Source organism: Sminthopsis crassicaudata, chromosome 5 (genome assembly GCF_048593235.1).
Source record: "Sminthopsis crassicaudata isolate SCR6 chromosome 5, ASM4859323v1, whole genome shotgun sequence".
Lineage (NCBI taxonomy): Eukaryota > Metazoa > Chordata > Mammalia > Dasyuromorphia > Dasyuridae > Sminthopsis > Sminthopsis crassicaudata.
In genome coordinates this window covers 206183195-206255283 of record NC_133621.1, presented here as the reverse complement: position 1 = coordinate 206255283, position 72089 = coordinate 206183195, and the positions used below count along the sequence as shown (strand labels likewise).

At 36.7% G+C, this 72089-nt stretch overlaps 1 protein-coding gene across 2 annotated transcripts; it reads left to right on the top strand.

The window, feature by feature from the left end:
* The first annotated feature begins 19365 nt into the window (after window positions 1–19365).
* DYRK2 (dual specificity tyrosine phosphorylation regulated kinase 2) lies at window positions 19366–56954 on the top strand. Of its 2 annotated transcripts, XM_074269695.1 has the most exons (5): window positions 19366–19456; window positions 25762–25928; window positions 34382–34571; window positions 44443–44600; window positions 51211–56954. In XM_074269695.1, the coding sequence occupies exons 2-5, from the start codon at window positions 25896–25898 to the stop codon at window positions 52810–52812; spliced, it is 1983 nt and encodes a 660-aa protein (XP_074125796.1). In that variant the 5' UTR covers window positions 19366–19456; window positions 25762–25895; the 3' UTR covers window positions 52813–56954. The 2 variants fall into 2 exon arrangements, with proteins under 2 accessions (XP_074125796.1, XP_074125797.1); XM_074269696.1 differs by lacking the exons at window positions 19366–19456; window positions 25762–25928; window positions 34382–34571 and adding an exon at window positions 42753–43318.
* The last annotated feature ends 15135 nt before the right edge of the window (window positions 56955–72089 follow it).

The window sequence follows — 72089 nt, the reverse complement described above, 5'->3', positions numbered from 1 at the left end:
ATTTTTGAAGTATACCTTTAAGTAATTAGTAAATAGGAATAGTTTTTTTCCCCCTTCCTCTATCTTTATGCATTAAATTCATTTTGTTGCTTTATTGCTATTACCAGATTTTCTAGAATTAGCAATAAAATACCAAAAATAATTTCTAGAAATTGCTGGAATTTCAGAATTGTGTCAAATAACAGAGATAAAAGGAGGCATCCTTGCTTTATTTTTGCATTTATTGGAGAAACCTAGTATTTTCCCTTTGGAAACATTGCTATTTTTTGGTTTTGTATGGTTTTTGTATATGCCTGTGTTTTGTAGGGTTGAATTAGTGTTGTACTTTGTCAAAGGCTTATTATATACTACATAGATTGATATATTGCTTTGTATATTTTTGTTTTAAGTTTAATTAATTTTGTTTATTGTTTTCCTAATATTGAGCTATCTTTGCATGCCTGGTATAAATTGAACTTGATCATTGTGATTTTTAAAATAAATTGTTATATTCTTTTCCCAATGATTTTATTTCTTAAAAAATTTAAATAATTATTCATTAATGATTAAATCACTATTCATTAATGATATTAGTATACTGTTCTCTTTCTTTGCTTGTTCCTTCAGCTATTATAACTATTTTTGACTTGTAATGTGAATTTAGTAAAGTGCTTTCTTTTTTAATTTTTGAGATTGTGTAGTACTGGTATTATTCACTAAAAGTTTGATATAAATCCAATTGGATCAAAACTGTTTTCATTGGTAATTATTTTACAGCTAGTTCGATTTCCCATTCTGAGAATGGATTAAGATTATTTGATATTCTGTTAATTTGGCATTATAGTTTTGGAGATATTTCTTTTGAATTCTCAGTTTTGTTGGCATTTAATTGTACATAGGAGAATTCTTTTATATTTTTCTCTGTTGTGATTTTTACATTGTTAATTTTATATTTTGATAATATTATTTTCCTCCTTTTAAACAAGTTGGTTAAAGGCTTATCAACTTTGTTAGTATTTTTAAAGAACTACCTTTTAGCTTGACTCCTAGATTCTATGGTCTCTTTAGTTTTCAATTTATGCATTTCTCTAATTTTACCAATTTTTTCTTGTGCTTTCTTTAAGATTTGTTTATTTCTTGGTTTTTAATTTTCTAATAGTGTATTCAGTTCATCAGTTCTCTCTCTTTTCAATTTTTTTCCCTTGATCTTTTTAGGCATATAATTTTTCTTTTGATTAGTGCTTTAAGCTATTTTGTCTCATTATCATCATGGTTTCATAGCTATCATTTCAACCTTTATTCTTTGATCCATTTTTGTTTTTTAGGATTTAACTTTAAAATTTCCATTTAGTTCTGTTTTTTGGTGGCATTCTTGTATTGATTACAATTTTATTTCATTACAATGAAAGATGCATTTAGTATTTCTGTTTTTAGAAAAAGCATTTATTTGCAATTTCTTTGTGCAACACATGGTAGAGTAAAAAAGAAAAATTGGATACTATTTAGATAGAGTCCAGTCCAGTCAAATTAACAAGTATTAAGCAACTGCTCTGGCTTTCTCTTAGGAATAGAAAAAAAAAGGCAAAAGACAGTTTCTCCTCAAGGAGCTAATGGTCCAATTGGGGTGGGAGTGGGGAGAGCAAGGGGGAGAGAACAAATATGATATAGATAGAAAAAAATTGAATTAATCTCAGAGAACTCATAACCAATTACATATTCAGATATGAAAGGGAACTTGAATATTTTCATTTTTCAGATGACCAAACTGAGGCCCAGATAGAAACAATGATTTGCAGTAGGTCATAGATGCAATAAGTAGAAAAACAGATACTAAGTCCTATTGTTTCTATCTCCCCACTATTTTTCATCAGTCCCCTTCTCTTTGTTTGCTCAGCCAACTACATTAATATATGTTTTCATTATCACCAACCTGAACCACTAAAATAACTAACCAAAAGACTTTCCCACCTTCAGAGCCAATCATTCCTGAGTGCTGTCTGACCTGTTCATTTTATATGTAGATCTGTCAGTGTTAACTCCTTTACTTAAAACCCCTCAATGGCTTACAGTTACTTATAGAATAATGTTCAGAATCTTTTCCTAATATTCATAGTTCTCTACCCTTTCTTTACCTTTTCACTTATCATTCTCCTCCATATACTCCATGTACAGTCAGTCTGAGCTATTTGCCATGCCCTGTACATACTCACATGAAGGTCAGAAGAAATGATACAAGGACATTCTCAAGGTCTTTCTGAAGAATTTTGGAATTGAGAGACATGGGAGACACCAGCACTAAATAGTATGGCATACATACATCAAAGAAGGCATGGTATTCTATGAGAAAAGCAGAAGTGCTCAAATGAAATATGAGATGTGCAAATAGGACATCTCCACACCAAATGTTCATATGGGCTATTTGTTCCCGACTTGTGGTAGAGACTTCGAGTCTCATATTGCTGTGATCAGCCATGATTGGACACATTATACTTTGATCCTAACATAGTCATTTTAGTCCTCTTCAAGAATGAAGGACAATAGCCAACATACCCCATCTTTTTTTTTATTCCTGTGACTTTGAACACAGACCTTTCTTCCCTCAGATTGCAAGGTCTCTTATTTTCCTCAGTCTATGGAATTTATCCTTGTCCTTTAAAGCACAATTCAAGCATCCTCTTTTCCAGGAAAACTTCCCTGATCTGTTGGTTCTTCAGATCCCATGCTTGACCAGTATCTCTTGTTGAACGTTTCACATTTTGTTTTATACCATGGCTATTTGTATATGTTTCACATGCTCCTACTGGACCACCACAAACTTCAGGAAAACTTTTCTTTTCTAAACTTTTTAAATGTCTCTAGTTGATTATCCCTAATCATTAGTGGAAGAAAAAAAAGAAAGAGAGAGAGAGAAAAAAGGAAGGAAGGGAGGAAGGGAGAAGGGAAGAAGGGAAGGAGGGAGGAGAGGAGGAGGAAGGGAGGAAAAGGGAGAGAGAGGGAGTGAAGAAAAGAAAAAAAACTAAAAAGAAATAGGGAGTGAACATTGACTTTTTTTTTTAACTTTGAAGCACAGCCCACAATTCTTAGTTTGTTCTTTCTGTGCCTCTGTCCAAAGACACTGCATTTTTTATACTTTCTTTTAGTTTCTATTATGGCAATCTTCTGCCCCCAGGAAGTCACATTTTGGCCACATTCTGCAAGCTTTGTGATAGTTTGGGTTATTTCACTAGTCCCTTCGGAACTCCACCAAATGAACTAAAAATTCTAGTTTTTCTTCTAATATCTGGTTCTATGGCTGTCCAGGTGTTTTTGATGATTCCAGCTATCACGTCTCTTCACATCCATCTAATTGGGGAATTGCTCTGACAGCAATCTGACTGAAAAGTAGTCAATCCGGTTACATTCAACAAACAATTATTAATAGCCTATGTTATGCCAGCATTGCTGTGGGCATTGAGTTATGAAAACTAAAGGGAAAATCAGTCTATTCACTCAGACAGATGATCTATTTATCTATTCTATATTTATCTGTGAACATGAATCATCATGTAGAAAGCATGAAGGCAGAAACTGTTTTCTCTTTTGCATGTGCATATACATATATATATAAATACATACACACAGGCACACACAAAATACACATACACATATAACACATGTACACATTTATACATACAAACTACGACACAATGCAGCATGCACAATATAATATATATAACAATACAATATATATAATGCACAACACATACAACAGGACGGCGTAAATACAACACATACACAACACGTATTTGCTGTGTGTACCTGTGTGACACAATATACACATGACATATGTGCAATGCTCTATATACATGTCCATAGCAAAGAAATATGCACTTGCATATCAATATAACATATACATATGTGTAATATGTGTATGGCATATATGACACATGCACACAAAATGAATAGCAATAGGGAGGAAGATAGATAAGGAAGTCAATGAAGACTTTTGGAAGGAATGAATTCTTGAATTGAGCCTAGAAGGAAGTTAGATTCTAAGAGATAAAACAAGGATGGAGCATGTCGTGGAGAGGGAACAGGCTGTGCAAAGGCAGATAATGTTGGAATGTAATTTATGGGGAACAGCAAGCCGAGCAGTCTGATTGGAGTGCATGAAGGGAGGTAATGTTCAATGGACCTGGAAAGACAGGCCAAACGGAGATCGTTAAAAGCTTTAAATGCCCAACAGAAGAGTGTTGTTGGGTTCTTTTAAAACGTGAAAGCAACAAGGAGCCATTGAAAATCTATTCTCATATCTACTATTACTGCTAATAGTTAACATCATACTTATTGATCGATAGCAATCTAAAATATGCACTCCTGCTCATGAAGCTTTTTATCATTAGTAAACTTCTAATGTCATATTTTTAACTTGCAAATTAAACTATTTTTCTTTAATACGAATACTTATTGATGTTTATTTGATGCTTTAAGATTTAAAATACATTTCAACACATTAGCCTCTTGCAATAATTATGTGAGGAAGATAGTAGAAATGTTATTTCTACTATGTTATAGATGAGGAAATATAGTGTCATGTTCCAGTCCACTGGACTTGGAATCAAGAAAATCTAGGTTCAAATATTAGCTTAAATACTTATAGCTGTATGATTCTGAAGGGAGGGGAATGGAGAAAAGAAATAAACATTTGTTAAGAACCTACCAGGAACTATGCTAGTTACTTTACAAATATTATTTCCTTTGATCCTCACAATAACCCTGAGATGGGTGCTATTACTAACTCTATTTTACAGTTGAGAAAACTGAAGCAAATGGAAGTGGAAAGATTTGCCTGGGATCACAGAGCTAATAAATACCTGAAATTGGATTAGAACTCAGGTTTCCCTGAATCCAGGTCCAGAAGACATACAGCTAAGTCACCATTTTTTTTTAAGTATGGGCATGGAGATGAGGAAAAAGTTAACTCTTGTTTCCTAAAATTAATCCTTTTTGTGAATTTTTGTGACTTATTTATTCTTAGGTTACAATTAAATATTCTGGCTAAAAAGTGCTAGATAAGATTCATCAATATAGATTGAAGATGATCTTGAATACTGTGGTGATCCAGAAGTCAATTAAATATCTATAGACAGCTGACAAAAACAAAAAAACAAAAACTTTTGTCCTTAGTGATTAATTGGAAGCATAGATGTAAGCTTGAACCCTCAGAGAGATGGTTATTTGAAAGGAAGGGGCTAAAGCAAAATTCTGCAGTGTCTGTTCCTCTTGGGTTCCCCCCCCCCACTGGATACTTCCTGCAAGCTGCTCATCCTCTCTCTACCTCCACCCCACATTTGATTATCTTTATGTCACTGCAACCATTTGATTACATACTTAGACCTTGAGCATCTTATTGTGTCAGAACAGAACAGATTTGAGTCCCAAACAGATGGAAAATTTGTGTGTTCTAATATGAAAAGAGCTAGTTCTGCTTGTTTGTGGCTAAGAAAGATACTGATATAGGATCAAATCTATCCTGTTTCCTGCCCTCAAGGAACTTGGAAAAACCATACAAATAACTATGTACAGATAAGATACACATAGTGGAAACGGAAAGTAAGCTCAAAGGGAAAGTTCTATCAGTATTATACGTATGTGTGGGGAAGGTAAGAGGAAAGATTTCTTGCAGAAGATGATATTTGAGTTGAGTCTTGAAGGGAAGACAGAAGTGGAGGTGGAAGTGAGAAATAAAACATTCCAGACATGAACAATAGCTGAACTAATAGTATAGAGAGTTATATAGAAGAATAGTAAGGACCTCCTAGATCACATAGTATGTGGAGGGGGAGTAAAGTGTAAGAAGACTAGAAAAGCAGGAAGTGATTAACTTTGAAAAAAATTTAAAATGCCAAGCAGAATGTTTTATTTAATTCTAGTAACAATAGAAAGACACTGAAGTTTATTAAATGGAGATAAAATAGCCAAAACTGTACTTTAGGAAGATCAATTTAAATAAAGGATGGACTGGCATGGAGAAACTTGAGGTAGGGAGACCAACTCAAAGTGAATTAAAATAGTTCAGAAATGTTGTTGCCAAAGAAGTAATCCTAAGGATAGAGCCTTGGGAATAGAAATGGGCTGGGAAAAACAAGATTAATAGGACAAGATTAATAGAAATAACCTAGATGAAGATTCAGCAAAAGAGACCGAGAAGAAAATTCTCAAATTGATTGGAGGAGATTAGAAAAGAATCAAAAGCCAAGAGAAGAGAAACCAAGAGAAGAGAAAATGTGCAGGGAGAAGTGAGATTGATTAGGAGGACAAAGACTGAGAAACCACTCAGAACCACTTGAATGAGCCTGATTTAGATTAACCTTTTAAAATATAGAATTTTATTAATATCCCTTGTTTTTACCTAGTCAATTCCCCTTGTTCCTCTTCCCTTTGCTAGAAAGTTATTCCAAGTAACATATATATATATATATATGTATATATATATATATATACACATTTATATGTATATATATATATAGTATACATATATATATTATATGTATGTATATACACACACATATATTTAGTGAGAAAAGGAAAAGAGGAAAAAAAATAATCTCACAATACATGCAATGTTCACACTCCTGTACTGATCACCTTTCAAAATATGTGGGAGGATATATTTTCATTTCTTTTCTTTGGGATCAATCGTATTTTTTGTTAATTTTGTTTTTATTGTATTGCCTTGTGACTGTTTTTTTTTTTCCATTTCCATTGTTATAGTCATTGTGTATATTTTTTCTTGGTTCCTCTTACTGCACTTTGCATCAATTCAGATATGTCTTTCCTTTCTTTTTTGTATTTCTCATTTCTGGCAGCACAGTAATATTCCATTTCTTTCATGTACCACTATTTACTTAATCCGTCACTGATTGATGGACATCTACTTTTGTTTCTAGTTTTCTACAAACTTATGGTGATGTTAAGTGAAGACTTTTTTTTTAATCAATGGCCTCCTTGGAACATGCCTACAAGTAGAATTTTTGGGTCAAAAAAGAATAGACATTTTAACCATTTTATTTTCATAATCCCAAATTGTTTCCCCAATTTATTGTATCAGTTCACCACCTTCATCTACAATGTATTAGTGCTCCTATTTTTCAACAATCTCTCCTGCATTATTTATTCTGATTTTTTTGTTATAATGGACATGGAGTTTTTTCATATTTCTTGGGATTGTTTTATTCACACTTCTTTTATGGTGATATGGAGCATTCTTTCATATGATTGTTACTTGTTTGCAAGTCTTTTGAAAGCTGTTTCTATCCTTTGACTACCTATATTTTAATATAGGTAAAAAAAAAATTTGGTCATATATTTCAAAGATAGCATGTGAGATATGGAGCAAGAACTCAGCAAGAACTGAGTTCATATCTAATCTCAGACACTAACTAGCCTTGTGACTATCTGTATTGATCAGTTGGGCAAATGATTTAACCTCTATCAGACTCAAGTTTCTCATCTATAAAATGAAGATAATAACATGAAGATCTTCTGAGAATCAAATGAGATGGCATATGTAAAGTGCTTTGTAAATCTTAAAGTCCCTTAAAAGTTAGATATAATTTGGTTAACAAAGCTTTAACTGAACAATGTGATATAAAGATTTTCCCCCCTCCCATGTGACTGACTTGCTTTTTATTCTATGTGTATTTCTTTTGCTTATGCAGTTTTTCAATTTCATGTTATCAAAATTAATTAGTTTTTGTGATATTTTTCTTCATTAATCTATTAAAGTTTTAAAAATCAATTTATAACAATACTACATAACATATTATAAATAAATGGCAAGGAAGGAACTCTACTAAACTCCTTTTATGAGACAAATTTAGTCCTAATACCTAACCAAGGAAGAGAAAGGCAAAGAATGAGAACTATAGACATATCAATGAATATTCATTCAAAAATTTAAATAAGATTCTGTCAAATAGACTATAGCAGTTTATCTGATTTTTAAAAGCCACTCACTTTGGCAGTTAAATGATCACTGGTAACTTTGGAGATAACAATTTCAGTGGAATGATGATGATGATGTAAGAAGAAGCCATATTGTAGAAAGTTTAGTAATGAGTAAGAGAATAAAGATTGGAGGCAGGGTCCAGATGGTTTTCTCAAGGTTTTTTCTGAAAAGAAGTAGAGAGATCTAGAATGATATCTAGGATAGTTGAATAAGATTGAGGAAGAGTTTTTCAGCATGGGGAAAACATGGGTTTGTTTGTACATTTCTACATTGTGGCGTCCGAATGTGGGACAGACACGATCCTGATTTCAGTGGAAAATCCTCTGATCCTGATTTCAGTGGAAAAGTCTCCTCAATCCAGAAATTACAGTGAGTACAAAAACAGACTAGGAAACTTTGTTAAAGGGCTAAACTAGTGCTTCAACTAAAATGGGACAGATGTTTAGAAAACAGCCTTCTTTTCCAATTCAAGGAAAATGTGTAGAGAGCATTGTCAGGATTATGAAAAGCCAAGGCTTGATTATAATTTGGAAGCAGATCACTGAACTTTTAGAAACTGTATAGTACACATCTCCTTGGTTTTCTATGGAAAAAGAATTGGATCTAGAAGGGTGGAAATTAGTAGGAGAGCAACTTTTTCAATTCTACAATGAAAATGGACCTGACTCAATTTCCAAAGAAACATTTAATACATATAATTTAATACAGCTAGCTTTGGGGAGCAAGGTCCCAATAAACGCTATGTGGATTTTGGGGACATTTGCAGATAGCTGTCATAAGAACCATTGAAGAAAATGCAGCTACAGAAATAATGATCAGACAACCGGCTAAGGAAAATGCCAATGAGGTTTGCAAAAGAATTATATAGGGACTACACAAGCATGCTCCTTTAGAGGAGATCATAAGACACTGTGCCACAGTGGGCACAAATGCTTATTATACCCAGACTATGATGAACATGGGAAGACAAGATCCCTCTTGGCAAGGGACTTCTAGAGAAACTCATCAATGCTTTCAATGTGGAAAAATAGGACATCTGAGAGCCCATTGTAGATATAGAGATAGAGTGAGAGGACAGGCTGAGAGAAGACCTAAAACTTTATGTCCAAAATGCCACAAGGGCTTCCACTGGGCCTCATAATGCAGATTGACCCAGGAAAATGAGAGGCAGGGCCCAGCCCCAAGATATCATACAAAAGGCAGGTGGGGCATGATGGCAGCTGAGTTTATACCCAGAGAATCTTTAGAAGGTCAGGACTCTGATGTGATCTATCAGCCAAAAAGCAATCACATGGCAGAAAGGGATTACATGATCAACCAGCAGAAAAGCAATCAGATAGCAGAAAAGGATTACAGTTGGGGAGAATACAGGCTTTTTATTTATTTTTTTAAGGGAGCTTAGAGTTTACTTATCCAATCTTTTTATTATACAAATAATTTTTTTATTTTTTTATTTTCTTTTATTTTATAATTATAACTTTTTTTTTTTGACAGTACATATGCATGGGTAATTTTTTACAGCATTATCCCTTGCACTTACTTCTGTTCAGATTTTTTCCTTTCCTCCCCCAACCCTCTCCCCCAGATGGCAGGCAGTCTTATACATGTTAAATATATTACAATATATTCTAGATACAATATATGTGTGTAGAATTGAATTTCTTGTTGTACAGGAAGAATTGGATTCAGAAGGTAAAAATAACAGTTTACACTCATTTCCCAGTGTTCCTTTTCTGGATGTAGCTGATTCTGTCCATCATTAATCAATTGGAATTGGATTAGCTCTTCTCTATGTTGAAGATATCCACTTCCATCAGCATACATCCTCATACAGTATCATTGTTGAAGTGTATAATGATCTTCTGGTTCTGCTCGTTTCACTTAGCATCAGTTGATGTAAGTCTCTCCAAGCCTCTCTGTATTTCTCCTCTTGGTCATTTCTTACAGAACAACAACACTCCATAATATTCATATACCATAATTTACCCAACCATTCTCCAATTGATGGACATCCATTCATTTTCCAGTTTTTAGCCACTACAAAAAGGGCTGCCACAAACATTTTGGCACATATGGGTCCCTTTCCCTTCTTTAGTATTTCCTTGGGATATAAGCCCAGTAGTAGTATGGCTGGGTCAAAGGGTATGCACATTTTGATAACTTTTTGGGCATAATTCCAGATTGCTCTCCAGAATGGTTGGATTCTTTCACAACTCCACCAACAATGCATCAGTGTCCCAGTTTTCCCACAGCCCCTCCAACATTCATCGTTATTTGTTCCTGTCATTTTAGCCAATCTGACAGGTGTGTAATGATATCTCAGAGTTGTCTTAATTTGCATTTCTCTGATCAATGGTGATTTGGAACACTCTTTTATATGAGCGGGAATAGTTTTAATTTCATCATCTGAAAATTGTCTGTTCATATCCTTTGACCATTTATCAATTGGAGAATGGCTTGATTTCTTATAAATTAAAGTCAATTCTCTGTATATTTTGGAGATGAGGCCTTTATCAGAACCTTTAACTGTAAAATTTTTTTCCCAATTTGTTACTTCCCTTCTAATCTTGTTTGCATTAGTTTTGTTTGTGCAGAAACTTTTTAATTTGGTGTAATCAAAATGTTCTATTTTGTGATCAATAATGGTCTCTAGTTCTCCCTTGGACACAAACTCCTTCCTCCTCCACAAGTCTGAGAGGTAAACCATCCCATGTTCCTCCAATTTATTTATGATTTCGTTCTTTATGCCTAAATCTTGGACCCATTTTGATCGTATCTTAGTATGTGGTGTTAAATGTGGGTCCATGCCTAGTTTCTGCCATACTAATTTCCAGTTTTCCCAGCAGTTTTTGTCAAATAATGAATTCTTATCCCAAAATTTGGGATCTTTGGGTTTGTCAAACACTAGATTGCTATTTTTATTCACTATCTTGCCCTGTGAACCTAACCTATGCCACTGATCAACTAGTCTATTTCTTAGCCAAAACCAAATGGTTTTGGTGACTGTTGCTTTATAATACAGTTCTAGATCAGGTACAGCTAGACCACCTTCACTTAATTTTTTTTCATTACTTCCCTTGAAATTCTCGACCTTTTGTTGTTCCATATGAATTCTGTTGTTATTTTTTCTAGGTTATTAAAATAGTTTCTTGGGAGTCTGATTGGTATAGCACTAAATAAATAGATTAGTTTAGGGAGTATTGCCGTCTTAATTATATTTGCTCGGCCTATCCAAGAGCACTGAATGTCTTTCCAATTATTTAAATCTGACTTTATTTTTGTGGCAAGTGTTTTGTAATTTTGCTCATATAATTCCTGACTCTCCTTTGGTAGATATATTCCCAAATATTTTATACTATCAACCGTTATTTTGAATGGAATTTCTCTTTGTATCTCTTGCTGTTGGATTGTGTTGGTAATGTATAAAAATGCTGAGGATAATACAGGCTTTTTAAACCAGCAGGGCATGTCCAGTGCAAACAGCTTCAATGTAATTGCCAGATGATGAGTGAGTAGAGATTTAGAAAGGTTAACTGCCTGAGAGAGAGGGTTTGCTTGTATTTCTACAGATGGAGAAGGAAACAGATGGGTGCTAATGAGCCATATCTGCCTTGTCCATCAGAGAGAGACAGAAAAAAGAGAAAAATCTGGAAACAAAGGAGAAGATCTAAGAACAAAATCTACAGGAATCATTGGATTCCCTAACATAAGATGAGACTGTTGCAGGACTTGAAAACCAGCAGGAATCATTGGATTCCTTGAGATGAAAAATTGTTTATAAGACTATTTCAGAACTTCAAAACTTCCAGGAATTATTGGATTCCTGGCACATGAACTAATAATGGATAATAGTTTGGTTTTGGACTATTTCTAGGGCTTATGGACATATATAATTTCTCATGTTGATTCATGTTATTTCTTACACCACTACTAGCCTGTGTTATATGTGCTTATATAATTTATGTAATTATGTGTAATACCTCCCATATTGATGGACTTATGTATACCTGTTTTAAGAGTAAGGCCCTTCAGAAGCCCACTAATCTGATTTGATTTCCCATTTCCTTTGGTATTTTCATCTCCCTTCCTGAGATGTTAGGGAGGGCATGATCACCTCCTTTTTATGATGTTTTCACTCCTTTTTTGAGCAGTTAGGGAAGGCATGATCACCTCTTTTTTTGGGTTTCTCACCTCCTTGGGAAGTCAGGGAGGTCATGACCACTTATGTTCTAAATCAAAAGAAAGCAGGAGATGTTAGGATTCTTACAAAGTGCTAAGTCACTAGAATTTATAGAGACAATAATTATCTAATTTAGCATGGCACTTAATAGTTCTCTAGTTCAGTAATGTACTTAGTACTTATTAGAGTTCCACCTTTAAGAGAGCATATATAAACTAGGAGCCTCAACCAGGATTAACTCCAGGAGATTCAGAAACCAGGATTCAGTCAAGGAGATTCACAAGTCGGGCAGAACGAAGGAAGACAGAGAAGTGGTGGCAGGCTGTCCTGTGGATAATACTGAAACCAAGATCCAGAAGGCCTCCACAAAACTAGCTGAGCCCCAAGTGGAGGAGATAAGATTTGGTAAGAGGCAGTAAAGGATTTGGACTTTACTCCTTGCTGCATTTGGGGTGATTATTACACTGAACTGAAACAAAAGCTGCCTCCAGAAGACCCGCAAGAAACCTGCTCCCAGAAAATTATATTTTTAGAGAAAAACATTACAAGCAGTAGAGAAGGAATAGGTAGTTAGGGAAAGGTCAGATATAGGGAAGAAAAGGAGAAAGAGAAAGAGATCAAGAGAGAGACAGAGACAGAAATAGAGACAGACGACAGATACAGAGAGACAGAGATACAGAGAAAGAGAGAGTAGCAATCTGATAGAGAACATGAATAAGAGGGAACAGGACCAAGAATACATGTTGAGGAATTTGCTTTGGCAAGAAGGGTCATCTTTTCACATTAGAAGGAAGAAAACACCAGGTAAAGGTAATCTGAATAATATAAAATGAGCAAAGAGGAAGAGAGGATTAGAAGATTAAAATTTTCTGTTTGGCAGCAGAGGGAAGATTTAAGAATATCAGAAGAAAATTACATCTAATCTAGGTTTGATAAAAGCGGGGGGGGGGGAGATTCTTAACACTAAGGGCTAGTCCAAAATGAAATGGACATTTATGATCTTACCAATATTCCTGTCATTTTCATTAGACTGGATTCCATGAAGACATTATAGAACTCTGTGCCATGCAGAATCCTTTTCTACTAGTCCATTTGAAATTTATATTTGCCAGTAGTGATTATCAGCACTGATTTGGATGACCAGTTGTGAATTAGTTCTGTGTTGTTAATATATTTATTTTGCATTGTTAATTAGCCCATATTTATAGTTTGCTTTAATTATGTATTGTTGATGCAATGGAAAGAACACTAGTTTTGAAGTCACAGTATGAAGATTCCAAGCTCACCTGTAATGATTACTACTTGGGTGGCCTTAAATAAGTCATTTAGACTCTGAGACTTCAATTAATCCTGTATATGTCTTTTTTGTGCACAGTTGTTTTGCATATTGTCTCCCCGATAAGACACTTCAAGGTATGGACCATTTTTACTTTCTCTCTCCAGGGTTTAGCACAGAGCCTAATACATAGCAGACATTTAGTAAATGTTTGATGAATGTGACTTGGGATGTTGATGTAACTGGGGGGGACTAGCAGGCTTCCTGCACTTAAGGTTTTCAAGCCAAGGCCACTATTGGATGTCTTCTAGAAGGAATTCTTGCTCAAGTGCAGGTTGGAATAGTGGGTCACTGAGGTCCTTTTTCAGTTTGAGATTCTGTGATCAGTTTTCCAATGTATCTTTATTTTAAGATACCCATTTTGCTTTTTTTTTTTTTTTTTTTTTTTTTTTTTTTGAGAGAGATATTGAATGATTTGTTAAGGTTAAGCTGAAAAGCTAACTGTATTGGCAGTTAGATAGTCTGGGAAGTTTGAAGTCATTTTGATTTTTAGTATTAATTGTGATGCATTTGTCTTGCCCTTAAAACTAGAAAAGGAATTCCTATCTATTGAATTAAAGTCTCAAGAAAGTAATGAGGAATGTCAAGAACGTATCCTTGGCACAGATTTTTCTGACGACAGAAGAGCTTGTTGTGGTTCACATGTAGAGAGCAGAAGCAATCTAATAGACATCTTGGAAGCTTGTTTGAGGTGTGTGATTAGGATTCATAAACAGCTCAAACTGGGGTCTTCAGGAGCTGCCTTGGTTTTCTTTGTTGTAATGGAAAGTCATTTTCTGCATTGCTCTTCTGTCTATGGGACTCGAGGAAGAGCAGGCCCATTATATATAGTCATTTAATTCCAGCGGTATCTTTAGAGCCCCTTCTAATGTGCTGAATAGCACATCCCTGGGGCACAATATCTAGCTAGCTATGCCCTGTATCATCTCATACAGTTCAGCAATTACAGTCACTTCAGGGATTTCACTTCAGAGGGTCTTGGGTGGGGGAGAGATGGGAGGAGCTGGGATGAAAGGGCTTTTTCCTAAAAGGTTACATTGCTTGAGGTTAGACTTTTCTTACAAAGAAATATGCATTCTTGATTGGATCTGGCTGTTCTCTGTTCCCAGTTCCCAGCAGTGCCTTATTCAGTCCTAGACAATTAACTTTCTGCTTTCTTTTTCTTAAAGATTTGGAAGGACATTTTATTACTTTCTTCCAAGACTTTAGAATGGCACAGAAAAGTGTGTGTGTGTGTGTGTGTGTGTGTGTGTGTGTGTGTGTGCATGCACACGCGCTTAAGTAAATGATCATTTAGTATTGTTCTTTTACTATATTACTGGATTATTTTTAGATACTTTGGTTGGTTAAGGTGATCCGGAATCACCCTGTCATTTCCTCTTAACTCAACTGCCACACCATCCCTTCCTTATAAGTAATAAAGATATTTAAACAAAGTCTATCACAGCCTTATTGCATTTTCTAGTCCTTACTTCTGAATTGAGAAGAGGGAGGTGTTTTCTTTATCAGTATTCCAGGACCAAGATTGTTAATTATAATTCATAAGAGTTCAACTGTTTTTTCAGTGTTGTTATGGTAACAATTGTAGTCACTGTGCCTTTTCTCTTATTTCTCCTTTCTTCTCTCTACTTCAGTTTTTAGGAGTCTCCTCATGTTTCTCATACATTCTTCATATTCATCCTTTCTTACGGCACAATAATATATCATATGCCATGATGGAATCAGGCTTTTAATATGCACATATTTTTTTTCCTCCTACAAAATGCTGCTGTTCTTCCTTCATGTTCACACCCTATAAACTGTTTAAAATTCTTATTCAGTTTAAAATTCTCAGTTATTGGAAGAGTTAGCAGGATGAAATTCCCAATATCCATGTAAAATTAAAATCTTTGCTACTGCTCAAGTTAAAGTCACAGGCGGACAATCTTCTTTTTAGATAATTAAACAGTCATTTCCCAGAACCATGTGATGAAAAGGAGAGAGAATTAAAGAATATATCTTTGTTGTCCCCACATGTGCCTTGCCAACAAATCACTTGATATTGTCTACATAACCTGTTTAGCTTTTAAAATTTTTACTGAAGGTGACATTATTCCCTCCCTTTGGCATTTTATTACTCAGTTATATTCATTCTGTCTCTAAAGGATTTTGTGCTCCATTTGGGAAACTTTATGAGGTTTGAAAATTGTAACCTAGTAAAAAATGGCAGCCAGTGAAGTTAGTGGGACAGTAGAGTGATGTTCAGCATTATGAACAAGCAGCATGCAACGCTTTTCTGCCATGACTTCAAAGTTCATCTTGCTCATTTGTGATTCACTGAAATTCAGACTACAGATGACAAAGGTGAAGAGATTTATCTTGAAATCAAAACCAAATGATTCTTGGCTTTATGCCTTTTTTCAAGAAGAAAAGTTTACTCTATTTGTCTCCACTCTTAATACAGATTATTTTTGAAGATAAAGGAGAGGGAGCCAGCTTGGTGGCACAATGGACAGAGCACCAGCTCTGAAATCAGAAGAACCTGAGTTCAAATCTGATCTCAGATACTTAACATTTCCTAGCTGTGTGATTCTGGGCAAGTCACTTAACCCTAATTGCCTCAGCAGAAAAAGAGAGAGAGAGAGAGAGAGAGAGAGAGAGAGAGAGAGAGAGAGAGAGAGAGAGAGTGCTAAAAGAGAGTTCTGGTTCATAGGATGATGTTTATTTGGAGACAGAGATAGAAATGGGATTCTTTGGGTACAAAGACAAGGGTTGTAACTTGAGATTTTCGCATTCAGGGCAAATAACAAATGCACTCATTCAGACCAAGCAGTAAAGAATACTCCCCTTAACTATCCTTGTAAATATAATGTAAATGTAATAGAAGAAATAAGCAAGATAAATGTATTTTAATAAAGCAAGGAATTAGTTTTTATGATGATTTTACACTGCTAAAGCAAGTAATATATTAAATGAGTGTGTGCTCTCAAATTTTGCTGCCCTTTATCAAAGCTCAGATCGCCCTATCCAAGTTATAGCTATACTAGAGTCAGTAAAATATGACCCAAGAGTCACTAGAAATATTGAATGAGATTGAGGAATGAATCATATACTTTTGCTTCTCTTTCCTTCAAATCTCACATCAGGATGTATGTTTGTTGATGTGAATTTTATTTATGTGACTTTCATATTTACACAATATCTTTCACATTGATCCCCTTTTTAATATTCATACAGCCACTATCTGGTACATGTCCTATGTCTCTTGCTTATGTTATATCATTGAGAGCTCTAATTTCTATGTCCAAAGTTATAACTTTTGACCTAATTCACTTTCTTCTTTTATGTATCTAACTCCTTTTGAACTATTCCAGCTTCTGCTATTTCTTGTTCTTTGAAAAGTCCACAAAATTCTGTCTTGCATCAGGCAGTTACTGTATTTTCCATTGAATTTGTTTAAAAGTATTTTGGTTTCTTTGTCAGATTTTATTTATTTTTTCCCTTCCATTTTCAAGATGTCAGTTTGTTCAAAGAATTTTTATTTAGGATCTATTTCATGATATTTTTGGTATTTAATTCTTTTTCTTATATTTCATCATCAGTCACTTGGCTCTCTTCTCTATTGGTGCATAGACCCTAAGGCTGGGTTACTAGGTGTTTATACTCTATGTTGGTTATACAAAATTCAGCCATCTGGATCCCTGTTCTGAGTGATCGAAAAGACAACATTACTGGCTCCAAATGGTGTTCAAGGACCCTCTAATGAGGGTCAAAATTCTGTTCTTCTCTAGACCTTCTTCTTAAAAGTTTTCCACTTGTGACCCTTTTAACTTGAGAAATTTTTATGTGACCCCTGGCATATAGGTATATAAAACAGGTATACAAATCACACATTTACTGATCATAATTTCACCAGTTCAGAAACATCACAATTTCACAACTCCCACATTCATTGTGCCCCTTCATATGGGATCACAACCCACTGTTTTGGAAGCTTTGCCCTAGATTGTGTCTATGAATGCCTGTTGCATACTCTGCCATATTATTAACCTGGCCCCTTCTTCCACTCTCCTTATTTCTTTTATACATGTAGCATAAGTAAGGTGGTCACTTCTATATCTATGAATTCATTTTCCTTACTTGTCTTCATCCCTGGTTAAGATAATCAAGGGTTGTTTTTTAAATTTCCCTTTCAATTATTAATATAACATCTATATCATTAATCATTGAATTCTGAGTTTTCATACTATCTTGTTACAAATAATTTATTTCATAAGCTGGAGAAACCTATTTTTTCTTAAGTGTTTTTAAAATATATATATGTAAACCTTCCTAATTTCTTAGTTTTAAGTAATAAGCATTGAGGTTACTGGCTGCATTATTTATTAACAGTGCAACAAACAATAAAGGAAAGATATAAGTGGTATGTATTTACACCATCAGCTATGAGTCACTATCATTACATCTGCTGAATTCTCAATTTTTTTAGTTCTCTCAGGATGGCAATTAAAGTCTTAAGAATTCCCTTTTTGTTTCTTCATTGAGATAAGGTTAAAATTGAGTTCTCTTAGGAAATAAATTGCCTTGATCCTTTTCTTCTGTCTTCTCTTCAACCATAACTTAAGTCTTTCCAGAAGAATTAGACTGTCTCCTTCATGAATTCTTCACTGATAGACTATTAACTCTAACTTAAAGATTCCATTGCCTCTTAAAGATACTGTAAAATTATCTAGAGTCTTTGTAGGGAGACTATTGAAGATGTTATAACATCTTCATATGACTGGGCAGAATCAGTTCGCTGAGGTATTTGAGATAAAATATCATAGACATGAGACAATCCTCATCACTGGATCCCCAGTCACCACCTTTTAAAAATCTTTGCTGGAACCTATTGGAGAGAGCTGAGATGAGACATCTCCCTTAGAATCATCTCTGACTGATCCCTCTGTAGGGTCCCATTTACCATCCACCATCCAAACAGTTTCTGAGCCCTGTCAATTTTACATTTGTGTTTACATTTTTCATCTGTGATTACATCATATGAGCATGTTCTCCTTTCAAATCTCATTGCCCTCACTTTCCTTCAGGACTTAATCATTTATCATCCTGAACTTTTTTTTTTTTTTAATAAGCCTCCTAAGGGATAACATGTGTATAACCTTGGACAAATAACTTATTTCCTCTGATCTTCTGGGTTCTGATTTTCTGGGTTTTTTTGTTTTTGTTTTTGCAAAATGGAAAGGTTAGAATGGACGATCTCTCAGCATGGTAATGGAGAAAAAAAATACTGGATTTTTAGTTAGAGGATTGGGGTTCAAATCCTGAATATGCTACATGATACTTATGTGATCTTGAGCAGCTCAACTTTGGAAACTTCAATTTATTTATCTGGGGGGAAAAAAAGTGAAGCAGTTGAACTAGATCTTTAAGTTAAGGATCATAAACTTAAAAAATAATTATAACTATTTCAATATATTTGGTTTCCTTTATAATCTTATATATTTTATTTCATGGATTTAAAGAGCTTATTCTGAGGAGTGGAGCTGAATAAATATTTGTTGAAGAAATAGTTTAGAGAATTAATGTCAAATAAGGCAATTCAGTTTTTCAAACAAATGAAGCTCAGAACTATCCATCTATAGGATGTGAATGAAATATGTTTTGTCCCTTTTATTTTTTCTCATTCCCACACCTACTGTTTTGGTCCATCTTTCTGCATAGGAAAGGGGATAATTTTTCAGATTCTGATTTGCAGGTTTAATAGCTCAGTATTCTAAAGAGTTGAAACTGATTTTGGATTGCCCTTTGATATAAAATATGTTTCCTAACTTTTGTAAGATGAAACTCAGAACATTATCACTCAATAGAGATCCATCAATTATGAGGTGACAATGAGCACATCTGCCATCTGAGAAGGAAGACAGCACCAGCTGCTGGTAAATGTATCCCACTGGAGAGAGCCTGAAAACCCTGCCCAGGACAGCTACAGCAGGTAATGAAAGGGGGAGAATGATTCACATTCCAGGGGCTCAAACTTTACTGTCTATGAGGTGAATCTTTCCCAATAACCAAGCCACATCAACTCTGTGGACCTCAGTTTCATCATCTGTAAAATGAGGAGATTGGAGTAGATGGTCTTTGATGAATCTTCCAGCTCTTGATCAATGACCTTTAAGGAAAGATGAGGGAAGAAAACAAGCATTTGTTAAATGCCTATTATATGCCAGGCACTGTGCCAAGCACTTTGCAAATATTTCATTTGATCTTCACAACAATTCTGTGAGGTTGGCTATTCCTCACTTCAGAGTTGAAGAAACTAAGGCAGACTTGCTCAGGATCACACAGCTGGTAAGTGTCCTAGGTCACATTTGAATTCAGCTCTTCATAAATCCAGCCCCAGAGTTCTACCCATTGTGCCTTCTATCTGCCTTTTCTTTAGCAAAAGAACACTGTGATACAGGTTCTGCAAATATTATCCCCATCTTCAGATGGAGATGTTGAGAATCAGAGACGTGAAGTGAAGTGACTTACCTAGATTCAAGTAGCTTATTAAATGACAGAGGGGAGACTACAACCCAAGTCTCCTAATTCCAAGTCTAGCACTCTTTCCATAGATGTAGCTGTGTGTTAGAGGAGAGTTTTGGGTTTGGAATCAGTGGTGGTGGTTCAGTCATTTCAATGATGTTTAACCCTTTGTGACCCCATTTAGGATTTTCTTGGCAAAGACAATGGACTGGTTTGCCATATCCTTTTCCAGCTCATCTTACAGATGAGGAAACTGAGGCAAACAAGATTAAGTGATTTGTCCAGGGTCATACAACTTGTCAATATTTGAGACCAGATTTGTCTGACTCCACTTATTGACTCCACTGTCCCACTTAGTTAAGATGTAAAATTTATGTCTGGGACTGCTTTATTTTTGTCTGTGTATCTATTCTCAATGCCTTATACCATATTGGTCACTTAGGTCCTGAATAAATTACTTATAGAATCATTAATTGTATCAAATGAGGCAGACTTGTACTGGTTAATATTTAGCAACCAGTATTCTGAGGGAATAGTATAATTTGTTGAAGCTTAATCTTTTTAATTAACATTTCCCCCATTACCAAACAATAAATCAATTTCTCAGGCATAAATGCTCACACAGAAAATTTAACAATCAGCTCTTCAGAGATGGTTGGAAAGAAATCCATCACATCCCTGAAAAGAGATAATGTATGGAAATTTTAAAGCACTATGCAAACACCAGCTATGACTCTCTTGACTTAGCTATTCAGCTCAGCTGGATGTAAAGAAATCTGATTTTTTTTTTGTATTTTCTTATTTAATCTTCATAAGAAATCTGTGACACTGGCATGTCAGACAGGTAGCATTACCTTTTTAAATATAAGAAAATGGAGACTTAAAAGAAAGGGATGGGTCCAAGACCACAGAGAAATTGATTGACATACCTAAGATTTGAGAGTGGGTATTTTGTTCCAGGCCCATTGCCTTTTTCCATGCTGGTACAATTAATGCATTTCTAGAAAATACAACACTACCTATAAATAAAATTTGGTGATATGATTTGCCTCTGTTCAGTTTTTGTCTCAGGGATCTCCAACTAACTAATTGGATTTGTACTTAAGGAGCAGTTTGAATTGGTTCTTGTGGAATCTTCAATTAAAAAAATCAACTTCACAAGTGTAGAATGAGTGATGTGGTTTCAAAACATTTTCCTTTTTTTCCCTTTTCTTTCTTTTTTTCCCCCCCTGAGTCAATTGGAGTTAAGTGACTTGCCCAGGATGACACAGATAGGAAGTATTAAATGTCTGAGACCAGATTTGAACTCAGGACTCCTGGCTTAAGAGCTGGTGCTCTATCCACTGTGCCACCTAGCTGCCCTAACATTTCCCCTTTAAGAAGGGAACCATTAACCATTAACAAAACAAACTATTGATTCACTATGTGTAAAGACTGTGACATAACAGCCAAAATCATCAATATGACTTTACATTGAACCAATGGAACTATATTCCAAATCCAGTGAAGTGAAAATTCCAGTGTCCCCTTGGCTAGTCAAATATCTGGAAAAACTGTCTTCAATTACAGGTGCCATATTTTCAGGGGGATTTGGATAAATCTGTAGAGTGTATGGGGAAAGACAAGCAGAATATCAAGGGACTCAAACTAGGTCATATAAAGATTTGTTTGAAAAAACAGGAATGTTTAGGCTAGAGAAGAGAAAACTTGAGAAATACAATGACTGCCTTCAAATAAACAATCATAAAAAATAGAGATTAAGACATATTATGTGGGACCCCATTGGGGAAAACTAGTAAGAATGCATAAAATTCTAAGGGATGTGGGCTTATTTCAACTTAATATGAAGAATGTCTTCCTGACAATTTGAACTCCTTAAAAATAAAATAGTCTTTCTGATCATTGAAAGGGTTCCCATAGAAGGTATGGGGTCTCTTGTTAGGAATGTCACAGAAGTGATCTGGTAAAGTGATTAGGTTACATGACCTCTGAGATTGCTTCCAATTCTGAGATTCCATTATTGCACAATTCTCTGAATATCCTAAATAGAAAATAGGTACAATTTACTGACACATGTATTGGAATAGCTAAAAGTCATAATTTTAATACCTATGTTTCTTTCTCTTTTTTTCTCAGTAGTATCTTATTTTTCCAAATATATATAAAAATAGTTTTCAACATTCATTTTTGTAAGATTTTGTGCTCCAATTTTTTTCCCTCCACTTACTTCTCCTCTTCCCAAGACAGCAAACAATCTGATAAAGGTTATATATGCACAATCCTTTTAAGAATATTTCTGTATTTGTCATGTTGTACAAGAAAAATCTGACAAAAAAGAGGGAATGAGAAAGAAAAAAAAAACAATAAAAAAGAATAAAAACAGCATACTTTAATCCACATTCAATCTCTATAGTTATCTCTCTCTGAATAAATATGGCATTTTCCATCCCAAGACTACTAGAAACGTTTTGAATCACTACATTGCTGAGAAAATCTAAGTCTAACATATATTGTTATTACTGTGTACAATGTTTTCCTTGTTCTACTCACTTCATTCAGCATCAGTTCATGTAAATCTTTCCAGGCTTTTCTGAAATCAGTCTGCTCATTATTTCTTACAGAATAATATTCTATTGCATTCATATGCAATTATTTCCCAATTGATGGACATCCTCTCACTTTCCAATTCCTTGCAACTACAAACATTTTTGCACATATGATTCCTCTTTCCTCTTTTATGATCTCTTTAATACCGATGTGTCTTGCTTTAGGGCAATGGCAGAAAGGAACAATATTAAGAAGTGCAGAACTTACACTTTTCCCATAATGGAAACATTCATAAAATCTCAGCTAGTGTATTTGTGGTGTCAAAGAATTGGAAAAAGAATGGATACTCATCAATTTGGAATGGCTGAATAAGTTGTGGTATTCTAGTTTGTTTTGGCCTTTAGAATTTTGTTCTAATATTTCTTGTTGTCTCATTAAGTCATTGAGCTTCCTTTGTTCCATTCTCTTTTTCAGAGTGTTGATTACTTCAGTAAGGTGATCCATTTTTGCTCCCAGCTGTTTGCAAGTGTTCTAATTTCATTTTTTATTTTCTTGTTTCAGGTCATTCTTCATTCCTTTCATCTACTCTTGGAGTTTTTGTGGCCAATCCATTCTACTTTTCTGAGGATCTATTTGCAATTATTTTGAATGTATTTCTTTCCTATGGGATTTTATCTTATAATACTTTTGAGTCATAATACTTCTTTATTCTAGTAGGAGCTTCTACTGTTTGTTCATAATTTGAGTTCTTGGATAGGAACTCTGTGCCGGTTGTAAAATTTCCCCCTCTTCCATTGTTGGATGTCCTGCTCAGGTCTAGATCATGTTTCCCACTACAGTAAGGATAATTTTGTTACTGAATCTAAGTACTATCCCCATTGCAGTCTGGAAGATGCTAATTATCATATTGTCTTTGGGTAGGAGGCTACCTGAGTTCAGTCTTACCTTCTTTCCCAGTCCTGGCCTAAGGCTGTTAAATTGATTAAGGTCAGAAATTGTTGGTATTAAACCTCCCCTAATACCTGGTATTGACTTTAGCTTCCATCTATCTTCTCTGGCTTCTCTCAAACCACCTCTGCACTGCTTTTGTTCATTTCTTCATATAATTACCCACTACATAAAATTTTAGGGCTCAGCTCCAAGGACAGACCAATTATCCTACCTTCAGTATAGTATCTTTTAACCTGCTTCCTTGTACAGTTCCTGACCTGAAGGTCCTTAGCTGAAGGCCTTAGGTCCTGGAGTAGGACCTATGGGCAATCATGTTGGCTTCCTGTTAGTCTTCTTAGGCAGGCCCCAGGTCTTGAGGAAATGGAGTTCTAACAAAACCTAATTCTCCTGAGAAACACATAAATAATGAAAAAAGAATACTGTCTTAAACAGAACCAAAGAAAAACACCAAGAAACATCTTTAGGTCATAAAGCATGCACAGTGAGGTAGGGAGTGAAGCAAGGAATGCTCCATTGTTTGAGGCTTCCAAGGAAGCTGGGGCAAGAGTGGAGAAATGCTGTGGTGGATAGAGTGCTGAACTTGGGAGTCAGCAAAACTTCAGTTTCATTCCTTCTTCAAACTCTTAGAAGCTATAACCTATTAATTTCTATTAACTAAGTTTCCTTATCTCTAAAATGGGTATAATAAGTTCACCAGCCCCAAAGGTTTGTGATCATAATCAAGTGAAATAAAGCATATATAGCTTTTTGTAAAACTTTAAAAAGCATCTAGAGTTCCCAAGACCTTATAAGAATACTGTGAAATTATTTGCCTATTAAAATATTCCTTCAATATTCCAACTACATATCAGGGTGAAGCTGAATTTCTTCTGATACTTCAACCATAGCAACATAATGCAATAGATTGAAGATAGAAGCAGATATAATAATAGATAAGATTTATATAACACCTGTTGTGTTTCAGGCACCATGCTAAGCATGCTTTGCATTCATTTTCTCATCTGAGACTCACAAAAGTCCTGGGAGGTGAACGCTTTTTATTATCCCTATTTTGCAGTTAAGGAAATTGAGGCAAAAAGAGATTAAATGGCTTGTCAAGGGTCACATAAATAATATATGTCTGAAACTGGATTTGAACTTGGGTCTTCTTGCCTCCAGGCCAGAACCCTATCCATGGGGGCCACTTTGCTGCCCCAAATGAATGTGAAATTATACCAATCTTCTATTAAGCCAGACATGAAATGGATTCACAAAAGTGTCTAAAACAATGACACTTTTCTCACTACATTTTTTTGTTTTGAAGAGGATAGTTATTTTTCACTAAACTATGCTATTTATATTTACATATAATGGTTTTATTATTATTGTTTTAAGTTTAAAATATTACTATTTTTAAAATATGTGCATATGTCTTTTGTTAAGTCAGACACTAGATTTACAAAAATAAGTAAAACAACATCACTCTTCTCACTAAATTTTTTTTTTGTTTTGGAAAATATTGTTCATAAAAATATATCATTCACATTGAAATGTAATAGATTTATTATTGCTAATAAATGAGTTAATAAATACAAATTTAAACTTAACAATTTTAATTTTAAACATACATTAAATAGATATGAACAAAAGCTCTTTGAGGTGCTCAATAATTTTTAAGAGCATAAATGGGGTCTTAGACCAAAAAGTTTGAGAGCTCCTGTACTAGGTAATATTTACTCTACTTAGTATTTAGTTGATTCAAGAATACCATGATAATAAGATTTGGGGAAAAGAGAGGATGAACTGGTTCTGGAGGGAAATGATCTAGTAAAATAAATATATAAGTAGTTTGATTCCTTTTGTGACCACACTAGTGAAGGGGACATTGCCAGGGACTCTGCTTCATCCCCTCTGTGAATTCAAATTGCAGAGGTGACAGGAGAGGAGGGAAAGTAAGCATCATTTGTCACTGAAAATATCACTTACATATACTACATAGGTACTGGGATTAATGTTGGGCAAGAAATGTGGCATGGGAAAAATATGGATGTGTGTACATGGAGTAAGAAGGGACCACTTTGACATGAGACTGCCTTGTGCTCATGCTTTCTGGAAGAGGGAAATGGAGAATCATAATATAGCTTAGTAGCACTGTGTCCTTAAGTCTATAGCTCAATTTAAAACCAAATTAGAATTTTGTCTTACTATTGTTGCAAAGTTTTTGATTTAGAAAAAATTAATGTTGACTTTTTCCCAAAAAAAGACTTATTTTTTTTATTTTTATTTTTTTTGCAGATATGCTGTGGCTCATACAGAAAGAGGAAAGGGTGAGGCAGTAATAACATGGAAAGAGAGAAGAAAAGAAGGAAAGAGTTGGAAATAACATAGAGGGAAGCAACCAAAATGAAAGAGAATTGATATAATACTGAATGGGAAGAAGAAATTCAGAACACACCCGTAAAGTAAGCTTTAGTGAATATAAAGAAATTTAAGAGTAAGGATTGGACTGGTAACTTCATTGGTATAAAGAATATCCAAGTGAGGAATCTTTCTCTACCAAAGCAAGTCATTTCTGCAGCTCATGATCTTAGAACTCTAAAAACAATCATTGGCACAGCCAATATAAGTCGAGGCAAAACACAAACCCAGGACTTCCTGACTTGGAAGTCAACTCAATAACTTCCATGTCATATTAAGTTACTTAAGAAAATAATTCAACCCCAACATTCCAGTAGTCTTTCCTTTAATGCTTTTGGGGCATGGGGTTCCCCACTCTTTTTTTTTCCCAAATTACATTCAATCTTTTTTTTTTTCACCTCCCAAGTAAACTTTAAACCAAACAATTCCAACCCAAATTCCTTTTCTCTCCTGGTTTTCATTCGCTCTCATCAGGTCAATTTTCCCTCCAGCCTTATTCATTGTTGGCCACTTAGATTTGTTCTCTCTACTTTTCTACTTGCTTTTTTCTTTTCTCTTCTTCCAGTTTTGGACAACTGACTAATAAGTTTCTTTCCTTGTCTTTTTCAATATGTCTCTTGAACTTGACCACATACTGAAATGTACCTTTAAACTTTCAACTCTCATCACCTGTATTTCAATAATTATCTATCTATGGACTCTATTGTAGTTCAGTTATATCTTAAGGAATTTTTATTATTTTCCCCCAAGTAGAAATACACATTCCCTATTTAAGTGTTAGATTATTTATATTTTGTTAGTCTAGAAGAACCTGTATCAGAAGGATATCAATGGATAAGCAATGGATATGTTGAGGAAACATTCGTCATTGTATTGAAATTGAATGTGTGGATGTGTCTTCTTCAACACTAAATAGTCATCACTAAAAACATTTTTATTGATCAAAATATTTTGTATCAATAATAAATAACAAAAATAATGAACATTGATAAGCATATGGAGCATGAGGGCTATAAAGTGATTTTATACAACCAAGTGAACCTATTTTTTTAAATGACAATGCCAAATCCCTGAAGAGCAGAAGAAGGCTTTTGTTTGAATTATCTAGATTGGTTATCTTACCTTGAGGAGATCAATAGCTGCAATAGTGTCTCCAGGGCTTTTTTATGGGTGTTGACACTGGGATTCTGCATATTAGTCTTTTAACTTACTATCACTGTCCAGATGCTTGGTGCATGTGATGCACCCAATAATAACTCTCTCTGACCCATAATGGGAAAGATTTTAAATTTCACATAGCTCCATGGATCATTTTTGCCCATGATCCTGTTACCTCTCTTTTTCACACCCTCATTCTTTTATGCATGGCAAATTTATTCAAGGTGAAGGCGCATACTTTAGTAAAATAAATATCTAAATCTAGTCTTTTTGAGTGGTTGGTTTATGGGCTTCTCATTTTCCCCCATCGGACCTGTAACTGCATTTTTTTCTTCATCAATGGACCTGGAGTTACAAATTTTCACTGTAGATCAGCACCTACTCTGTAACTTATTGTCCTAAAGAATTTCCTGTGGACAAGTGGCAGACTGGTACAGAGTTAGCCAACCAGTACAAGTTACACATGGCATCAAGGCCCATCACCAGTTGTCTTGTCACTGGACTCCCATGATTCTGGAGAAAAGAATTCCCCTTTGCGCCACTCATCAACTGGACTAATTTGCCTTGAGTTCAAGAATTCCTAGTTGCAGTTTTTATTATATAGTTTAAATTGATCACAAACTCATAGAAGACCCATTACATTGATGAAAGTGCCTAAATGTGACACGACAATACTATTTAATGGGAAGTGTTTCTTCTTCCAGAAGGTACTTTATAAGAATGTCATTACTATGTGACAATGTCATCAAGTTTAGCAGAATGTTCCCGTGGTCTGACTAGAGATGTCATGAACACTGGGTTAGGAGCCAAGATTACTAAGTTCTAATCAGATGATGGTGGGAACAAATTATTAGGGCTGTGACCTTTGGAAAGTGATTTAATGACTCTGTGCCTCAGTTTGCCTATAAGAAAAATATAATTAAAAATACCAACCTTATGTTGACAAGTTAATATAAAATAAGATCTATATGTCAAAATATTTTGAATTTTTATTAACTATGAGACATTTAGATGAACAATGTTTGCATTATAATAAGAGGATCCCAAGTTGAATTGGGGAAAGCCCAAAATATCAATAAATGCAGGTGGTGATCTAGTCAAGTGCCTGTTTGAATGTTCTTAAAGACTGCCAAGGGTCTAGAATGGCATGAGAACCACTCTTAAGTTTTTCAACAGAGTACTTAAAAATGCAATTATTCCTTAGTTTCTAGCTAGAGCTTTAACTCAATTAATTCCCCTGGGGCATGGCAGTAGACAATACAAGTAAAGATGCAGTCTTGATAAGAGAAGGGGAAGCCTATCTCAGGGAGTCTCAAATGTTTGGGAGGAGAGCAAGCTCAACCAGGAGAGAGGTACCATAGAAATGGGACTCTAAGGGTGGTTGTTCCAAGGACAGTTGAACACTGTGGGAGTGAGGACCAGCAGAGCACTTTGAGCACAGTGTGAGTGGGTACAGTGATTACTCCAGGGAGAATTTGTTCATATGGATTTCAGCATTCAGGAGCAACTCCCAGTCACTCCAATACCAGTCATAACTCTGGTCTTGTTCTACCTTTCTGCTTTAGTCTCTTAGTAACTGCTCTGGAAATCCAAGCCACAGTCAGAATGGGACTACCAGATGTATCTCCCTGGACATTTTTTAATTTTGGGAAAGTGTTCACCCAAGTCTTGTCACTTATTAACTCCTTATTTTAACTAATTATTCTTGCTTACTTCATTAACTTCTGTCATTTCTATTCTGCAAAAAAAACTGCAGGTACTCTCAATACCTTCTAAATTTAGTATCTTTGGACAAAACCCCAGGTTCCTTTCCCTATAGTATGGCTCTCTTAAAGGTCCAAGATAAAAGTATCCTGACTTTACACAATCAGGCATTATGGCCTTAGTTATCATTTCCAGTGAGTTATAGTACTTGTGTCTTTCTGCATACTGGATAATTTTAGTGTTTCTTGAGGTTTCAAAGGTGACATACATTCTCCCTTTTGATCTTACTATGTGTTTTTAAAAGCACAGAAGTAATTTAATAGGAAAAATACCCCATCCTTCAAGTAATTCATTTCCTTTCAATGACAATATATCACCTAATTTAATTTTGAACATTCTGTATACAACTTTATGCAAAAAGCTATTTCATAAATCACATCAATTAATAAAATTGGACCCCAGCTTGTACAATTGATTATGTCATTCCTTTTTTCCTCCCTTCTTCCAATAAATGATTAATAATTCTTTCCAGATGGCTGGGAAAGGATGTGATTAGATTTCTTTTGGATCCTTAGTTTCCTTGACCTCTTAATTATGCCTCAATTTAGTTAAATTTTAAAAATGAGATTTATCATAGAATGCCTAGATATGTAGCTTCAAAAATTGCATATGCACGTAAAATGCTAAATTGGCAAGGGAACTCTTTGGCCCTCCCATCATCTCTTTCCTTTCCAAACTCCAAAAAGAAAGAGATTTCATTCTGAGAGTTGGAGGGAATTCATGAGATTACTTGATTTCTGCCATCCAAGTTTTACCACATGAAAAGTCAACCAAACATTTGCCATACGACCTGTCCAGGACTAGCAAAGAACAGAATCTGCCAACCAATTCTTGAGGGTTATTTGCTAATAATTGTATCAACTTTCTAGCTGATCTTAACATAGCAGGCCCTTAGTAAGTGCTCATCAACTATTGACTAGTCTTCATGATTCTAAGTGCTAGACCTTCTCATCTGTCTTGTATACTGAAACAAACTTATTTTCCTTTACCATATTGTTTTCCCACTCAAAAACTTTCAATGACACCAGGTTTCTTATCACATCAAATCTGAATATCTCTTCCTAGTATTATAGGCCCTATTAATACTATTGAGATAATAAATTTCAGAAATAATCTTGATTCTTCTTCAATACAAACCCAAAGCTATAGTTGGGTTGATATCTTAATTTCTCTTAAATGTTATATACTTTATTTTTGCCTTTATCTGCCACATCTTTCTTTCTGTATATATTTCAAAGATCCAACTCAAATATCATCACCTCCTAGAAGCTTTTTCCAACTCCTTTACTCATTCCATACCTGATCAATCAACTGTGGGCTCTTAAAGGGAAGCAAACAAACATTAAATGTGTCTGTGTCACTGGAACAAAAACATTTTATTCAATCACCTTGTGATTGGTTGACAGGGCAAAAAATAGGTTGTGCCTTTCAAATTAGCATCAGCAGATGAAAAAGTCAGATTATTTTTGTCATTTTCATTTAATTTTATGGAGACTTTCTTTGGACTTCAATTTAATTCATCTGTATATAATTCAATTTAATCAAATTCAATTAAACAAGTATATATTTTTGCACTTACTATGTGCCAGGCACTGTGCTAGTCCTGAGGATTCAAAAATAAAAATGAACTTATACTCTATTGGGAGAATATAGCATACAAATAGATAAGTAAGTATAATGTATGTTTATAATAAATATAAAGTAATATTGGGAAAGGAAAGAATTAGGTATTTGGAGAAAGAAGGAAAGCTTTTTTGAAGGAGATGTTATATGAAATGAGCCTCTAATGTAGGTAGGGACCTCATGGGGCTATAGTGCAGAGAAAGCGCATTCTAATCAAGGGGAATAGCTCTGGCAAAACCACACAGGCAAGAACTGGATTGTTTTGTTATAGATATAGCAAATAAATCAGTTTGTTTGGGACTAGAGTCGATGAATAATAAAAATTGGATTGGAGGAAGATTATGAAATGCTTTAAATGCAAAATGAAGAAGATTGCATTTATCATAGAAGAGAGCCAGTAACAGTTTTAGAGTAAAATGACATGGGAAGATCTGTGCTTCCCAGTGACATAGGAAGGTCTATGCTTTAAGAATATCAATTTAACAGCTATGTGGAGTGTTATGGGCCAGAACTCTGAACTTGAAACAAGAATTCTTACAAGCTGGTAACTCAGTGGAATTGATAAAAAAATAATAATAATAATAATGGTTATCTAGTTTAGCATGTGTTCTTAATAGTTCTCTAGTTCAGTTTATGTACTTAGTACTTAATATAGTTCTACAAGATTCACATCTATGATAATGGAGTATGTAACAGCCAGCAAGAACTGGACGAGATTCATTTTCACCTTCAGTCAGGCTTCTGGTGACTCTCCTAGGGGACTAAGAGGCTCGGAAAGAGAGAACTAGGGAAGACAAGCAGACTGGAGGCTGGAGCACAAGCCCTTGGACTCAGATTCATTCATCCTATCTTACACCACCTTGGTGGCAGGCTCTCTTCCTGCATTTTCTCCACTGAGACCCAAGGCCGGTCTGAAAGACTCTGCAGAAAGCTGTCTAGCCCCAGGAAGGAGATAATAAAGGATTTGGATTTTAACTCCTGCTACTCTTGTGGCGATTACTTTGCTGAAAGGAAGGCTGTCCAGAGACCTCCAGAAAACCACCAAGAACATTATAGTGGAGGATGACTGAGGAAGAGAGATAGTAGAGATAGAAAGACTAGTTAAGAAGCTATTGCAAAAGTCCAGGTAAGAGGTGATCAAGGCTTGCATCAGGGTAACTGTGTTCCAAGTAGAGATATGGGAAGTAATGGAGGTAGAGTTGATAAGACTTGGCAAATGTTTTGAATATGGAGGTGAGAAAGAGAGAAAAGTTGAGGATTGCTCAAGGGTTGTGAATCTGGATGACTGGATGGATGGTAGTATTTTCAGAACAAATAGGGATCTCAAGAAGAGTGATAACTAAGATTAAAACTAAGGTTTGGAGAAGGACTAAAGGTGGATAGGATTATGAGTTCCAATTTGAGCATGTTGACTTTAATATGTCTAAGACATCTAGTGGAGTTTTCCCATGGGCAACATGTGATAGTTCAAGGTATCCCACTGCATCCAAGGCCACCTTCAGTTATCTTGATCCCAGATGGTTTTAAAGGAGAAAGTAAGGCTCCTGACTTTACACAGCACTCCCTCACTCAAATCCAATTCACTTGCTTGTGATAGTATTATCTCTCTGATGCCATGTTGTCTTCAAGAATGAAGGAGAAAAATCAATATGTGATATCAGACTGAAGCCCAGGAGAGAGAGGAGGTCTGGCAATGTAGATTTCAAAGTTATAAGGGACTAATGAGACTGACAAGACAGAAAGTGTGGAGAGAGAGGGTCTAGAAATGAAAATAGAAATAGGAGGACCACAAGAAAGCAGTACCATAAAAACCCAGAGAAGAGAGAAAAGAATAGGAAAGAATCAATGATGTCAAATACTGCTGAATAATCAAGAAGAAAGGAGACCAAGAAAAAGCATTTGGATTTAATAGTTAAGGAATTGTTGCTGATCTAGGTGAAAATAGTTTCTTGATATTGGTAAAGTTGTAAACCAGATTACTAAAAGGTAGTAAATGAGGGGAATGAGAGTGTGAGAAGTGACATAGACTTCTTCAAAAACTACAACTATTCATTTACAATCTATATCAGGAGTTAGAGCCAATTTAATATAAAAGAAAAAGCATTGTACTATTAATGATGGTGATGATGATAACAGCTAGCATTTTATATAACACTTGAAGATTTACAAAGTTACCTCATTTGATCCAAATAACTGGATATAGAGAGTGGGGAGAACAGGAAAGTGTTCCTATAGAAATAGGATTTGATTTGAATCTTGAAGGAAGCTAGGAAAGCTAAAAATAAGTAGAGGTGAAAAGGCAGAGAATCCCCAGTAAAAGGACAGTCAGGAGATAGAATAGAATGTTTGAAAAATTACAAGTCATGTAACTGGATCAGAGACAATGTAGAAGGGAGTAAAATGTAAGAAGACACTTTTGTTTCAGTTGTGTCTAACTCTCTGTGAACACGTTGGTAGTTTTCTTGGCAAAGATACAGGCTGCCGTTTCCTGCTCATTTTACAGATAAAGAAACTGATGCAAACAGACTTGCCCAGGGTCACACAGCTAGTAAGTATCTAAAGCCACATTTGAACTCAGGTCATCTTGGATTCAGGATTGATGCTTTATCCACTGTACCATCTAGCTGCTACTTAAGAAGGACAGGGAGCCCGATTTTGAAGAGCTTTAGAAGTCAAAAACAGGGTATTATGTTTGATTCTAGAGAAAATAGGGGGCATTAGATATCACTGAATATGGAGCAGGTAGGAGAAGATGATATTGTCAGATTTATACTTAAGAAAAATCTCCTTGGCAACTGAGTTTAGGATGGATTGGAGTGAGGAAAAAAAGTTTTAGGGAGGGACACTTGCTATTGCAGTAGTTCAGGGAAGATATGATGAAGGCCTATATTATATATATTATATAATGTACAAATATATGAGATAAAAATGCATATACTAGATATTGTGAGGGTAGAAATGACAAAATTTGACAATGGATTAAATATGTGTAAGATGATTGAAGATGACATGACATTAGAAGAATGGATGAGTAGGAGGATGGTTTCTCCAATTATGGTAATAGGGAAGTTTGGAAAGTGGGAGAAATTAAGGAAGAGAATAATTATGTCTGTTTTGGACCTGTTTTGCTTGAGGTTCCTATGGGATATTCAGTTGAAATTGCCTAAAAGACAGTTGGGGGATGTATGAAATTAGGACTAGATCTGTAAATTTGGGAATCATCTCAATAATTCAGTCATGTCGGACGCTTTGTGATTCCATTTGAGATTTTCTTGGCATAAAGATGATACTTGACCCCATGGGAGCTGATGAGATCACCGAATGAGATCATGTGGAATGAAAAGAGAAGGGAATTTGGATAAAGTTTGGGGAGACATCCAGAGATAATGGTCATGACATGGCTAAAGAACCAGAAAAAGAGACTAAGAAGGAATGTTTGGATAGATTGGAAGAGAACCAAGATAGAGCAGTGCCATGAGAAACTAGAAGGTACAGAAAGTATTCAGAAGGAGATTATTGACAGTGTCTTAATGCAAAGAGATCTACTATTAGGACTGGAAAAAAACTCATTAAAATAGGTAGTTAAGAGATCTCTGATAACTTTAGATAGGACAGTGAAATGATGAAATTAGGAGCTAGATTTCAAATTCAGAAGAGTGAGAGGAGAAAAAAGGAAGCATCATGTGCAGATAGCTTTCTCAGTTATGAAGGAGAGGAGAAATATAGGACAACAACTAACTGGGATGACCTATAAATTGTATCTTTTTTTTTTTTTTAAAGGATGGAGAGGTGATATGGGCATGTTCACAAGCAGCTTTATATTTATATGCAATGGGTGAGAAAGCTAAGTTAGCTGAGGCAGTAAGGTACTCTGAGGAAGAGGGAGGAAAGCAGTAAGTTCCAAATGGGACAAACCCTTACCGATACCAGCTCATCCATCCCTTTCCCTCAGGCTTCTGTGGAGACAACAAAAGACCGTAAGACTAAAAGCCCCAAGAATAAGAAGGACTTCCAGAACATTGGCTATACTTCTAAAGTCCTCCCTGTATCCATCACCAAGGGGGGCTACAATTATGAAGAAGGACTCCGTAATCCCCGCCACCATCGTTATGAAGTACCAATCATCTATCACCAATGGGAAGGTAAGCCCAAGAGCTCTAAGAGCAACAATGCCTTCTGCATTTGTTATCTTCCTCTTATTACATTATGAGATCCTTGAAAGCAAGCACTATATTGTTGTCTATTTGTATTCCTAGTGTAGTGTATTGCACTCAACAAGTATTTAATAAATGCTTATTTATTAAATTATTCTCATTAAATTTCATCTTGTTAGATTTGACCCATTTTCTGAAATTGTTTTGATCCATACTTTATCATCTAATGTGTTTTTTGTACCTCTACAGTTAATATTATCTGAAATATTGACAAGTATGTTATCTATACCTTCATTTAAATCAGAGTTCCTTAAATTTTTCTACTCAGGACTCCTTTTTGCCTGAGAATTTTTGTGACTTTGGGTATATATACAAACCAAACATTTATTGTAATAAACCATAATTTTGAGACCCCCAAGACCCCCACATTCAGTTATGTGACCTCATATGGGGTTTAAGAAGCTTTGATCTAAGTTATTGATAAAAAGTAAACAGAATCGAGCCAAGGGAAGATTTTTAAGGCATTTGAGATCTCTAACTTGTCATCTATCCATTAACGACTATTCTCTTAATGAATCAGTTTTGATCATAAAATAATCTTAACTCATGACTCTCCATCATATACATTGTAGAGCAAGACAAACTTTATTGAATATTTTGCTGAAATTTAACATTTGAAGTATTCCTCTGATTTGCCAGTCTAATTATCTTGTGAAAAATGGAATTAAATTAGTCTAGTATGGATTTTGATGATTATTACTCCTCTTTCTAGGGGCAGCTAAGTGGTGCAATGAATAGAACAGCTGGGCCCAGAGTCAGGAAAACTCATTTTCCTGATTTCAAACCTGGGCTCAAGAGACTTATTAGCTGTGTAACCTTGGGCAAGTTACTTAACACTATTAGCCTCAGTTTCCTCATCTGTAAAATGAGTTGGAGAAAGAAATGGCAAACCACTCCAGTCTGACAAGAAAACCTCAAATGAGGTCATCAAGAGTCAGACATGATTAAAAAACAACTACAACTCCTCTTTCTAAATAGCCACCTATAAAAATGGGAAAAATCTCTGTAGTTGCCTCCACAAAGGGAACTTATGGTGTGGGAATTTCTCTCTATCTTCTGAGAACATAATCCCTTTCTCTATAATCCATCAAAAGCCATCACCTTAATAGTTTTTAGAATTTTTTGAAAATGTGAGGTACCTTTTCAATGAGGCACAATCTTTCACAGATCCTTGATGAGAGCTTAGCAATCAAATCTACCATTTTCAGAACTCTAGTGATAATTTGTCAAATGGTGAGTTGAATTCATAGACAAATATTTGGTTGGCCATCTTCTTCTCATTGACTGTATCTGCGGTTCTGCTTTTCTATTTTTCTATCTATGCTATCGATCCTTGTTCTAGTTTTCCCAACATGAATATCATTCATCTTAAAATAGATAACTGAAAGAAAAAAAAAAACAGATAATTGACTAATTGCCATCTTCCTACTTAGATAGTCCTTTCTCTTCCTTTATTTTCCTTTTTCACCTCACACAAGTAAAAGCAAGATAAAACTTGATAGCTCAACCTGGACCAGACTCCTCTTTCTTTCTTTCTCTCTCCTCTCTTTTTTGTTCTCTCTCTCTCTCTCTCTCTCTCTCTCTCTCTCTCTCTCTCTCTCTCTCTCTCTCTCTCTTTCTCTCTGTCTCTCTCTCTCTCTCTCTCTCTCTCTTTCTCTCTCTCTCTTCCTCCCTATCATTCTATCTATATACAAAAATATATATATATATATGTGTGTGTGTGTGTGTGTGTGTGTGTGTGTGTGTGTGTGTGTGTGTGTGTGTGTATAACTAGATCTTGTTGGTTTTTATACTTAACCTTAGTTATTTATTTTTAATTTCACCTAGCTGACTCAGTGGATAGAGCACCAGAGCTTGAGTCAGGAAGATTCATATTAGTGAGTTCAGATCTGGCTCAGACATTTACTTGCTATATGAACCTGGGCAAATCACTTAACCCTATTTGCCTCAGTTAACTCATCTGTAAAATGAGCCAGAAAAGGAAATGGCTAACCCTTCTAGTATCTTTGCCAAGAAAACTCCAAATGGGGTCACAAAGAATTGGACACAGCTGAAAAAACGACTAGACAACAAAAAATCTAATTTTAAGTTGTCTAGTCATCTGGATTTTAAAAACTATTTGTAAGGAACCTTTTCATATTATCTTTCCACTTTCCACTACCTCTTTCTCATCCTTTTCTTACTTAGCCTATACTCATGTTCAGAAATGTCTTTTTTCTTCTTTAATTTTCCATTTCTTCTTTTTAAGATCATGGATACAGAGCTCCAAAGTACTTCAGAGGACATCTAGTTCAACATCTTTATTTGACAGATAAGGAAACCAAGGTCCAGAAAAGTTAAATGATTTGCTTAAACTATTGAATATTAAAGGCAGCCTTTGAACCAGGTTCTCTGACTTCTGAGCCAATTCTTTTTCCATTACACTACATTTTTGTTTTCTTCTTTTGAAGATGCTTAGTAATGAATTTTTCGAGTTCCTCCTTTATTAAGGATAAAATCAGGAAGAAAGAAAAACAGCAAAAATGTACTTCTCCATACTCTACACTTGGATTGTAGCTAGGTCAGTCTTAAAATGCTAATTTATAATTTAACTGTCTAAAATTTTCATGAATCTCTTTTCTATTCCTACTAGATTATCACATTAAAACTTCAACTTCCTTTACCAGAAGTTTTTTTATCCTTCAACATACATGCATGCATGCACTTATGCACATGCATGTGCATATATATATATATATATATATATATATATATATATATATGTTTCTGTGATGCTCTTTGCAGTATTCTAAGATGTTTGACTTTTGAGCTAGAAATCTGTTTCCACTAAATTCAATTCTGAATGGAAAGGAGAAAGGCAGTTTTCTTTTCCTTTTTTCCTGCTGTAATTGGTATATCCTATCTTTAAGTTTACTTTTTCCACAAGGCTCAATGGATACTATAAGCATAGAAACAGTGGGTTTCTGAGCAAAAAGGGAGAAAACCACTAAGGTTATGTTTAAGGATTTGCCTTTTTTTTTTCTTTTGCAATGATCCAAAGCTTTACCCTGAAACAAAAACCCCTATTTAATATTTAAAACATGAATATTCCTCCACTGATGTTGTGTGATAGTAAGTCAATGAATTGAAATTGCAGCTCACCCCCAAAACAGTGGAGAAACATGTAGTGAGGTTATCCCAGAGACTTCATTTTGGGGAGGGCCCTGGCTAACCAATTTTCATTTCCATTCACTTCTGTGCTTCTGATTTTCTGGATTTCAATATCATGTTCAAAAAGTGGTACATTCATTCCTGTCCCTCTTCATTGCTGGTTTTCTTCTCTCTCTTTTGTATTGTTCTTTTACTCCTTTCTGTGCATTATTTTTTTTTATTAGAATGTAAGCTTTTTGAGAGCAGGAATTGTATTTCTTTTTGTTTATATTTTTTCCTTAAGAGAACTTAGAACAATGCCTGGCACATAGCAAGCTTTTAATAAATGTGGTATGTCTCATCTTGTTGCCTGTAATACCTTACAATAGAAATATTATATAGACATATGGTGTGAAGGAGACCTTAAGAGAAAAATGTTATCTGAAAAAAAAAGTGGATAGATCACATAAAGCAGTGGACAATCACTGGATACTGGACCCATTGGTATAGCTGCAATGTCAAAAGAACATATAAGACCTCAGAATATTGGGTGGACCCCCAATAACAAATAATAAAAGGACATAGATTAAAATTGCATAAGATGGATAGTAGTAGATGGATTTTAATCTGAAATATTAGAAGACACATTAATGAAGTTATAAATCCATTGGCACTTAGAAGTATATTATGCTATGTTTTTGTTAGCTGAGGAAGACTGTAGTTATATTGAATGAATTCCAATGAACTTAAATGAGCCAAAAGCAAGCATAGCAATCAGAAAGATAACACTATCTTCCAAAGGGCTCCAAGATGATTCTTTTTTAAAAAACAGATATTAAGGGGATAGGTTTGTGAAATACTTTTGTTCATGAAGTTCTTAGTTTATAAAGCAATTGAACATATGTCTCAATCTATAAAATAGCTACTTCTTAGCAGAGAGAAATTTAGTTGACTGAAAACAGTAATCTAAAGCCTGGAAAAGTGAATACAGTTTTATTTCAAATGTGTAGAAATTGCAACTAGGTCTAGCAAGGACTCTAGGAGAATTAGGTTATTCATTTTTTAAAAAAGTATGTGCAACAAATAAATAAGATGAAGCTACAGTTTTTATCAGTCATAAAGCAATAATGTATTAAGGGGGGAAAGTGTTTCAACATATCTCTTTGTTCATAATACATAGGATTCTTTGTGTCTCTTTTTCCAAAATAAATTCCTTGGGTGCTCCCTTTCCTCCATATTAAAGGAGTAAAATAATAGGGTAAACTTTGTGCTCATAAATTCTTCTGTAATAAACTTATGGCAGCTTTTTTTTTTTCTCCATGAATGACAGTATTATTATGTTAAGACTCTACTGGGGTATCATATGAATAATCTAAATGAAAGAAGCTTCAGGTTATTTGTCACAATCACTTTCCCTTTACTCTCACACTCTATTTGAATGATAAAGGTAAGGAATTATCAAGAAAAAAGAGCAAGTTAAAACAGCTAAACATTTTATGTGGGGGAGGAGGAGGACATTAAAATATATGTATCCTTCTGTGTTACCTTATTATTTAATGATTGCCATGAATTGCATTAAACATCTGGCCCCCAACTGGCCTCTTTAGAATATCTTATTTTCTGCTTATAGTAATTCTTTCCTAATATAACTTAGTAATGGATTCCATATTTCATCATATTTTCACAATTTATTTTCCAGTTTCCAGATTACCTTTAGGCTATAGAATTTTGTTTTTTTAATTTTCAGTCAAACATGGTGATTTAATATATCTAGGTGTATGGGTGGAAGAAGAATGTGTCTTTGCAACCTTTCTCTCAATACCCATCCTCAGATCAGATTTTTTCATTTGGGATAATCAATTTGAGCTGACATAAAAATACAAAATGCAGCAGAATCAGAACTGCTTTCTCCTTTTTTACCATTATTTTAACTTTAAGGCCTCATTGCAGAACTTCCCTTTTCTCTGACACTTCTAAAACATGTGTTTGTAATATATTGTGTTTTAAGTACTTTTCTTTAGTCATTCTCATATAGTGCCCTAAACTATAGAGAAGGGTTGTAGAGCAATATAGTTTACGACAATTTCTAGCCTTCCTTCTGATTTTATTAATTTCCTATTACCCTTATATTATTTTAAAGCCTAGCTACATTTGCAAAAGTTTACTATAATTCATATTCCATATTGATCAATCCTAATCTTTTTGTGTGTGTCATAGACCCCAGGTCTTTTGCAGGCTAAGGAAATCTATGAACTTCTCAAAATAATGTTTATTGCCTACATTCATAATTGAAGAAAAATTCTTTCATTTCAAATTTGGTGAAAACAAAGAAGTACTTTTTTTCTCCCATCCGATATTATAGGTCAGACTTTTCACATCCCCAAATCTTTTTGGGGGAGTGTGTGTGAAATTTTTATGCTGCCCCATGTTTATAGGTATAGAAAATAGGTGTACAGATCAAACATTTACTGATAATACATCATACTTTTGTGACCCCCCACATTGTTATGTGACCCCCATATAGGGTCAGGGTCCACAGTTTAAGGTGCTTTGTCATAGACTACCTGAAATCGATTCAGTTGACCCTAGGTTAAGAACCACTGATATAAACTCAACATTTAGGATCTTTGGGATGATAAGAAAACTTGATTTAATATAAGTACCCAAACAGTTGTGACATCTAGGTCATGCTGGACTCTTGAACTATTGGGTTTAAACTGTTTCATTTTACTTTGAGTCTGTTTTATTGAGAAAGGATACCAAAGAATTTATCTGCATATATCATATCTATTACAATGCCATGTGTGTGACCCCTGCCTCCTACATCTTTATTTTAGGGCTTTAACATTCCATAGACACTCAAGAGGCTCCGCGAACCTCATACTCTACTCTGGAAAACTGAATTTAAAAGGGAAAGGGAAAACACATTTCCCTCTTTGGCTTTAGATAAATTCAGTGAGAGATCAGGAGGTTGTGTTGCCATGACAGTGATTTGAAAACAGTGGGACTGCAGAATCTAATTTAACTCTATTTAGTGCAATTCCTTTCAATTCAACAAACATTTATTTTGCTCCTACTATGTGCAAGTCACTATGCTGGGGTTGATGATCCAAAGACAAAAAAACACCACACAACAAAATACAGTTATTGTCCTTGATGGAAATACAGAGCTGAAAAAAAGGAAAGAAGAGAGGAAAAAAGAAAAAAAAAGGCGTTCCTCCCTTTTGTTGACCCTTCCTGACCCCATTTGGGATTTTCTTGGCAAAGATAGTGGAGTGTTTTGCCATTTCCTTCTCAGATCATTTCACAGATGAGGAAACTGAGGCAAACAGAGTAAAGTGATTTGCCCAGGTTTACATAGCTAAGAAATTCCTGAGGCTGGATTTGAACTAAGATCTTCCTGATTCCAGGCCCAGTGGCTCTATCTACTGAGCCCTGGCTACCTCTTTCCTGCCCCTACCGAGCTCATAGTCCACTGGTTGGATTAAAATTTGTATTCCAGACCCTCTATGTAGACTGGCTTGAGTGCTCCCTATTTTAAGGGGAGAGTGTTTCTTCTGTTCCCTTCTTCCCGCGTCAAGCTGCTTTTGCAAGATCACTCACTGAAATAGCAAAGGGCACCCAAAGGATTGATTAATTGTCAAAGATAGTAACTTCGATGGCGGAATGGCTAGGTGTAGACTAGGTGGGTGAAAGGAAGGAGGAATTGGAAGAGCAAGATTATTTTCTATTTCAACAGTGGTAGGTAAGGCTCATCTTAAAGGAATGTAAGTTCCCTGAGAACTGTTTTCTCTCTTCCATGTCAAATCCCATGAGCTTCATGAACTAAGAAAAATTGCTTGTTAATTTGAGCTGAATTGAATTGAATTGAAGGGAGATGTTTTCCTAGTAACGTGCCTCTGGGTGTACCTGAGTGAGAAGAGCTCCTCAGAGCTAGTAGTGTGACAGTAGACTGAAGGGGACATAAAGCCCAAAGGGGAAAAGGGATAGCAAGCAGGAAAATAGACCCCCAAATCCTTGTTTTTCTGTGGTAGAAAGGGAAAGAGAAACCAGGCTCTGCAGGGGACAGGAATTGCTGGTGTCGCTCCCTTATGGTAGTGAGTGGAAGGCAAGGTGTATCTTCCCTGGTGGCGGTGGAGGCAGCGGGGAGGTATCTGCTGGAAGGAAATGGGAGGTGTCTCTGATGTTTATTTTTGCTTAGCAACCTGCGACCAACTACTTCCCCAGCTGCCTGCCCACACGCGCCCAGCCGCCTCCCCAACATTCTGGGGACAGGAGAGCGGTCTCTTTGACTAAGTAAAACGTGGAGGGTGTGTTGGAAGCCCCCCACCCCCTCCCAGGCTCTCAGGATTCCCCCCGGAGCCGGGCTGAGCGAAGGGCTGTGTGGGTTTTTGGCTGGCTGAGGTGACCGAATTGGATATTTTAAACATAGGTTGGGGGACGTTGGATTCATTTGGATCGGGGCGGTTCTGGGGCAGGGTGGGGGTGGAGTCGAGTAAGGGGAGCACTGTTGTCTGTGAGGGCTAGAGAAAATAAATGAAAAGGCACTTTTGGTCAGGGGCGAGAGGAGGCTCTGCAGACATTTCCTTAGAGTGAGGTTACCAGAGCCTGGGATGTGGAGGAAAGAGGAGGGGTCTTTGCAGATGACTGGGAGAACAGGAAGGGAAGGGGGGAGGGGAGAAGGTCCTGGGTTGACGGGAGTGGAGGGGAGCCAGAGGTGGAGGGGCGCTCTGCAGAGAGCTCCGAGGGGAGAGAGGAAGGCTGTTTAAGGCTGCTGAGAGTTTGCTGGGGAAGCCTGGGAAGGGGAATATGCAGCTGATGTGACAGGGGAGGGGTTTCTGTAGTTAGTTGTTTAGGAGTGGGGCGAGTGTGTGTGTGTATGGGGGGGGGGTTGGGTTGGGTGGGGAGCCGGGGACGGGCTTGCACTGCTGACTGACTGCTGGGCTGGGAGGAGGGGAGCCCAGGCAAGCGAGGAGCAAGGGGCGGGGACAGCGCTCGAGGTCTGAGCCCATAGGGAGAGAGAGGGAGAGACGGAGTGTGTGTGAGTGTGAGTGTGAGTGTGTGAGCGTCGGAGGACTGGGAGGAGGCTCTCCGGCTCGCCTGATCCCGGCCCCAGCCGCTTTCCCCGCTCGCTCCCCGCGCCCCGATGTGAGGGAGTCGGGGAGGTCGCGGCCAGGGTGGGGGAGGGTGGAGTGATGTGCATGGGCCGGGGGGTGGCGGCGGGGCTTCTGCTGCTGCTGCTCTCGGAGGAAGAGGAGGAGGACGACGGCGGCGAGGAGGAGAGTGGGGGGCTCGCGGCTGCGGGCCCGGGCCCTGGGGATGCAGCGGCGTGTGTGTGTCTGGGTGTAGCTCTTTGGAGACCGCGACCAGGCGCCGGGGATCGGCTACGGGAGAGCAGACTAGGAGGCGGCGGCTGCAGCGAGAAGTAGCAGCAGCTCAGCGGCGTTGGCAGCAGCAGCAGCGGCGGCCGCCCTGAAATGCATTTTCCTCTCCAGCGGCCATGTTAACCAGGAAACCTGCTGCCGCTTCTGCCGCCTATCCAGCTGGTAAGGAGGAGGAGGAGGAGGAAGAGGGGGGCACGCGCGCCGGGCCCGGCGCTGAGACCCAGCGGGGCAGCTGCAGCTGGCAGCCGGGGCCCCACACGTCCATCCCCGGAGACCCGCCTGCCTCGCCTCCCGGGGCCGGAGGGGGGGAGGGGCCGCCCGGCCAGGTCCGGGCGGGCGCGCGGAGCCCCTGGAAACAAAGTCCGAGGCGAGCCAGGCGCGGGCGGAGCTGGGGCCCGGCGGGCGCCGCGCCCTGGGCCGCTCGGAGCCCCTCGGAGCCCCTCGGGCCGGGAGCTGCTGCTGCCCATCGCTGCCGCTGCCGCTGCTGCCTCGGGTGGGCGCCGCCGCTCACGCGGGCATTCGTTCGATCATTGTTCCCTAGGGCTGGAAATACCCCCTCGAAGCGGGGATGCAGGCGTGGGGTGGCGGGAGGGCTGGCCGGGATGGCTGCTCCTCAGCCCCGCCGCCTCGGAAAACTCGGGCGTGAAAGCCTCGGGCGGCTCTCGGGGGCCGCTGCAACTGCCCCCGGGCCGGGTTCGGAAATGGGGGTGGGGGCGGCGGAAGAGAGCCCTGGAAGAGTCCGGAACATTGTTCCACCCACCGGACTCCCGCTTCGCCCCCCTCGCCCTTTTACACCACCTTCTCCCAGCACACGGACACTCACGCGCGCGCACACACATAAACGTACACACACAGGCTCCACCAAACCTCCCCCTCTCAGGCAGACGTCGCCTAAAACGTGCACAAACCCCCCAAAGACATTTTCTTACTAGGTCTCTCATATCATTTCTATTCGCGCCTGAGAGGTTGCTTTAACTTTGCTAAGGCTGGCGACCCTAATGGGAGAGTGGGCGGACTCGAATGCTGTGTGCTGGCTGGTGTGCTTAGCGTTGGTCATTAACTTTTCCCGGACGTCCGCCCCCCCTCCCCGCCGCCCCAAATGGCTGGGCCTGCGCCTCCCCCCTTCCCAGTAGTACCCTTCCCCTGCGGGGGGGCCAGTTTTTGCTCGTTCGAGCTCCAGCGAGGCCCAGGAGAGGGCCCCCGGCTAGCTCCCGGGGCGCCGGCCCAGGCCCCCTCTCGTTCGCTTCCTCTCTGACTCTCTTTTGTCTCCCTCGTGTCTTCCCCAGGCAGAGGAGGGGAAAGCAACGTCCGTCAGCTGCAAGGTTCGCCAGGACTCGGAGCTGGGGCTCCCCGGACCGGAGTGGGGACTGGCACCCAGTCCTCCCCCCTCACCCTGCCGCCTCTCAGGTCCAGCAACACTACGGCGTCTGCCGTTGCCCATGCGGTGAGAGCCCCTCGGGGGAAAAGAAGGGAGGAGGGGCTGAGAGGGTGGCCACAGTAGGGCTTGTATCTGTCCACCCTCGAGCTGAAAGGTCAAAGGGCGAGCTTGGAACTAACTCCTCCACTCCTGGAGTTGAGAAAGGCACTTGGAGTGTAGACCTCACCTCGTGCATTTTACAGAGGAGGAAACTGAGGCCCGGGATGGAAAAAATAATTTGTCCAAAGACTCTGGACTACTTAATTGTTCGGTTTGGCTGGGATTTGAACTTAGATGATTAGATAATCCACCATACTGTCCTGGCTCAACTAAGTGAAGTCCTAGAAGCTGTAACCACAAAGGAGGATTTCCAGCTTCACCTTTTCCTTTTTCTTCTTACTCCTCTCACTCTATTTCCTCTTTCTTTGTTGCCTGCCTTCCCATGCTATCCCTTCCTGCTCATGAAGCGCCCCTTCCCCCTCCCCCCCACGTGGGTATTTATAGAAACAAATGTGCCAGGGCAGAGTACCTACCCGGAAAATTGATCCCTGAATGAACCTCTCAGACCTCTCGCACTAGCCAGAAAGGAGCCATGCCAGTGACCCATTGCTTGTGTAGGCATGTTTTATGAGTGTTACAAGTTTGATCTCCACGGAGGGAGTAATTAAAATAGGAGGAAAAAATAAAAGACCACGAGGTCCCTACAGTTTGACATCAGACTGATGGAAATCAACAGCCCTGTGTTTGTAGGGAGAAGGCACAAATTAGGATTTTTAACAAGAGGGAGGTCAGGAAGCTCCAATATTTTGTTCCTGCTGCAGATTGCAAAACTGAATTTTGCACCAATAATGAGCGCTTTTCTCAACTCCCATGATCAGACCACGGATGGTTTCTGCTACAAGAAAGGAAATGTGTTTAAAGGTAGTGATGAGATCTTTTTTCCCTCTTTCTTCAACCAGATCCTCCAGTCCAGTTGAATTGGGCAGACAGCCATCTCTGTTCACTGTTGGAGTGTTTGCCAGAGTCAGGGGTGGGGTGGGAGGGGGCAGCTAGATCTGGCAGGTGCTTGCCCCAGAAATGACATCACTTAACAGATGGAAGTACAGGCCTTGCCCTCTTTCTTTCAGTAATGCTTGCTTTTTTCTTCCTTTTCTTCCTTTTTTTGTTTATTTTTTTTGGTCAGAAGGAAACATTATAAGTGGGTAAAAAGGTCAATGTAGCTACTTGTTCATGCTCATGAAGGGGAATGTTGATCCTCTCCGTCTATAAAAATGGCTTATTTTGCTAACACTAGTCTAGGACATTAGTGAGCTAAGAATTCACTACAAACCTTAAATGTTACATTCTCTGGGCAGTTACAGACAAATATGTATTATTATACAATGCATTAGAGAATATATATTTGTGGCAACCAGAGATTTTTTAGGGTGTTTTGTTTCTTGTTTGTTGAGAGCCTGGTCTTTTTTTTTTTTTTTTTTGGAGGAAGTAAGTTTGTCATTTGAAATTTTTCTAATAGTATAAGTCCAGGTTTTTAACTAAAGGTAAATCTTAAATCTTTGATGCCGTTTCCCAACTTTAACTATCATAAAATTAAATCTGAAAATGGAGCTGATTGGTCATATAATTCCACTACCAATGAGGAAACTGAGACGTAGAGTTGTAGTCAAGGTCACAGAGGTCACACAATCCTTCATTACATAGGTAGTAAGGTGCTGATGCAGAAAGCTATTGATTACTAAAAGTGCTTTATTTCTATCTAGAGTTCACTTTAAGAAAGGGGTACCTTTTTGATCAGAGAACCAATCTGTATTTCAGAATGAAGTGAAATGAAAATAGCAGATTGATTTAAAAGATATGATAGAGCCTCTTTAGAGAAAATACATACTATAATAATAATTGCATTTAAAAATTTTTCAAAACACTTTGTTATCTCATTTTATATAGTGTATGAAACAGAATTGGAACCCAGTTCTTCCTGATTAAGTATAACTTTATGCACTGCAACAAAGCTGCCTTTGCTGCACTCTGGTTTATCAGAAATGTTGTTGGGATTGTTATTTACCGATTCAACTAACTGTCTTAGAGCTCATTTTGGTATCAACTTGCTTTACTTGTGTCTGAACTCTGCAAGAATACTTGGGTTAGGAAATATGCTGGGATTTTTTGTTTGTTTTCTGTAGGATAATGTTGGTCAGGGGGATATACTATATAGTAGCCATACTTTTCAAAGAGTTATAAACTAGAAGGAATTTAGAGGTCATTGAGATCAACCCCCTGATTTTACTGAAGAAACTGAGGAAGCTTACTTTCTAAGGTTACACATTTGGTGACTGAATTTAACTCTCACTACTGCATAGTGGTTGAGGTTGTTAATTCTTGTGTTTCTAGGTTATAAAGATAGGCAGATACACTTTTCTGAACCTATATCTCCCCACACTTGTCAGACTGTTAGAAGTTTTTATTTTTAATTTTAGGACAGATCTTGGAAGAGCTATTTTTAAATAAGAGTGGAAAAAAACAAGTCATTGTGGAGGGGGAAAGTGATCTTGTCATAGGAACTTTCCCTAGCACCTCTTTATACACATTATATATATGAAGGGTGATGCTAGGTTACACATATAACATAAAGATTATAAACTTTGAGACTTAACTTGTCCCTTTAACCTTTTCTTCCTGGTGTCTCTGCATGTTTGTCACATTATCTGTCTTATCTTGCTATTTGTCTGCCCATTTCTATCATCTATTCATCTCTTTCTGTCTCTGCCTCTGCCTCTCTGCTTCTGTTTCTCTGTCTCTGTCTGTCACTGTTATCTATGTCCATATCTATGTTATATCTCCATTCATTTTCTTTACCTTTGATTATCAAGCTAAAAGTATTCCAGATAACCTTCTGCAAGTTGTCTTGAGGCATATGGGAGATGCTACTGTAGCATTTTCCTTATTTAATTTTCAAATGTAATTTGATAACATTTCATGATGCTGTTCTTATGTAAAGCATTCTCCAGGCATTAATCATCCATGCCTGAATTCAATGGGGACTCAATAAGTGGTAGTATTCCCATTTAATGGATGGGGATATTTCAAAGCAGAGAAGGTAAATAGATGGTGTGGGAGGTGTAATGAAAATTCTAATCTTCTTGGATTCTATCTTTTTTCCTAGACTAATAGACAATGCTTTTGATGACATCAGAATAGTGTATTATGACATTTAATGTATTTGAGAATATTAGCTCTTTGAGTTAGCAAGGGCTTGCCATTGTATTATTGGCAGTGATTATAATTACCACAAAGAGTAGAGCATCGTGTTTTGTTTTATTTTTTAAAAAATATTTTTCAACATTTTAAAAAAAGTATTCTTTGAGCAGAGGTTGGTGGTCAGAGGAGTATTTTACAATGGAAGCAAGGTAGTCTAGATTAGAGACTGTCTGACAGCATCATGGGATGTGAGAGAGGTATTGATATTTAAGTCTTGAGTTTATTACCTATCCCTGGCAGATGTATATTCTGGAAGTAATTCTAACTAATCTCTTCTTTCCATCTTCCCCCCAGAGATTTTTTTTTAGGCTGCTGCAAATTGTTCCCAGGTTTTAGGATAGTGTATCTGCTTTCATTGAATTCAAAGTCTATGATAATAAATGCAGTATAAGATTCAAGGTCCCTAGAGAATATTTGTCATTCCCTAGGCTTTGACTTCATGTTTTCTTATAGTAATATGTAAGGCAATTCTCAATAATGTAGTGCAATATGGAGATTAACCAGGCATTGTTGACATTTAAATCATAAAATATTTCCAAAACCTACAACTGTTTTATAATTTATATTTCCAATTATGCAAAACACTGAAATACCTATTTAAAAAGTCCTTAAAATTCTCAACTACCAAATTGAACTTTTTACACTTAAAAACAACTCTTCTGTAGTATCACTGAGGAGTCTCTAGAGTCCCAAATTTTATTTAGTCATTAATAAAACTCCCAACACTTAAAGCTTTGCTGTGGCGTCTTGGGCTTTCTTAAACTCTGCTGTTCGAATTTCTCTACCTTGACTTGTAGAGATTGACTTTTTTGGAAAGATTTGGTCATTTTGATTTTTCCTTTGCTCATGTTTCCTTTTTGCTTTTGAGGCCATAAAAACAGTGGAAATTGGGGAAGAAAAAAAAAAAAGATGAGAAACTAGACTGGCACATTATAACTAATCTGCTGCTTTTATTTCCATTAATTTTACCATTTAGGAATCTGCCCAGTATTTTAAAATTCCTATCTTTTTATTCTTTTTTTTCTTTTTTCTATTACCTAGATTCCCCCTTTTATCCCCTCTCTCTTCCCTATCTCCAGAAGAATCTCTTATAAAAAAGGTTTCTGTTGCCCAGTATTTACTATATAGTGAAAGTGACAATTCCTACCATGTTTATGTCCTTTAAAACATTCATTTTTAAAAGTATTGGCAAATTGATAATAGGAAAGGATCTCTTCTGTAGATAAGGAAACTTGAGGAAAATCTCATGGCTGAAAGGCCTTAGAAGTGTACATGTATCAAAACTGACTTATCCAAATAGTTAACATACTTTCCATATCTGCATACATAGTATCCACTAAAAAAGTTGCTAAAAATCTTGGTGGCTATTATGGCGCTAAATTGCCATTTACTAACATAAACTATCCTGTGTCACGTGCCCAATTGTTATATTGTCTCCAAATAGGCCCAACTATCCCATAAAGGAGCTTTTGGATTATAAGATCCTAGATTTAGAACTGGAAGAGATCATCTAGTTTAACTCCCTCATTTTTAGGAAACCCATGTATACATATATGTAACCGGTTTAACTCCTGAGACATAACATATCCCTGTATTGAAAACATTAACATATATACCTCAGATAAATTAAAGAATAGTAGAAGTAGAATTTAGAAATAAATGGTGTTGGTAGCATTTAATTTCACCACCCCTCATTTTGAGGAAGCTGAAGCAGAGGGAGGTTAAGTGACTTGCTAGTAAATAGCAAAGCAGGCTCCCATCATTTCAGTCTGGATTGCTACAATACCCTATTACTGGTGGGTCTGCTTGGCTCAAGTCTCTCCCCACTCCACTTCATCTTATGTTCAGCCATTAAAGTGATTTCCTAAAGTGCAGGTCTGACCATGCCACCTTCCCTATCCACCAATCCAATAAATTTCAGTGGCTTCTAATTGCCTCCACAAACACAAACAAAATGCCTTTTTTTGACATTCAAAGCCCTTCATAACCTAGTCCCCTCCTAACTTGCCAGTTTTCTTTCATTTTAATTCCCAACACATTTCTCTTTGATCCAAAGATAATGGCTGGCCTCCTGGCTTTTCCTTGAATGAGACACTCCCATTTTTCAATTCCAGGCTTTTCCTTTGGCTGTTTCCCATGCCTAGGACTTTCTTCTCCTTATGCTCTGGCTACTGACCTCCCTGTGTTCTTCTAAGTCTTAATTAAAATCCAGTTTTCTAAAAGAAACCTTTCTCAAGCCCTCTGAATTCCTGTGCTTTTCAACTCATAATTATTATTTATCTGGTTATATATAGCTTGTTTTTATACATCTGATGGCAGATTATTTCTCCTGTTAGACAGTAAGCTTCCAGCTTACCTCTTTTTTATATCCAAAATGGCTGGCACATGGTAGGAACTTATTGTTTGGTCTATAGACAGTTGAAAGCAGGTGCTTCCTAGGATCAAATATGTAGAAACAGTATATACCATCCAGACCAATTCTCTTATTTTTCAGATGAGTAAACTATGATCCTAAAAAGTTTTATAGGTCACATAAGTAAACATGTTCAAAAGGCTGGAATGTATCCATTCCATCACAGTGCTGCTTTGGGTACTCCTGACATACTCATATTCACCACCTTTTGGGACAGGAATATTGCATTTATGGTGGCACACATACCTGAAGTTGACATTGCTAACTAAAGTCTTTGTTAAAAAGCTGAGTTTTTCTTGTTGCACAAAAATATAGTCTTCTGGATTGACTTAGGTTGGTGACCAAATGTCTTGCTGGAAAAAGTGAAGGGGATGGATTATTTGTCAGAATAGGTAACCTTTTGTAACCCTAGCTCTGATGAAAAGTAAGAGACTTTTTAGATAGTAAAGAGAATAAGGATTTTATAAGATGTTACCAGAAGTACCTCCAGTCTTGATTTGGTGAAATGAATCCTTGTCCAACATTGTTTGGTCTTGTTCTCCATTAAGAGTGGCCAAACAGTAGATGATTCATACCCATCTTTGTGTAAAAGCTCAAAATTCATAGCAGCAGCTCTCCTTTGGAGAGGAAGACTAGTGCCTACAAGATAGGGCAACTTTAGAAAAAGTAACTTCTTTTTTTTTTCCTCCTCCTCCCCTTCTCCTTTTCCTTGTCTTTCTTCTTCTGTCTTTCTCCTCTTTCTTCTCCTCCCTTTCCTTCTCATTTTTTTCCTCCTCTAAATTTTCAGTATCTTCACCACCATCTTGGGGATTTTTGGAAGGTCTCCACTCAGTTTATTAATACATTTAATTCTGAAATGTAAATTAAGCCATATGGAGTAAGGTAGATGGGAAGCTGATGTACAGAATGCTTAGGTCAAAGAGATAGACTCTTCATGCTCTAATTGCAACATATATCTTTGACTTCCAGATTGCTGGTAGCAAGCACGTTATGAATGATCACCTGGTCCTTGGCAGCCACGCACAACTCCAGGTACAGCAGCTTTTTGAAGATAATAGTAATAAGAGGACAGTTCTTACTACACAACCAAACGGGCTTACAACAGTTGGTAAAACTGGATTGCCACTAGTACAAGACAGACAATTGGACAGCGTTCATAGACGGCAAGGGAGCTCCAACTCTTTGAAGTCTGTAGAAGGAACTGGAAAAGTGAAAGCCGCCTCTATGACACCGGAACAGGCAATGAAGCAATATGTGCTAAAGCTAACAGCCTTCGAACACCATGAGATTTTTAGTTACCCTGAAATATACTTTTTGGGTCCAAACGCAAAGAAACGCCAAGGCACGACAGGCGGGCCAAACAATGGTGGCTATGATGATGACCAGGGCTCTTATGTGCAAGTGCCTCACGATCACATTGCTTATAGGTACGAAGTCCTAAAGGTCATAGGGAAAGGTAGCTTTGGACAAGTGGTGAAGGCCTATGACCACAAAGTGCATCAACACGTGGCCCTCAAGATGGTGAGGAACGAAAAGCGTTTCCACCGGCAGGCTGCAGAGGAAATCCGGATCCTGGAGCATCTGCGGAAACAGGACAAGGATAACAACATGAACGTCATCCACATGCTGGAGAACTTCACTTTCCGCAATCACATATGCATGACCTTTGAGTTACTGAGTATGAACCTCTATGAGCTGATCAAGAAAAACAAATTTCAGGGCTTCAGCTTGCCCCTGGTTCGAAAATTTGCCCATTCGATTTTGCAGTGCTTAGATGCTTTACACAAAAATAGAATCATTCACTGTGACCTTAAACCCGAGAACATCTTATTAAAGCAACAGGGTAGGAGTGGTATTAAGGTGATTGATTTTGGCTCCAGTTGTTACGAACATCAGCGTGTCTACACGTACATTCAGTCGCGTTTTTATCGGGCACCGGAGGTGATTCTTGGTGCTCGGTATGGGATGCCTATTGATATGTGGAGCTTGGGCTGTATTCTAGCAGAGCTCCTTACAGGTTACCCTCTCTTGCCTGGGGAAGATGAAGGGGACCAGTTGGCTTGTATGATTGAACTCTTGGGCATGCCTGCCCCCAAACTTCTAGACGCATCCAAACGAGCCAAAAATTTTGTGAGCTCTAAGGGTTATCCCCGGTACTGCACTGTTACAACTCTGTCCGACGGCTCCATCATTCTGAATGGTGGCCGCTCCCGAAGGGGGAAACTGAGGGGCCCGCCAGAGAGTAGAGAGTGGGGCACTGCACTTAAGGGGTGTGATGATCCGCTTTTCCTTGATTTCTTGAAACAGTGTTTGGAATGGGATCCTGCCATACGCATGACCCCCGGCCAGGCGTTGAGACACCCCTGGCTTCGGAGGCGCCTGCCAAAGCCTCCAACTGGGGAGAAGACAGCAGCAAAACGGATAACAGAGAGCGCTGGTGCTATAACGTCTATTTCCAAGTTACCTCCACCTTCAAGCTCAGCATCAAAACTGAGGACTAATTTGGCACAAATGACAGATGCCAATGGGAATATTCAGCAGAGGACAGTGTTGCCAAAACTTGTTAGCTGAGCTTGAGTGCCCTAATGCTGGTAATCCGAGAGATACTCTATTGCTGGGCCTTATTCATTTGAAACAAGTAGCTCAGATGTTTTCATTTGCTCAATTTTACTTATTTGTATCTTTTTAGCACTTATTTTAATGTAAGAGTTGTTCATTTTGTTTTTATAAAGTATATGGGGACAATGCTTTAAGTTTTTATAGTTTTAAAGAATGTTTTGTCTTCTAAAGTATGATGAGCCTTACTGTATTTCGTGTGGCAGAGTAATAAATATCAATGGCAGGCCATTGATTACGACATGACTGTCATGCGTTACAGCTTGGTGTCAAAGATAATTCACTATGTTTTTATGGTTCACATTATAGTTTCCTCAGAGTGGTTGCCCCGTAAGCCTCTCCCCATCTTCCACATTTGCCCACCAATGGAGCGTGTACTGTTGTTTTCCGTAACATCTGGGAGGTAGGAGTAGGAGTGGTCAGGGTGGAAGTGATCTGTCCTCTGAAGATACAGTTGTGTCCTACAGTATTTTTGAAAGGTCACTATTAAGATCCAAAACAAAAGCAAAAATAAGATCCTGAAGATAAATTTTGTCTTATTAGCATTCAGACAGTGTGTAAAAAGCAAGAGAAGCAGACTGTGGGTGGATGAATGAAGATGGGAATCTGTGCTCTTCTAAAATCTTACAATATGACAGATGAGCAGCTTTGTAAAGAGAAACTCATGTATTGCAAAATGTTTTAAACCTAATTTTAGATGTGTAGCCCAAGGAGTATTTCTCTTTCTCTCTGTTCCTTCGTTCACTCCTTACCTAACTTCCACTCTGCCCTTCTTACCCCACTGTGACCTCTCTTGATTGCAGCTGCAGTTTGCTTTTTTTTTTCTTTCAAGTAGCCCCTCGAATTGGTAACATAGAGAAGACTTTTCATTTCTGATGGATTATGACCTCAGTTGAAAACTCTAGGAGGAAAACTAGATTGACTAGCTATGTGTTATTCCGAGATGGTACCAAAAGTTTCTTTTAGCCCAAGAAGAACTCATTCTTCACTTAGAAAAATTTAAATCTCCACTAATAGCAGAAGTATTTGTATAGCTGCCCCAGGTAGGATTGATTCACACCAGCACTAAAAAAAAAAAAAAAAGGAAAAAAAAGGAATAATTATAATTCAAGGACACTTTCGTTTTTACTTACTCCAGGAATGATAATTGAAAGAACACTAGATGTTACATTCCTATCTTATTTTACATTTTATTTGGAAAGCATTTCTAGTTTCTTTTTTTCTTTTTCTTTTCCTTTTTTTTTCTTTTTCTTTTCTTTTTTTTTTTTCTTTTTCTTTTTTTTTTTTTTTTTTTTTTTTTTTTTTTGAGGAAAACACTTCACCTGGAAGAATAATATCCAGATTAGGAAAGGGATTATTTCTTCTGTGAATAGTAATGATTCCCATGACTGCAGAGTCAGTATTTCATCACAAATTGATCAACAGTGAGATGCACCAGATAAGTAAGGAGGGCCAAAGAGCAAGTTTACAGAATGTGTAATTTAATATAGAAAGATTTCTGGCTGTTTGGACAAGAGGCTTTAGTTAGGGTAATAAATTAGCATAAATGATTTTTATATGAACAGAGAATCTTAAATTGCCTGTAAATTGTTTTACAAGTACTTAAAGCATGGTCCCCAGTGAGGCCAAGAAAGTTTCCGGTTAATTTCTTCTCCTATTTACCTTACAACTTCATTTCTTTTTTTCAAAATAGCAAAACCATTTTGAACAAAACATTTTATTTAGCCTTGTGGGTTGGTTGATAGTGGAGAAAAATGCTCAGGAAATACATAAATATTTGCCAAAAAAAAAATCAATACTTTAAAATTAAAATTCATTTTTATTAAGGTATTGGTGTTGATATTTGCTTTAATATTTAAAGTTGTCACCAATAAATTAATCTGTACTTTTCCTTTATTTAAAAATGATAGCTTCTTGCCCCTAGTCCAAATAAAACGTTGTAGAATACCGAATGCAATTTTATGTAATCTGTGAGAGTGCAATAATAGATGAGTGTTGCATTTTAAGTGATACTAATGTGATACACAAACTGATCAGTGGCTTTTGAAATTTAAATATCTGCTTATTTATTAACATTCAATCTTAGGAAATCCAAGGTTTGGTTTACCTGCAAACCACAAGTCCCTTAATGATGGTTATGGAATCAACAAAACAAAAATGTCAAGACTCAATTTTCCTTTTCCTTCTCCTTTTGCTTCTCCCTTTTCCTTTTAATTTCCAGTTTGTCAATATCTAGTTTTAAATATTGAAGCCTGAGCCTGAGCCTGCTTTTAATATACATTTCATAATAAAACAATTAAAAACAATCATTGATGGGTTAATGCCACTTGTCTTCTTTTCTAAATTTTTTTTCTCCCACCCAACTGGTTCTTAAAATGCCAATAATGCATTTGTGACTGACTATTCATAAATGCAACCGGAAACTTTTAGGCCAAACTTGAGTGTGCAGAGATATTTTTTTAACCCCCAATACAGTGAAATTTCCTCTATCCTTAAAAAAAAATCCTGCTATATTAACAGCTTTCTGTGGTATGGCTGCTTTAAAATATTCTAACACACACACATATATATATAATGTAAAGAAGGAAAAATGTCGCATCTTGCTTTGATGTAAATTTAAGAATTATTCTGTTAAGGGCTCTGATAGGCTGCTAGTAGTTGGCTTGGAAACAGCACTTAGCCTCACAGGTGACCATTGTCTAGGGATGTCTGAGCTGTTTTCAGACCGAGTAATAGCACCGTGTTGTCTTGTCTTTGGTTGCAGTCTCATTTGGCTCAGTTTCTTGCACCACTGGAGTGTTTTTGCCACTTAAGTGTATCGCTAAAACCATGGAAGGATAGAGTGATGCAAGACTGTGTAGATTAACAATAGAGTATAAATCGTGCCCTTAGTGTTAACAATGTGCCTTTTGTTATGAATGCCATGTTGTAAGGCATGCATCTGGGCTTCTCTAACCCTTTGAATATGAGGTAGTAAGGACCAGGAATTTCTTTTTTAAAAAGGTAAACCTGTCTTAAAACATCAAGTTAACTTTCAAAGGCCTTAATGCTAACCATAAGGCATGAGTCACTCACCATATGGTGGGTGCCTCAACACACACCACCTTGCCACACAGGTAATGCCTACTTTACTTAAAGGGTTGAAGACAGCATTCCTTAGTTATTTGTATCTTTAACATCAGACTGATTTTTTAAATGCTATTTTTTTTTTGGTTATGTGAACACTAAACAGAAATCAACTGTATTTGTAAAATTTACCTCAAACTGTTTAATTTTATAGTGTGATTAATCCCAGGGCATTTGGTTTGAACCAAAGTGCATTCCTTTTCTATGTACCTGGCTGTAGTAAAGGCAAAGCCAGGGATTTTTACAATTTGGGTGCGAGGCACTTAAGCCACTTTTACCTGAATGGGTGGTTTGGAGTCATATGAAATCACTCCATCAGAATGTTAAAAAACACTTTAGACATCAGTAGCATTGGGCCATATTGGAATCTTTTAAGCCAGCAATTGAAGCATGGATTATTTTAAAAGACATGCCATTTGTTTTTTTAATTTTTTTCTCATCAAAAAGATATTTCTTGTAAGCAGAAGATTTTTTTTTTTTACAAAGAGATTCTGTCAAAAAAGATTTTAATATTGCCCAATTCAGTGCTACGGTAGCATTTAAGACACACACATCGTGAACCATTTGTTTCTAGGGGCTTGTACATCTCTGCTATAAAAATATATCAGAAGTCATTGTAATTACTCAGCTCAACTGCTACAATTATGTCTAGGCAGTGGCTTGGGTTTTTATCAAGCGACAACTTAGACAACGTGACTGTGATATGCTGCAACTGTGTGTACTGAAAATATGTGAAAAAAAATGATTGAATGTGGATTGTATATATGTATGTAAAAAAAAAAAATCTGTGAGATGCTGCTGTCGCCACTGAACATTAAATATGTTGTAGTGGATTCTAATCCTAGTGGCCAGTTCTATGATACTGTGTGTATTGTACAGCTGATGGCAGGAGTAAGACTGTTTAGTGAATATTTGTTGAATTTTATTGTTGTGGCCAGAGATCATTTCAGAATAAAATTTTAATGTCCTACCTTTCCTTCTCCCCTTCTCTAACTAGAGGGCTATTCTGCTAATGTCATTCCCCTGTGTAATCTGAATGATTCAATTGGTCTGAAAAAACCTGAAAAATTTTCAGGATACTATACAAGTAAACTTGTGCCAGCCATCTCAAAATTTTAAAAAATATTTTCAATTTGTTCACCTGCCACAATGGATTCATCATGTGTTTGAAGAATTTTAAGTCAAAAAGATTTTTTAACAACAAAAAAAATTATGAGGCAGGTCTTTTTCTTAATGGACTATTCTGTTCATCTGTCTGCAGTAGTTTTTTTTTAATGTTTTTCCCTCTCCCCACCCCACCCCCATTTTCTTTCTTTGTGTGGCCCTGCCATGTGCTTCCATTTGGATACTTAAGTTATAAGGATTCTGGAGTCCTCAAGGAACCAATCACCCTATGAATATATAGGAAAAATTTCCCTTTCCCAATACCCCTGTCCTTGTCTGTCTACTATGATTGGCAAAATTTTCCCTTCCCTGTGTGTGTGTCTTAATGCTTATGCTTCTATAGTCACATTTTATGATTTCCCTGATTTGCCTTTTTTTTTCCCTAAATGTTTTTAGTTTTTTTTTTTTTGTCTCTGATGTGATGGATAAATTTGAAAATAAGGTTTGGAGTCTGCAAGTAGGACTTGAAAAATTAATGTGAAGTTCAGTTAATACTAGAAAGGTTTATTTTACAAATGTGGAGAAACGTTTTCTCATCAATTTTGCAAATAATTGCAAAGAATCTTAAAATTTTTAAGAGACCATTGTTGGTCATTAGTTGTTAGTTGGCTTATTAGGTAGAATTCTGGGCCTGAGATTAAGCAAGATGGGAACCTACATCTACCCTAAGCAGTTATTACCTACATATATGCCTCTAGGCAAGTCATTTAAACTCTCTGCCTTTATCTGTAAAATGAAAAGGAAGGATTGGATTTAATGACCTTAAAAGCAAGAGTTTCCTTCATACTCTTAAGTCTATGACCCCAAGACAAAATCATCTTTTATGCCCTCTCCACTGCAGGAACTTCCCAGACAGCACACATTGATGGGCTGTATTCAAAGACTTCGTGAATGATCTGTGCTTATTCCCAAGGCATTCCATTCCCTTTTTGGACAATGAAACCTAATAACTGCTTCTGGGTCTGTTCTCTAAGGCTTTATAGAATAAGCTTAACCTTTCCCCTATAGATCAACATTTCAAATATTTGAAGTCTCTAATTCTCTCTTCTCCAGTCTATATCCTTAGGCTCATCGTTATGTCCTCAGATGATTTTCCTTCCAGTTTTATTCCCCCCAAACCCTTTCTCTAGAATAGAAGCTGTTTCAAAAATATGTTAATGGTATTTCAATATCATTGGCTTCCTTTGTAGTCCTAGATGTTTTATTTGCTTCATTTAAAATGGGATCCCATGGGCTTTCCTTGATTGCCAAAAAGGGCTATGGCACACATACACATATAAGGTTAAGAACCCGTTTTGAAACAGGATCTCTTAAAATATGGTACCCAGAACCAAACACAATTGATTGTGATTTGACCAGTAGAGGTTACACTGGAATTACTAATACTTCCCTGTTGGTCTAAAGACCAGGGTCACCCATTGCATCTGGCCCCATTACTTTTGTCTTGCCCCTGGAATCTGGAGCATTCTCATCAGTGAGGCTGATGACTTTGCTCACAGCTTTGCCTCCCTTAAGTCCAGTTCATGCACAAGTCAAAGCATCCCCTTTCTGATGCCATTGCTTCTCTCCCAGAATGAAGGATGAACATTGATAAGAGCTCACTAGCTTTTCAGTGAGGTAGGCCATGTCACTGACTTCCTGAACCTCTAGGCAAATCAAACTTATCCAAATTTTCATTCAGAACTGTTAAGTTAGATCACCCCCATATTGTACTTTTAACAACATAATTAAAAAACAAATCCAAACCTAAAGAAATGATTTTATATTTCCATATTATATTTCATTTGGTTGTTTCCACTCCAGGCTTTTGAACCTGGCTTCAGAATGATCTTTTATCCTCTCAATGTTCTATTGAATTTAGACAAATATTTTAGTTTTTTTATTAACAATAATTTATAATATATGTAAATATATTTACATGATATAATGTAGTGTTAAAAATACATAATTTCTAATACAACATTCCATAGTGTTATATTCCACATATATGTATTATCTATATTAAAATATATTAACAATATATAATAATTTATAGTATAATATGCATTATGTATTGTATTACATGTAACATGTATTATATATAGTGTATATTATACATATACTATTGATATATAACAATTTATAATATATGAATTTATATGTATAATACAATGTATTTATATGTATAACCATATAATATGTAATAATATATGATAAATATATTATTAACACATAATAATTTATAATATGTGTTATGAATGTCTTATATAATATATTGATAATATATAGTAATTTATAATATGTTTAATAATATGATAGTAATATAATCTCTTGTGATAATAACTGTCTTACAATTTTGATATATCCTCTCTTCATTTAGTCAGTATCTTTTTAATTGGGAGTGTTTTAGGTATAGTAAGAAAATGTGGACTAAATGACTAGCACTATTTGTGTCTAATTGCATTTATCATCATTCTTTCAAGCACAAAACTCTCCCTTCTATTCCCTTTAGAATCAAACTTTAGGGATATTCATTTCCCAATCCTTGTCTTCTAGCAAGATGATATGGTGTGTAAGGAGTGTTTTGAACTTCATAGTGAGAGGATTTGGGTTGAAGTACTGGCTTTGGCCATCTAATAGCTGGAAATACCAATAGGCAAATCATTAAACTTTAGTTTTTGCTCTGTAAAATTGAAATAATACTTACCTAAGAACAGTCCTAGATTAACTAAAATATCATGCAAATCTGAGCTGTTATACTGAGTATATTAGTCTTTAAAGCAAAGACCTGAATGTATTTTGTTGTTGGGTTTTCCATGATTTCAGGGATCTCTGTATTTTTTGAAAACAAACCAAAAAAAAAAAAAAAAATAACTCATTGGTGTAGCTGTAGGAACCCACCGGAAAGAAAAAAAAAAAAAAAAACCAGGAAAACCATAAAATATGAAAACTCTAAAAACATAAGAATTAAAAGACAGGAACAGAGTTTAAAACATCCCAGAGCTCAATCCATGATGATAATCTATCTGTTTACCTACTTCTCTCCTTCTTAAATTGTCACTCATTCAATTTGTGTGTTAAATAAGAACTATATTGTTTGGTCATTTTAAATTAAGCATTTTTGTGTAATGATACTATTAGTAAGTCTAGATCATAGAATCATAATAGTTGTAGGGGTATAAGGGACTTAAGGCAGCTAAGTGATACAGTAGATAAAAAAGCACTAGGCTTGGAATCAGGAAGAGCTGAGTTCATATATGGCTCTAGATACTAACTGTGTGACTCTGAGCAAATAATTTGCTTCCATTCTTCTGTAAAATGGGAGCACACAGGAGAAGAAAATATCAAGTCCAGTATCTTAGCCAAGAAAAATGATGGATAAAAATCTGTGGGTCATGTAGAATCAGTCATAACTAAACAAATAAATGATAAGGAATTTAAGAGAACATTAAGATTCTGGCCAAGTGGCAAAGGTTTGAACTTAGATCTTCGGAATCTAATACTTAGTATGGTTGTAAGGCTGAAATGAGGCCTCCTGGGAACTTGCCTACATAGACCAGAAATAGAACATATTTATGTATATGTATGTATGTATGTGTATGTGTGCCTGTGTGTGTGTGTGTATTGTTATTGAGTCATTTTAGTTGTATCTGATTCTTTATGGCCTCACTTGGGATTTTCTTGGCAAAGTACTAGTTTGCTGTTTCCTTCTCTAGCTCATTTTACAGATAAGGAAACTGAGGCAAACAGGATTAAGTGACTTGCCCAGGGTCACACAGCCACAGTCTGAGGCTGGATTTGAATTCAAGAAAATGAGTCTTCCTAACTCCAAAGTGGTGTTGCCTCTATTATTCCACATAGATGCTTCTATGTGTATAGATAAATACACATGTATATATCATCTGTTATTAACTTAATTTTAAAAATTATTTTTATTATCTTGGAAGGAGTCAACAGTCTGTCATTTTGGTCTGCCCCTGCCTTGATGTGAACCTCCCCTCACATCTGTTCCCCTCTTCCTGCATATGTTCAATGATGAAAATAATTGCCACTTGCCTAAATCTCAATTTAATGTTTCTCTGAAGAGGGCTGGTATTTAACATCAATAATTTACAACTATTAAAATATGGTCATTATATACATACCAGAGCATCTAGATAAATCTCAGGTATAGAGATAGAATCAAGAGACTGTTCATCTTTACAAAGATAGCTCTATATGGATCTCTTGGTACTTTACAAATGTCATTTTTATCTCAATAGATTAGGATTGTCCTTGCTTAAGCAAATTGGAGCATTGGAAAGTAAATTGTTCTGTCATTTTGTGTCTTGACTTTAATGTTAATCTGGATTTTTGGTGCTTGATAACAAAGATATATATTTAACTAAACAACCAGGAGGAAACCAATTAAATGAACAAGGTCTTGGTGAATAAATTGTCACTTGACAGATTCTGCAACAACTTCTCCAATTGTGTGTACAAAGGGAGCAAAAAGAGAAATCAACAGGCCTGAATGCATGTATAAGTGCTCATGAAAACCTGTTAAAATATGCTCAGTTACTGGCAAATCAGGGTTGATTGTCTACTGTCATGTAGTCAGGTTAGTTATAGTGGAGGATTTCTTCTATTTCCACATCTTTAGGCCATACTTTTCTACGTTTGAATATGTAGAAGTATGGGTGAACTTTTTTTTTTTAATGCACAATAGAAATGAAGGAAAGGTCTTCTGAAGCAATTGCCAAGTTCATCTAGTTGTACTTCATACTTTTTGGTCCTGAATTTAAAGAATTGTGGGATGTCTGTCAGAGATACTTTGATGCCTTAGGGGTACTATTATCTTATCCAAATAAGTGTTCCTCCCATAATTGAAGATTGCAACTTAAGATATTTATTCATTTTGAATGATTTTTGTTCATGTCCTCCCACTAATTTTCTACAGAACATTTAACTGCTTGCTAACATTCCTTGGGGATTAGTGTAGCTCTCCAGCTACTTGTTACCCTCCCCTTTTGCCATGTGACCAGCCTACCTTCTTTTTCAGTTATCTATATCCATGTTTGATGGTGGGTTTTTTTTTAAACTATTTCTGATATGAGTCATAATTTACAAGATGCTTTAGTATTTTTATGCCCATCACCACATGTATTTTGGGTTACCTGAAAATTTTTTTCTTCTGAGATTTTGCAGTTCTCTGATTCTCATCCATATACCATCATGAGGGAAATATTGGTACTAAATTGGGTGAGTATCAGAATTCTTTGGGATTATTAAATGCATCACACAATACCCCCAAAGCAAATCCTCTTTCTTCCACATTCAGTTCGGGATCTATTTAATTTTCCATCTGTAATGGATATATGTCCTGGCATACTAATTCAATGCCCATTGAGCACCCCACTAAATTTTACAATCTGTTTTTGAAGCCCTTCAAGAAAATAGATAAATTGTACCATTCACAAAGAATAAATGAGTGGTCTTTGGAGGATTTGACAGATAAGATGGCAGAAAAAGCTCACATTCAGAGTTTAAGTCAAAAATGGGGTCTAGAATGACTGAGATCCTCAACAACCTTTTGTAGCTTCAGAACATAACTTCAAAAAACCCCAGAGTATAATAAAAGCTTTAACCTAGGAAAGAATAGGCCTAATGACTGTGGACAAGTTTTATAGGAAGGAGTTCTGCTAGACAAGAGGGAGAGCAGGCAAAGTGGGGATTGAAAACTTCTATGACCTAGCATGCTTGTGTAGATGACTGGGATTAATAGAAACAGGGTTAGTTTTCTGTTAAGCAGTGGGTACATATTCTTTCTATGACCCACTAACTCTATGACCCTGGGCAAAATAATTAATCTTGCAGTGCTATAGTCAAGTCTTTGGGACTATGATACCCAGAAGTTGTCAAATTATATTGATAGAAGGAATCTCCTTATCTGGGAGTTCCCAATACAGTTGAATTCTTAAGGTCTACTTCCTATCCTCCATATTCCCTTGTATTGATTTTTCATGTAAAAAATAGCTAGCACACATAGAAACAACTACCAAAAAAACTAACCAAACAACCAAACCTCAAGAAAGGTTGGACGTTGATGTCAAAGAGGGAGATGGGAGTAAAGGGAATAGCCAGTGTTCTCTAAGGGTGACAAGCCAAAGTGAAGACAGAAAGTAGTGGGGAGAACTCATGAGCTAAGCATGGGGCTGCTGGTTAATTAAAGAAAAGTGGTGACTGAGGAATAATACAAAAGGTGTAGCAGGCCCATTGCACCACCAAGATAAGTGGTAAGCTTTCTGTGATTTATGTCGGTAGAGGAACACTCAGAAAGGGAGACAGACCTCAGGAGACTGGAGAGTGAATTTTCATTGAGGAAATGGACATTTGGCATAAAACCCTAATTTGATCTAATTCATCTCACTAAATATTTAATATCTGCTCTGCACCAGGCACTGTATTAGATACAGAAAGTAAAGTGAAAAATTGGTCATTAAAGTGACAGCTGGGTACAGAAAGAGGGTTTTTTTTTGAAGGAAGGAAAGAGCACATGATCAGAGAATGGCCTTTTCAGAGTTCAACATATTCACAAAAAGAATCAAAAAGTTGTCTTACCTTTCCTTGAAGGACCTCCAAGGAGGGAGAACCCTCCATTTCTCAAGGTAGTCAATCCACTTTTGAACTTCTCTAAATGTTAAAAAGTTTTTCCTAACATTAAAACTCTTTGCTCTTGGTTCTTTGCAATGACTTATGTTTATTCAAAGCCAAAGAGGAAGGAGTGGTTGCAGATTGGCTGAAAACATTAGCAAGTCTCATTTTTGATGAGACTTGGTAACTCAATACTGTATAACTCATCCAGGAAAGTTTTCTTGATTTTAGCACAGTCTTTTCTATAAAAATTCTCATTGAGGGGCCAGCTAGATGGTGAAGTGGATAGGTACCAGCCCTGAAGTCAGAAGGACCTGAGTTCAAATCTAGTCTCAGACACTTACCACTTCCTAACTGGGTCACTTAACCCCAATTGCCTCAGCAAAAAAAACACACACATAAAAAAAAAAACCAAAAAACAAAAACAAAACCAAAAAATTTATTTAACGAGATTTGAATGTCTTTACTTTAATCAGATTTGGTAATTTGTTCTTCAAAATGCCATAGAATCTGTTCTTTTGTATATTTATCCAAAAAGAGTTATTTAAAACAAGCCAACAAAACAGTTTTCAAGATTATTAAAAAAAAAAAAATTATTCTAATTTTCATCCCGGAAATCTTTTTTGTTTTTTTTTTGTTGTTTTTTTTTTTTGGGGGGGGGTGGAAGTGAGGGTGGTTGGAGAAAGGCAATTCGAGCAAAGTGATTTGCCCAGTCACATAGTTAGCTAGTAATTATCTAGGGTCGGATTTGAACCCAGGTACAGGGCCAATGTACACTCTATTCACTGAGAGTGAGACCAGTGATTTTTCAGAGTTCTGCCTCTTACTTTAAATCCCAGTGCACTTGAAAATTAAGACATCACCCTCTGTCATTAGTCCTCTTTGAGAGCATAAGAATGAACATCAATCCAGCCACTGCACTACTTAGCTGCCCTGGAATTTTCAATTTAAAAATATAGTAATGTCTCTTTGTTTTTTACACCAAATTTCCCCACATTCCCCTATTGAACCCTCAGTAACAAAACAACACAATAGTTTAGCAAAAGTGACTGTGGCTGATATAATAACATAATAGCATCTCACAACTTTAGTTCTTTATCTCTGTATTAAGAAGTCACCTTCCTTTTCCAGTTAAGAATGACCTACCTGTATGGTTTCTTCTTTTTTTGTTTCCTCTTACACTTTTATTACCTTTGAAATTTTAAAGAGCTAATTGACGGTAAGAAACCATAGCCCATTACTAACAAATTCTGAAGCTAATTTATGTCTTTAGTATCAAGTTGGCAAAAACAGGAGAGGAGTCTGGAGAATGAGTCAGGAGGGAGAATGGGCTAATTTTTCTTATGGTGACATATGTTATCCTTTCACAGTTTGGGGCTTGCAAGGATATTGCTCTCGAGACTTCCTTTTCCCTCCCTGGTTCAGGAAGTTCTTGTTATTTATCACATGGCATTCCTGAGAGTCCCTGGAACAACAAAATAATGTACAGTAGGGCCAGCTAACCCAGTGACTTTTGTATTTTATATGAAAGAATTGCTACCTCTGCGAGTTGGTAAGAGATTCAGTGAGATTCATATATGGTCTTCTGGCAGAGTGTGGAAATAAATGGAAATTCAGCCTGAGAGTGAAGAAAACCTGGGATTCAAGGCTTGATTCTGATACCCGCTGGCTGTGTGACCCTGAGCAAGTCACTTAATCTCTTAGTATACTAGACAACTCTTTAAAATTATAAATTTCATGGTTAATATGGAAACACATTTTGACTTCACAGAAATACTGGGAATTATATTGCTTGCATTCTCAGTGACTGGGGGAGATGTTAGAAGGAGAGAAAGGATTTAGAATTTAAAATGTCTTAATGTTAAAAAAAATCAGTACCCCAAAGAATTCTTGATTATTTGGGTTATATCTGTTGAAAAAATTAAAGCTGATAATTTAAAACAAAAAACAAAACTATCCATTGTAGAACTGTTGTTAGTCTGTACTGGTAGACTTTCTTCATTGGAGTCTCCCTAAATTGATGAAATCATAATTCTAAACATAAGAAAAAAAAAAAACCAAAAGCAAATGAACAAACAACATAACCTATCATCCATAATACACAAACACACCAATGAAAATACTTTTAGCCTCTCCTGCCTTTTTCAGGGCTTACCATGTGCCTTGCTCCAGAAGCCTTGAATAGGAAGTAATCTCTTCCAGTGATCCCACCAAGAACATTATCCCTCTTTCACAATTGAATTAAGCGGATGAAAGTGATTAGGTAGCTGTGTGATGTAATGAATAGAATGCTGGGCCTGGAGTGGGAAGACAAGGTCAAATTTATCCTCAGACACTTATTGGCTGTATGACCCTGGGCAAGTCATTGTTGGTCTAGGTTTCCTCGATTATAAAATTGTGAAACAGAGATAATAACAGCACTTTCCTCCCGGGGTAGTTGTAAGGATCAAATATTATAAAATTGGTGTCAGAAGTGGGATTGGATATGGAACTGGTCCCTTGGACTTTCTGATATGGACAAGGTGTCCTCAGAGATTTATTTCTCCAGAGTCTGATGCTCTTGTTAATTGACCTTTGTTTCTTTACTACATGCTCCTATTAAATTTGCGAATTGCATATGCCTCCTATTATGTAGGAGTGGGTTAAAATGAACATTGTAAGTTGTATACCTTATTAGAATTGTGTTGTAGAATGCTTGTTTTTGTGATTTAAGCGGCATCTTTGTAGAATCACTTGTACAGGTTGCTTGAATAATTTTTGCCTTTGCTATGGGACAGATATGCTCTAAGGATGGGGAGAGGGAAGGGATTTACTTAGGTCACTGACAGTACCATTTCCTCCTGCCCAAATTAAGGAAAAGCCTATCCATCTTATGTAGAGATATTCCTTACTCCATCAACTTGTGACACTGTTAACATCAGTGATCCTCAAACTTTTTAAATAGGGGGCCAGGTCACTGTCCCTCAGACTGTTGGAGGGCCAGACTGGACTATAGTAAAAACAAAAGCTCACATTCTGTCTCCGCCCCTCAGCCCATTTGCCATAACCTGGTGGGCTGCATAACTGTCCTCAGCAGGCCACATCTGGCCCACAGGCCGTAGTTTGAGAACCCCTGGTTGACATATTGCTTAATTTAGCTTAAATGTCACATGCCAATCAATGGAATTATTTTCTATGGCATAGCTGTTCTGGAATGACTGGACATCTAGTCTTATAAAATAGGGCCCTGGAAGGAGATGGCATCTCACATCATGAGGAACATCTGAGGTCCATTTCATTAGAGGAGACCAAAGCCCCTTTAATAAAATGCCATTAGCACAGACTTCTGCCTCAGTCTCTCTTATTGTAGGTGGGATAATTTTAATCCTCACAATTGGAAAAGATTACTGAACTTTCATAGTTGAAACAGAAAGTAGGACTAACCCCCACTTTAGGTCTTCTGTGGAAGATCAGATTATAAGAAAAAAGAAAAAACTATAAGACATCTTTTCCCTAGCTGTGGAAATAGAGAAATAAAGCCAGGTAATCAAAATTGTAAAATTGCCAAAAACTTCTGGTAGATTAAGCAGTTTGGAAATTAATCATTTAAGATTTCAGGAGAGAATTCCTGAGACTTTTGAGTAATTCCAGGAAAACTCTATTGAAATATCTTTGTAAAATTTGGGAGTACAACTCTGTAGAATTTATTTTAAGGAAAACTAAGGATTAAATTTTGTAAGGTTTTAAAAAGTAAATGACAAGATTAATATTTTTGTTGTTCTAGGACAATAAAGTAAGGCAGCTAGTTTTGAAATAATCCCAGAATGAAGAAGGAAAAAAAGGTAAATAGTTTGTACCTTATAGCAACCCTTTGTTAATCCTTCTTTGATTCCCCCTCTCCCTGTTAACCCCTCTTATCCCAGATAAGATTGAAAAAATGCTGGGAAAATGCAGGAAAACTTGAATTATATTCTTCCCCTTCAGCCAAGCAGGGTCCACCTGGTAGAGGGGTGCAGCAGCTGCAAAAGGGCTCCCCACTGGCAGTGGCCTCAATAGCCCTGTGCTCCTGAACGTTCTGCAGCCTACCTTTGTAGGCACTCCTGGGAGTATCACTCAGATGTAGCATATTCTGCCCATTTTGCCCCAGAAGCTGTAAGTGGGCCCAGCAACATCTGAAGCTATTAGGAGGTCAGATCCACAGCCAGCATCTGCTGCCACCAGGAACTACCTCCAATGAGCAGATCCTGGCACAGCCATCTTAGCTCCTGAGATTCTCATTCTGAAGTCAATGCTCTGTTTCACTTCCCCAAATCCAGTCAGAATTTCCATTACATGCCCAACCCTTGGCAGACCCTGCCCAGCAGCTGTCTGAGAAGGTCCTGATACCCCTGCTAGAACCTATCAAGGTAGCACAAAAGGGATGGGACAGCTGGTCTCGGCCCTCCATGAGCCCACCCTTCTCTGCTCCAATTGTAGAAACTCATTAGTTGTGTAATCTTAGGCAAGTATCTGCACAGTTTCTGGATCTGTAAAAAGAAAATTAATGGTATTTATCTCCCATGGCTGTGTGAGATCAAAATAACATAATTAATGTAAAGTGCTTAAACAGTGACTAAAATATTTAATATATGCTATACATATTATTTCTTTAATGAATATAATTGTTCCATACTTGATAACTCTAAATATAGTTTTAAAATGTCCAAGTTATATAAGATTAATGATTTTTATATGGGATAATTTAGAATTGCAATTGATGTCATCTGAAAATTTCTACATGATATTTATGTTATTATTGTATTTACAAATTCTCTTATATTATGAAAATTGAGAGACAATTAATAGTAGAAATGCTGGTAGACAAATTTTTTAATCTGGATACTGTTACACGTGAAATGGATTTTTAAAAGCATGTGATAAAAAATAAATTTTTGAAAAGTGTTAAATATAATGAGGGGGCAGCTAGATGGTACAGTGGTTAGAACACCAGCTCTGAAGTCAGGAGGAACGAGTTCAAATCTAGCCTCAGACACTCAACACATCCTAGCTGTGTGACCTGTGCAAATCACTTAATCTCAATTGCCTAGCAAATAATAATAATAATATTTAACAAAGCAGATAATATTTATTATAATGGCAAGTTTTCTTTCTTTTTTTGAAAAAGTATTTTGTTTTTTTCAAATACATGTGAAAATAGATTCAACATTCATCTTTGCAAAACCTTGTGTTCCAAATTTTTCTCCCTCTTCCCTTCATCCTCCTCCCTAAGATAGCAAGCAATCCAATTTAGGTTAAATATGTGCAATTCTTCTAAACATGTTTCCATATTCATACAATGGCAAATTTTCATTTTAAATTCTTGGCTATTATGAAAGCATATAGACTGGTTTAAGGATGTAGCTTCAACATATTAGTGATGAGTCAACTATCAGGTATTTGTCTAAAGCCTTAGGACATGGATAGTTTTAAAGTATAACAAAAGGATTAATGAAATGTTAACTTTTAGGGAAACATCAAGAAAGATATTCAAACCCTAAGTTGTGGTTAGTGAAATTTTGTTATTTAAGGCAAAAAGTCTTGGGACTGTAATTTACTATTATTTTGAGTTTTGATTACAGGGATAGTTGTCTGAATTGTCTTGAAGCCAGTAGTAGAAAATAGATTATGTTGCTGTGTGGGGAATTATTAAAAATGAATGTCTGCTGATGGGAGTAAGTTTTGGGGATAGCTTAGTTTGGACCCTTATGATTCTATTTCCCCACTATGTTATTTCTTTTCTGAAAAGGAAAATTTTCATCTGAGCTGATCCTGTGTCTTACTTTTAACATACCATGACTACATGGTTGGCTGACAAATACGACACATGCATGGAATCAGAGTAAAGGGAGATTTCCCTCTGTTCAAATTTTCATAATCAAGAAATTTTATAAATGCAATATTAAATCTATTAAATAATAGATTGATACCAGAACATGAGTTGGTAAAATGGATGCAAATATGAACAGCTTATGATTTTTACAATAACTTTTTCAAAATACATGGAAAAGATAATTTTCAACATCTACCCTTGCAAAACTCTATGTTCCAGATTTTTCTTCCTCCCTCCCCCCTCCCCTTTTCTCTGGAGAGCAAATAATTCAATATAGGTTAAACATTTGCAATTATTCTAAACATATTTCCACATTTATCATGCTGTACAAGAAAACTCAAATCAAAAAGGGGGAAAAAGCAAGTAAACAACACCAAAGGCGAAAATACTATGTTGTGATCCACATTCAGTCCCCACAGTCCTCTCTCTGGGTGCACATGACTCTCTCTGTCACAAGTTTATTGGAATTGGCTTGAATCACCTCATTGCTGAAAAGAGCCAACTCCATCACAGTTGATCATCACAATGTATACAGTATTCTCTTGGTTCTCTTGGTTCTACTCACATCACTCAGCATCAATTCATATAAATCTCTCCAGGCCTCTATGAAATCATCCCCCTGGTCATTTCTTATAGAACAATAATATTCCATTACATTCATATACCATAACTTATTCAGCCATTCCCCAACCAATGAACATCCACTCAATTTCCAGTTCTTTGTCATGCAAAAAGGATTGTTACTTGTGAGTCTTTTCCCCTTTTTTATGATCTCTTTGGGATGCAGATCTAGTAGAGATACTGCTGGATCTAAGAATATGCCCAGTTTGATAGCCCTTTGGGCATAAGAACATCTTACAATTTTAATATTTGTGATCAAATTATAATATAGGAATAACATTCTTCTAAGAGGGAAATAATTAAATAAATTAAAAACAAAGATATAATGGAAAGGTTTTCTAAAATAAGATAGTAAATATTGAAAAAAGCAGCAGAATTAGACTATTTTCTCTAAGAGTCATGTATAAATTTATATGATTGGCTTTCAAAATCTATCATGGAAAATCAGACTTTGAGCATGCTTTGGTAATAAGTTCTTAAAATTGGATTAAGAATTAACTAAATATTAAGGAAGTTACATGCAAATTGTGTTGATAATAATAAAGTGAAATTATTTTCCCATTATTATAAAACATCTATCTAATATTTTTAAAAGACAGAATTCATTTTGTAGTTAGGCTATCATAAAAATTTTTTTAAGAGATTCTTATATCTGGTATAGGATTTAGGGGATTTGGTATATAAGCCAGATTCTCTGAAATTTCAAAATGGTGGGCCAAATTTAAATGATATTACTAGCAGAATTATGTAGGAACTTTTGGATTTGGATCCAGAGAAAGAGAGCCCTCTTTAGAGCTGTACTGAGAATAAAACCTATTGTCCAAGAATAATTACAAGAGACATTTGGGACTCAAAATGTGCAGGTTAAATGGACATTGAAAATGCTAAATACTAAAAGATGAGAAGGCTTGATGTTAACTAATATTGATAACTATTGTATTGCTTTGTTCTTTTGTATTAAGACATTTATGTTTAAGTTTTCTTGGTTACCTTGGTGATATGTAAATTTCCCTTTTCAGAATGAGTTCATTGTGAGATCTCTTAAGTAGTTTGTACCTGACTAAATGTAATTATGCAATTATGGGAATTATTAATTTGAAAAATTTTATTGCATTGTTTGAACCTAGCCCTGCATGACTAAGAAATTGGATCATTTCTATGTGTTCTTTAGAGATTCATAACTAAGGGCCTGTGTTATGTTGACCAGAAACTCAGATCCAAAGATTGATGCAAGAAGCTTTCTCTAAGGGCCCCTACCAGGTTCTTCTGACTACTCCCACAGCTGTCAACCTTGTGGGTGTGGACTCCTGGATCATCTAAAGAAACCCCATGCCTGAATGGACAGAAAAATCTCCTGGGACCTAAAAGTTCATCTAGTATGTACTCAGAGGCAACTAATACCCAAATGAAATAGCTGTCCCAAGATTCCGGATGAGGGCTGAGAATACTTCCCTAGGTTTTTCCTCTTCCCTTTTATTATACCCAAACAAGACCCTGATTCAAGCATATATTGGCATTTTCTTGCTTCCTCCCTCTTTTCTGCTTGCACACAAACAATGGCTGGCAAAGATAACTGGAACACACTTCCCTGATAGGTCCCACCAAGGAATTAATGAATCCTCTAGGCAACATCTTGTTCTGGTTTAACTAGTCTCTTGTGACATTTTGGCTTATATCTGCCTCTCTTTTATTGGTTACAAGGGGAGGTGTTCTTTCAGACCCTTACATGTTCCCCAAGGGGGAAAAGGTCAAGATTTTCAGAGATACCCTGTTTTCCAAGGCTAAGTCTAGCAAATGGGCTTGAGTTTGGCCACCCTTAGCATAATAATCTTTAGTATAACAACAAATCCCAGCATTGGGA

Coding starts and splice junctions, on each gene's coding strand:
- DYRK2 (XM_074269695.1), top strand. CDS start 25,896: ATGGGAAGAAGAAATTCAGAACACACCCGTAAA. Junction 25,929..34,381: donor ATTCAGAACACACCCGTAAA/GTAAGCTTTAGT, acceptor CCTTTCCCTCAG/GCTTCTGTGGAGACAACAAA. Junction 34,572..44,442: donor CATCTATCACCAATGGGAAG/GTAAGCCCAAGA, acceptor TGTCTTCCCCAG/GCAGAGGAGGGGAAAGCAAC.